The sequence below is a fragment of the Vespa crabro genome, chromosome 13 (assembly GCF_910589235.1).
Source record: "Vespa crabro chromosome 13, iyVesCrab1.2, whole genome shotgun sequence".
Classification (NCBI taxonomy): Eukaryota; Metazoa; Arthropoda; class Insecta; order Hymenoptera; family Vespidae; genus Vespa; species Vespa crabro.
This window is the reverse complement of record NC_060967.1, coordinates 1,385,425-1,457,513: the sequence shown is the minus strand read 5'-3', so window position 1 is coordinate 1,457,513 and position 72,089 is coordinate 1,385,425. Positions and strand designations below refer to the sequence as shown.

Sequence of the window (72,089 nt, the reverse complement as noted above, 5' to 3'; positions counted from 1 at the left end):
GAATCAGATTACTAACGGTGTAGTTGACACGAATCTCTCTCTCTCTCTCTCTCTCTCTCTCTCTCTCTCTCTCTCTCTCTCTCTCTCTGCTCTCTCTGTTCTCTACTTTTTTCTCATTCGTTTGCGATCGTTAACACTCATCATACACGACGTAAATGTCTACATCGAACGTCGATTATTAATTGATATAAGCCTTATATAGATATGAAGAGAGAGAGAGAGAGAGATAAATAGATAGAGATAGAGAGAGATGGAGAGAAAGAGAGAGAGAGAGAGAGAAAGAGAGAGAGAGTGAATTGGAAGGGTGAGAGATGGATGGGGGTGGTTAGGCTTCGAGGCACGTTATCCACTTTAAATCTAAGCGCTATACGATATATATATATATATATATATATATTCTTGCTTCAAAAAGGGCTCGTGATCACGCGAGCCCTTTCGAAGGGCTACCCCTTCGATGTCCTATAGGTTTTTTTTCTCAAGAGTAATAGAGAGAGAGTGAGAGAGAAGTGAGTAGATTGCTTTCTTCGTTGAGTACTTCCTTATCCTAGTGATAATAAAATCCTTGATCCATATTAACGATCACACATGTGTTTCTTTAGTTTTTACATATTTTTATAAATATTCTTTAATGCCATTTATTTTGTGACATTGTCGTTGTTATAGTCATCATCGTCATTGTTGTTGTTGTTGTTGTCAGAAGGATCTCTTTTATTTTCGACATATGATAGGATTCGATTAATTATCGTAAAAATGTAGTAGATCGATTGTATATTTGTTCGATGTAATCTATGCATATTATTTGAACAAAACGATTTAACTTGTCAGGAAAAAAAAAGGAAGAAGAAAGGAAAAGGGGAAAAAAAATTGTATTTTAATAAAAGTGAAATTTTGTTTAATATTAAATTTTCTATCGAGAGGAATATATATTATAACGTTACGTGTCATGCATCCTCTCTCTCTCTCTCTCTCTCTCTCTCTCTCTCTCTCTCTCTCTCTCTCTCTCTCTATCTACACACATATATATATATATACAGACGCATATAGGTTCAAAGTTCACCTGTTGTAACAAAGAAAAATAATTCTGAGGTCCGCATTCGGTCGCATCGAACGTCTTTCGCATACATCATAGAAGGCGTTGCGTGCTCGGCACTCATCTGGCACTATGCACCGTCACTGTGAAGGCACTATCTCACAGGGAATAGCTTTCACACGAGGAGTTCGAGGGTGTAAAATCAATGCTGTCTCACACACCATGCCATCCTGTGACCATAACCCGTGCCCACTTTGTGACACCCTCGAAGACGCCCTTCTTCCTCCTCCAACTAAACTTACGAATACCTTCTACGGGTGTTGTGTTAGTATACTGTTGTCACATACACTCTCTCTCTCTCTCTCTTTCACTCTCTCACTCTCTCTCTCTCTCTCTCTCTCTCTCTCTCTCTTTCACTCTCTCACTCTCTCTCTTTCACTCTCTCACTCTCTCTCTCTCTCTCTCTCTTTCACTCTCTCACTTTCTTTCTCTCTCTCTCTCTCTGTGCGTTTGTTGCACGTACGATGACCATTTTCTTGGGGAGGACGAGCGTTATTAGTTGAGAAAGAGAGGGAAAGGGAGAGAAAGGGAAAGGGAAAGAGGCAGAGAAAGAGGTGGTTCGTTGGCAGGTTGGTGGTGCCACTTGTTAGTCATCCTCCTCAAAGCGGACTTGCTCGTAGTCCGTCTTCTCTTACAATTTCGCATCGTTCTTCAGTCATTTTTATTATTTTATCACTTGTTCTTTCGTCGTTGTTCTTTTTGTTTTTCTCTCCTTTTATCTTCGTTCGTTTGCATTTATAAAAGGAAACAAAAAAAAAAAAGAAAAACAAGAAGAAGTAGAAGAAAAAAAAACGTAAGAGGTTTATAACGAATTGATTTATCAAAAGAAAAATACTTTTTTCTTTATCCCCCGGCTAATCGTCATTGTATTTCTTTTTTTTTTTTTTTTTCTTTTTTTTTATTTGCATTTCAGATTGGACGGACACCTGGTTACTTGTCACAGATATCCAGCTGATCAACATCGGTGCGACGATTGTCCACGTGGTTACGCTTGGCGTGCACTTTTGGTTCGCCATCGAGCCATAGTACACGGCGATCGAAGAAATTATCCATGTGAAAATTGTCCGAGGGTAATTATTAATTTTTGGAAATAGCCGACGTGAAAATAACGATATTCCCAAATGAATGCAATCTTCCAAGTATCGCTAATTAGTCGAACACCCGACAGGTTTTTACGGATCCGTCTAATCTCCAACGGCACATACGTTCGAATCACGTTGGCGCGAGGAGTCACGCATGCACCGAGTGCGGGAAAACGTTCGCTACGAGTTCCGGATTGAAGCAACACACCCATATACACAGCAGCGTTAAGCCATTTCAGTGCGAGGTCTGTTTCAAGGCTTACACGCAGTTCTCGAATCTTTGCCGTCACAAGCGCATGCACGCGGATTGCCGCATGCAAATAAAGTGCGTCAAATGTGGACAATCCTTCAGCACAGTTACGTCCTTATCGAAACATAAACGTTTCTGCGATTCTACGACACCAACTGGACCACCAGGAACAATGCCGCAATTACCAACTTCGGCACCCAGTCCATTCCTTGTTTATCCAAGACCACCGGTCAGTCTACCTGGTGGTTTACCATTTTATCCACCTAGCCTGATGGCTCCTTATCCGGGGATATTCCCAAACGCGCCGAATTTTTTAAATTCTCCTTTACTTTTCCCACCAAAACTCGACGAGGTCGGTGATAAACGAAGCGAGAGCCCGAAAAAGGAACGTTTCACACCACCGAGAATTCACCCCCAACATAGTAAAATCTCGCCGTCGGCCGGGGAGGAGGCGACCTCGTTGTTCAGGCCGTCACCGGCTAGGCCATTAGTTCATCCAACGTCGGAATCCGAAGAGGATCATCAAAGCAAACAGCGTCGTGAAAACTATGGTAAATCCGTAGAAAAGAAAATGGACATAGAAATGACCAATTCAACAACGGAAGAATCGACAGATCAGCCATTAGATCTAAGGGTCCAAACGAAGAAATTGGACGTATTGATGGACGATAGAAAGACGAGTCGTAGTCCATCGCCTGTTCCAATTACCGTCGAAGAACAGCAACCACCACCACCACCACCTGTTGTGGATCCACCGAGAAACGAAGATGAAAATGTCGTATCGGTAACATCGATGACGGCTGTCATTGATACGAAGGACGTACCGAGTAGTAGTCCGCGTCTAAGAACAAATCTTTCAACGGCGGATCAAACAAATACTCCACCCCACATGGCATATCCCAGACCGATACATCCAATGTTTTTGGAAGCAATGTATCGTACACCTGGAAGTACATTCCCTGCATTCCCAGGTGCTCCTCCTACGGCAGGAGGTGCCTCCGCTGAATCGAGATTATTACCACCTCTACCACCGTTCGGGCCACCCCGTGGACTTCCTTTTTTAGGGACGCTAATGAACGGGCTCAGCGGCGCCAGGCCAGGAGGGGGATTCGACCTGCTTGCCAGGCCGCCGATGGGCGCGTTCCCCGGCGTGAAACCGTTTCAAGATGCTGTAATCCCACCCCATCACCATCATCATCATCATCATCATCATCACGCGCACGGTAAGATAAAGGATCGTTACTCGTGCAAGTTTTGCGGCAAAGTATTTCCAAGATCGGCCAATTTAACGAGGCATTTACGTACCCATACCGGTGAACAGCCTTATAAATGCAAATATTGCGAAAGATCTTTTAGTATATCCAGTAATTTGCAACGTCATGTTAGAAATATACATGACAAACAAAGACCATTCAAGTGTCCTCTTTGCGAGAGATGTTTCGGTCAGCAAACGAATTTGGATAGACATTTAAAGAAGCACGAAGCCGATGACGGCAGCGGCGTTGTCTCTGTGGCCGATTCACCTGGCAGTAGCAACGAGAACGAACGCGAGGACACGTATTTCGATGAGATCAGATCGTTCATGGGTAAAGTTACTTACGGGGGTGAACCTGGTTATCATTTGCCACCACATCCGGCATATTTGTCTGGTCGTTTACACGATATTCATGAGTCAAAAATGGAGGCGGATTATGACGAAGACGAGGACAGCGAGGAAGGTGTTTCACCTCTCGAAGAGACAGACGGTCTTTCGCCATTAGAGACCAAGGATTCACCGTCGCCATCGCAATATGATCTTAAATTGAGGGACAAACAAGAATTATTGAACAACAACGTTTCTGCAACCGCCGAACCTGTTATAGAAATTTCCACATAACCGAAAGATCGTATTGACTGATGATATCTATTATTAAACATCTCCTTTTCAATTGATAATTTAATTCTCAATGATCGCGAATGTAATTTTAATATGGAACAACGATGATACTACCCTGTCGTATTATTCGTGGATCCACAATCACAACGATGAAGATTTTTCGACACGTGGATCGTTCGTTCTTACTGTAACAGCTGGACGTAACAACTAGTGTGGAAAAGAAAAGAAAAGAAAAAAAGAAAAGGAGAGAAGAGAGAAAAAAAAAACGAACGTCTTTCGTTCCTTCCTCTTTTCCATTTTCTTTTTACTCCATCCACATCCCTCCTCCTCCTCCTCCTCCTCCTCCTCCTCCTTCTTCGTGTGTGGTTCTTTTTTTTCCTTTTCTTTTTTTTTTTTTTTTTTTTTCTTTTTTGTTGTGTAATCAATCAAAGACACGTGAGTGGACAAAAATGTATATGCACTTTGTTACATGTATGTTATATATATATATATATATATATATATATAACATTTATTCTCGAGCGAGTTGCACGGCCGGTTGGACGAGTTTTATGGAAGAAAAAAAAAATTTAAAAAAAAAAGAATGAAAAAGAAAAAAGACAGAGAGAGAGAGAGAGAGAGAGAGAGAGAGAGAGAGATAGAGTGAGAGAGATCGATTGAATGTTTGATCGAAATTATATGCGTGCTTTTTTCCTTTTGTCATTATTAATTTTTCTTTTTCTTTTTTATTGCGAATAATGGTGTTTCGAGTAAATGATTAAAATGACGGAAGAAAAAAAACAAAACAATAGTTTCTTCTTAATATATATTTAATATTAGAAATCGTCGTATCATAGCTTTTTTTTCATTTCTTTTTCTATTCTTTCTTCCTTTCTTTCTTTCTTTCTTTTCTTTTCTTTTCCTTGGTTTCAGTTCTTTCGCATGAAAACGAGGAACGTTAGCGTCGAAAAAATTCGTATTTATATATAAAAATATATATATAAATGCAAACGCATACATACATACATACATACATACATACATACATACATACATACATACATATATATATTCAGATGCACACATATATGCAAAACATTTTTCTATAGTCTAGTTCCTATTAATAGCATGATCAACAAACATACCCTTTTTACTATCACTGTCAATATTCGAATCTACGTTCCTCGCACAATATTATTTATTGTACTATTTTATTATTATTATTATTATTATTATTATTATTATATATTATTATATATTATTATATATTATTATATATTATTATATATTATTATATATTATTATCGAAATTATTTAATCGTTATCATCGTCAAATGTCGTCGACCAAGGTAATACGGCGGTCATGCGTGAGTTGGTGAATAACTATTGTTCGATATCATATCACATTCGCATTAATTCTAATCAACGATCTAATCGTCGGGACAAGGTTTTTTGTTTTTTTTTTTTTTGTTTTTTTTTTTTGAAAATCTTGCCGCCATCATTCTGTCCGTATCTCCTTGTCTGTCGACCGGCACGACGATATATTCCGAGCTAGTGTCGTCGCACAAGTCGAGTTTTTTTTCTTTTTTCTTTTTTCTTTTTTTTTCTTTTTTCTTTTTTTTTTTTTTGTAGCTTTCTACTCCTTGCAAGTGAATGAAAAAGATTGCGCTCTGCGGAAAAATAGTCGACAAGAAATGGAAAACAAAAGTAAGAAGATAAAATAAAATAAAAAAAAAAAAAAAAAAAAAAAAAAAAACAAGAAAAAGGAAAAAGTAAAAGAAACAAACAAAGAAAGGAAAAGAAAAGAAGATAGAAAGGAAAAGGAAAGGAAACGATACGAGGAGAATGAGAAACGAGTTGTGAGCGAGAGATAATGATGCGAGTAAGAATTTCTTTCGATCGAAAGAAAAATCCCGATGAGATAGATTTATTAGCGTTTTCCTGCGTTTTTTGAACTCTCGTAAAAAATCGTCGATCCCGATGGATGTTTTTTTTTTTTTTTTTTTTTATTTTTATTTTTTGTAAATTAGATATTTCGTATTCGATTTAATTACGAATCTTTTTTTTTCTTTTTTTTTTTTTTATCAACGATTACGAACAATATCAAACACGTTTCATTGCGTCCGACACAATTCGAAAAGAATCGACGTTTCTTTTTTTTTTATTTTCGATCGTGACCATTTTAATTGTATTATTTGTTGCGATGATCTGCTCTAAAGAAAAAAAAGAAAAAAGAACAAAAAACAAAAAAACAAAAAAAAAGAGAAAAAAAAAGAAAGAAAGAAAAGATAAGAAAAGAAGAGAATAGGAAAAAGGATTAATTTCATTTGTTCATTTTCAATCGAATCAATTTATTTCGATGCTCTCATTACGATGTTCGTATATATTTGACGATTCGCGCATTTAAAGAGATCAATCGAATTGATAAGCGACATATCGATTAGATATATTTAATCAGATTGTATCATAAATATAAAGTCAATAATGATTTTCAAACGATAATAGAGAGATAGTTTAATTTCATTATGATCTATTTAAACTTTAATTCACAACGAATAAATATAAAATAAGTTCGTACGATGATTGTTGTTTTCTTTTGAAAAAGGAAACTATTTAGATAATGATGTTATTGATCTAATCGATGTTGATAGTCAAAAATTAAGAAGGAAGGGATTTCGGAGGGTGGGGGGGGGTGAGGAGCTTGAGGGATATTAAAGAAAAAAAAAATGGTACATAAAGAAAATTTTAATAAAATAAAAAGACATCGATTTATCCCGATTTTATATGAATAATCAAATTTATATACGAATTTTCTTTTCATCATTTTCTCTTTTTTTTTTTTTAATCCTTTTTATTTATTTATTTATTTATTTTTTTTTTACTTTCATTTTCTTTCTTTCTTTTCTCTTTTTTTTTTTTTTCTTTTTTTAATCGTGTCTCATCATTTCGATCAGTTTTATTTATTTATTTTCTTTTTTTTTTTTCTTTTTTGTTTTTTTTTTGTTTTTTTTTTCTTTTTTGTGTAACTATAAGTAAAGAAACGAAATCGAATAGTTAAATATAATGATTTAAATTAAATATTGGTTCTTTAATGCTGTCGTGTTAAGTAAGAAGAAAGAAGAAGGTAAAAGAAGATAGAAGAAGAAAAGAAGAAGAAGAAGAAGAAAAATATCGGGAAGAAAGAAAGGAAATTTTTTTATCCGATAGTCCACGAAGCCAAAGCGAGGAAAGGAAGTCAACAAAGATATTAATTAAACAAATGCGACTTATATTAGTAACATTTACGTGAGAAGTAATAAAAAAAAGATTAGAGAGATAGAGAGAGGATTAACGTGAGCGTAATCGAGAGAGATAGAGAGAAAGATAGAGATAGTAGGAGAAATGAAAGAAAGGGAGATATGAAGGAAAGGAAGGAAGAAGAAAAAGGATGGAAGGAAGAAATTTTTGCGCTAAAACTGTACAAATTTCCATTAGGTAGTAATAATACGTTTGTAAAGAAGAGAAACAAGAGTTTTTCCGTGAATTTATATACATAGGCATATACATATTATACATAATTATATAGGGACGATGATGATGATTACGATGATTATGATGATGATGATGATGATGATGATGATGATTATAATTATGATTATGATGATGATGATGATGATGAGGTTGATGAAGATGATGAAGATGATGAAGATGATGATGATGATGATGATGATGATGATTATGATGATTTGTCGTTAGTGAGAAAAAAAAGAGAGGAAGTGAGAGAGAGAGAGTGAGAGAGAGAGAGTGAGAGTGAGATAGACGTTATAAACGTTTACGAAGGATGATTCTCGAACAGAGAGAGAAAGAGAGAGAAAGAGAGAGAGAGAGAGAGAGAGAGAGAGAGAGACATATAGCGATCGATCGCGTTATCGAAATCGCTCATTAGTTAGGTCATAGTTATCGCAGTCTTAAATAAAAACAGACAGAATAACCCCATCCTCGTTTAGAAATGGACTGATGGTGAGACTATCTGTGAACGATTAAAATCTTACGAGCACTATATAAACTTATTACATTATACAGACATACACAATACACATGAACACGTACACGTACACATGCATAGAGATACACGTACACGTTCCTTCACTTACTTATCACTCAAAACGCGCCGCGTATACATAGGCAGGATATAACGAAGAAGTAATACATACCATACCATAACATACCATATGTCTGTCTATCCAAGTATACGAGAGAATTTTTTTTTGTTTCTTTTTGTTTTTTTTTTTCTCTTCTTTTTTCTTTTTCTTTTTTTTTTTTTTTTTTTTTGGAGTTTTTCTTTCTTCTTGTTCTCTTTTTTTCTTGGTTTCTTTTTTCTCCCCCGTATCGGTCAGTAAAATGTATTTAAAGAAATAGAAAGAGAGAAAAAAAACCAAAAAAAAAAAAAGAAAAGAAAAAAGAAAAAAAATAGAAATTTATTGTACTATCCTGTTTGTAAACACGAATGCACAAAACGTTATATAACGTATGAAGGAAGAATGATAATTGTCTGACAGGGATCGTCAACGATGATGGGCTTTCTTCTAACTTCCCTTTTTTTTTCTTCTTTTTTTTTTTTTTTTTTTTTTTTCTAACTTAAATTTTAACGAATACAATACATGTTCTACATATGTAATAATAATATCTCTGTCTTCTCTGTCTTCTCCTTTTTCTCTTTCGCCGTAGACGATAATAAGAAGTTTTATTGAAATTGAATTAAATTAAGCATAATTACATACATTGCTCGATTAATTAAGAACGAACTATATTAACAACTTTGTCTATCTATACATACTGTATAAAAAAAAAGGAAAAAAAAAAAATGGAAAAAAAAAGGAAAAAAAAAAAAGAAACACACGCACGCACGCACGCGCGTGCACGAGCGCGTACATACATACATCCTGTAACTTCATTATAATTACTATTAAAATATTACAGTTCAATCTCCGACTAATCTAATCTCATTTACGTCATAATCGAATGATTCGTTTTGTTTTTTTTTTTTTTTTTCTTAACGCAATAACTCGTTAATATTTTTCGAAAGAAACAGAGATTTAATATTTTCGGAAAGGTGATTTGATATGCTGTTTTTCTTGTTTCTTTTATTTTTCTTTTTTAGTTTTTTTTTTTCTTTTTTTTTTTTATATGATTTCATTTTCATTACCTTTTATTATATGCGATGTAAAATTGTAATATTATTCGAAGGAATTAATCGTATGGAAATTGATTTGAATTAGTAAAAATAATTATTTCACGTATTTATAATTATTTTTTAATTTTAATTTTAATTTCATACATATATATATATATATAAATTTATTTATAACAGAGAAATAATTTTTATCGACTGAATGTCGATAATGCAGACAAAATATCGCTTGTTTTATCATTACCTTATATTTTGTAATATTCTCAGTAGATGACACTTAATGTCATTTCTAAAATTCTTTTGTCTAGAAACGTGAATAACGTTGACAGAAAAATGATTTGATTAGTTATTATAATTTTATGTATATTTATCGTTTTCAATATTATGTATCCTTGGAAGTTGTGAAATTTTTCTACAAAGAAATTTTCTTTACCGACGACGGTATAGAAGGTAATGTAGGAAAAAGATTACTACATTATCATCATCATTTAGTTTGAGGAATTTACGTTAGATGGTACTTTATGTCATTTCGTAAGCCACTCCCTTCAAAACCGCGGTTGGTATTAAATATTGGGTTGGCAACTAAGTCGTTGCGGAAACAAAATCCGCAATCACTTAGTTGCCAGCGCCATATTGTCTTGGCAACTAAGTCATTGCGGAAGACAGAATACGCAATCACTTAGTTGCCACTTGGCAACTAAGTCGTTGCGGAAGACAGAATACGCAATCACTTAGTTGCCACTTGGCAACTAAGTCGTTGCGGAAGACAGAATACGCAATCACTTAGTTGCCACTTGGCAACTAAGTCGTTGCGGAAGACAGAATACGCAATCACTTAGTTGCCACTTGGCAACTAAGTCGTTGCGGTGTCCATATCCGCAATGACTTAGTTGCCAGCGCCATATTGTTTTGGCAACTAAGTCGTTGCGGTGACCAAATCCGCAATCACTTAGTTGCCAGCGCCATATTGTCTTGGCAACTAAGTCGTTGCGGTGTCCATATCCGCAATGACTTAGTTGCCAGCGCCATATTGTTTTGGCAACTAAGTCGTTGCGGTGACCAAACCCGCAATCACTTAGTTGCCAGCGCCATATTGTCTTGGCAACTAAGTCGTTGCGGTGTCCATATCCGCAATGACTTAGTTGCCAGCGCCATATTGTTTTGGCAACTAAGTCGTTGCGGTGACCAAACCCGCAATCACTTAGTTGCCAGCGCCATATTGTCTTGGCAACTAAGTCGTTGCGGTGTCCATATCCGCAATCACTTAGTTGCCAGCGCCATATTGTTTTGGCAACTAAGTCGTTGCGGTGTCCAAATCCACAATCACTTAGTTGCCAACCCAATAATAATAGGTTGGAAACTATGAAACGAGCGTTAAATGAAAATAAATAACTAAACAAAACGCCCGTTTCATAGTTTCCAACCTAATATTAAATTTAATTAACAATTAATTTTATTATTCATACGACATTACATTAATTATTTAATCATTAATTAGTTTAAACGATTAACAATTGATAGTCTCATAATGATAAAATTAATATTTCTTTTTTCATATATATATATATATTTATGGTTAATCCTACGAGGTATTCTCGGAATCATAAAAAACAATTCGACGATTTGCACTTGTTAAAAAAAAGAAATAAAAAAAAAAAAAATATCATCTAAGGTTCGACGAAATACTTACGAATAAGACGAAGAAAAAAAAAAAACGAGCGAATGATTGTCGAGTGAGACTCGACGATCATTGATTCTCACTTTTTTCCTTTTAATCGTAGACACGTTCATTGATCGAACGTAACGTAGATAAAAATTTTGATTAAAACTTTGATTGATAATATCAATCTCAATTGTATCCCAATTGATGAAATACTTGATAGATTACGCGTAAATCGACGAATTAATTCATAGAGATCATACATTTGTTTTTTATTTTTCACTTTTATCGTAAAGTCATTTGTATCAAATATCAGAATGATAAACCAAATGAATTCAATCGAATGAACGTACGTACGAACGTACGAACGATCAATTAAATCTTATTTGATACTATCGATATATCGCTTGGATCTATCTTTTAATATAAGTTAATTAATATTTAACAATAACGTAACATTATGTAACGATGAATAAATGAACGAAACGATCTATATTTTCTTCGTATACGTTGGATCAATGAACGTTGAACTCTCTGCCTTTATATACGTATTTATATACTTCGTATTCGTGAACGTTGAAATCGATTCTCGACACCCACTCGATTTCATTCAAAGCTTTACTCTTGGGTTACATACATACATACATATATACATACATACATATATACATAGGTTTATACGATATGTTGCAGTTATAGATAGATAGATCCGTTCTAAGATCTATCCTTCCTTCGACATTCTTCCTGCGATCGTTTCTATTTCTCTTTCTATTTCTCATGCCATTCATTTCAAAACTTACCCTTTTTTTTCTTCCTCTCCGAACGAAACGAAATAAAATTTATAACGTTTTTAACATTTTAAATAGAGATACGACACCGATGCTCGTTAAAACTCAAACGCCATTGGATTCGATCACGATCGATCGATCGATCAAAGCTTTTCCTCTCAAATCGAAATTCCTTATGCATTTCATGTGCATTTGGAATGTTTATTGAAAAAGTTCGATCATTTGAAGTAAGTAATAAAATAAGTTTCAATAATACATAGAGAAGAAATTATATTATATTCGATTAAATAGGTGAAGGGAGAGAGGTTGGGAGGAAGGAAGGGGGGCTGGGAGGGTATCATTTAAGGAATGCGTGAGAAAAAGAAACATAGAGAAAATAAGAGTGAGAATAAGAGAATAAGACAGACAGACAGACAGACAGACAGACAGACAGAGAGAGAGAGAGAGAGAGAGAGAGAGAGAAATAGGATTTTTATATTTTCTCGATAGAGAGAGATAGAAAGAGAGAAGGAAGAAGAAGAAGAATAAGAATAAACTCGATCGTGATAATACATTCGAGAAGTACAAAACGTCAAACGAAGATAGACTAACATAGGTAAGTAGGTATACCTCGTCTAGGTTGGACGTTGTTGTCAATGATCTTTGTCGATTGCTACGAGTCACAAAAGAACAGAGAGTTAACTGAGAAAAGATAAAGAAAGAGAGAGAGAGAGAGAGAGAGATAAAGAGATAAAGAGAGAGGTAAAGAGAGAGGGAGAGAGAGAGAAAAAGACAGACGATATAGATGGACGAACAGATAGACAACGACGACGACGACGACGACGACGACGACGACTCGCTAACTCGAATAGAAAGAGATGGAAGGAGAGCGAACGAGGCAACCTCCTCGCGGCACCGATGAGGCAATAATTCTACGCGCCAACGAACATTATTGCCAACGTGACGTTGACAAAAACGTTCTTGCTAATCACGAAATTCCACGCAGTCTCTCTTAGGGCGGCAGATCGTGGGGAGGGAGAGAGGGAGGGGGAGAGAGAGGTCTCTAAAGCGTTTAGAAAGTGGAAAAAATCGTATCAGAACGGGCCGATCGACGAGATCCGACAAAATGAGACGATTTAAGAAGGACAGACTCTCTCTCTCTCTCTCTCTCTCTCTCTCTCTCTTTCTTTCATTTTGTTATTCGTTTTATCTAATTAGTCTGTACGGATGGATCGATAAATCTTCCGGGAAATCGGAATTATTGTTTAGTCTCGTTTTTATCTTTTTCCTTTAATTTTTTTTTTCATTTTTTTTTTTTTTTTTTGAAAACTAAACAATAAGCTAACACTGAAACGACTCTGGTCGTTTAATAATCGATATCAAAGAAGAACATGTACGCTATCGATCATAGGAGAAAATGAAAGATAGTCGTTTATGAAGAAAATAGTAATTATTAATCAATTAGTATAGATTCTATCTCTCTCTCTTCCTCTCTGTCTGTTTCTGTTTTATAGAATACTTTCTTTTCTTATTAAAGGAAAAACATACAGGTTTTATCGACGATAATGATGATGATGACGATGATAATAATAATAATAATAATAACAATAATAATAATAATAATAATTATATTATTATAATTATAATAATAATAATAAAAATAATAATAATAATAATAATAATAATAATTGGCGAGTAAATTCGACCATTTCAATTATTACAATCAACTCACTTAGCAGAAAATTATAGACAACCTCGGAAATCTTTTCATTCATTTTATTTTAGTGATTTTATATAACGAAATATTGTCTGTTAAATAATTAAACAAGTAATCAAACACATCAACAATATATATATATATATATATATATATATATATATATATATATATATATATATATATATATGAATACGTATGCATGATTGAATAATTGAGAAATCTTATTATATCAGAAGAATTTGATTTATAATTAATGAAAAAAGAAAAAAAAAAGAAAAAAAAAAGAAAACTTCAATTTCAATCAATTGATTGATTATCTGATTGATATATATATATACATATGTATAACTTAAAAAGAAAAGAAGTTAGGGAGAGCGATGGAATCGTCATAAAGTGATGAATGAAAGTGACATAAATAAGTGATAATGTAATCGTATTAATATGATTTTTGAAGATATAAAAATTGATCGAACTCGATTTTTAACGAAGTATTTAAGATATATCGAATTTGAATGAAACGAGAAAGGAGTCACTTTATCGCAATTCTTATTTTTTTCTTTCTCTTTTACTTCTTTCTATTTTTATTTCTTTATTTCTTTTTGATTTTTAAATAACACAAGAATTTAGAATAAATAAAGATTGTGAACGATCGAGCTCTCAAAGTTGAGTTCGATCGAGAGCATAGATCGAGCACCGCTCTCGGCTCGTTTTTCTCATCTCGAGACGTCGCACGTCTCCTTTCATTTCAACGCATGATCGCGCAGCCGCACCGAGGCAACACACCCACCGATCTCTAATCCGTTTCTATGTTCTATGTTGTTACCTTGTATGTATTTATATATGTATGCATGTATGTATGTATGTATGTATATATATGTACACGTATATACATATACATGTACGTGCGCGCGCGCGTATGTGTGTGTGTGTGTAGCTATATCGAGACTACTAGCGATATTACTTGCCGATCGCGGAATAGAAAACAAACTCGACTATCTCGATGATCCATGTTACGTTCATATATATATATATATGTGTGTGTGTGTGTGTAAGTGTGTGAGTATGTGTGTATAGGGTGCTCCAAATATAACAATTATTTATAAACATATTAATTTTTAATAATTTTACGTAGTTTGTAGATAATATCGATTATATATTATTAAGTTTTAGATCATTGATTTATACGTTTATCATCATCGTTCGATGATAAAAATTCTTCGACAATTTTTCCAACGTATGTACATTAGTCATATGTTTTTCTTTCTTTTCTTTTTTTTTTTTTTTCTTTTTTTTTTTTACAATTGAACGAAAACTGAACACCCTATATATTGTTAATTCTTGCGTGTGTGTGTGTGCGTGCATTTGCTTGCTTGCATTTACTTACTTATATCAGTAAAATAATTTCTCGAATAGTTGACCGATAAGATAGACATGTTGCTTCATTACTTTATGTGACTTGTAATGATTGAAGAAATCAAATCGTGGATTATTTTAGAAATCGAAGCTGTGATTTATTTCTCTCTCTCTCTCTCTCTCTTGTTTATTTTTTTAATTACTTTCTTCCATACATCAAATCGAATAGGATAGTAAAAGTATTTGATTGAAAACATTGATAGTATTAATACATTGATCGTGCACGATCGTAATTACAAAGAAAGTTTTATATTACAAAGCATATACTTCTTTTCAATTAATCTAAAAAAAGGGAAACAAATTTTTTTATTTGTTCTTATTCTTTTTCTGTTCTGTTGTGTTTTTCTTTTTTACTCTCTTTTTTTTTCTTTTTTTTTTTTTTTTTTTTTTTTAAATATACGTCCGAGAAAGTTCGCGATGATGAATTGTCGTCCCGATATTTTCACGAGTATATTACGAATTAATGTCGATACCACCCACGCGTACGATTATAATCGATACTACATATCGCACATAGGACAATGCGATCAGTTTGGTGACGATAGGTCGTGTTGGTAGGTCGAACGATTCTCAAGAAACATCGGCAAGGATTGCGCAAGGAAAGCGAATATCGATTATCGAATACTCACGACTCGATTGCAGGGGAAGATACATATATATATATATATATATATATATGCTATATAAAGATATATAAGGTATCTTATTTGAAAACGATATGGCCAAATATAGTTGATCCTATTCATTTAATAAAATTAAAAGAAACAAAAAGAAAATGTTTCGTATAAATAATTATAAGATAGACACTAAGGAAAATTAATATTTATCGAAGTGATAACACTTTCTTTTTTTTATTTTTATTTTTATTTTTTAATTTTAATTTTTATATATATATTTTGTTTCTTTTCTTTTTTTCTTTCTTTTTTTTTTCAAAGAGTAACAAATGTCACAGAGAATATCAAATATCAATGTGAAATCTATTTACAATGTAATTATTCATTCGATTTTTAACGCAACACTTTTCTAGTTCAAATGAATTGTACAATCGCGATAAATTGTTTTTCTGATTTTTTTTTTTTTTCTTCTTCTTCTCTTATACGTCCTATGACCAATGAATTTCGTCGATATTAATTTTTCTTCTTCATTTATTTTTTTTCTTCTATTCTTTCTTTTTCTTTTCTTTCATTTATTTGTACGACACACTTCATACGATCATAAATGACATTATTATTGCGATTAATGATGCGATACGCTTTAAGAGATATATTGATTTTTCACGAAAAAAACAAACAAACAAATAAAGAAACAAAGAAACAAAATTTTTATAACTAACGTCATTAAAATTTTTATGATAAGAATTTTCTCAAAGATATATAATTGCAATGAAAGCCTCGCAAATATTTATTAGCAAAAAAATCATAATGATCGAACGAAGATCTACGATCATTTAGTTTTAAACGATATATCCTGTACGCAGATGTCTACGCACGCAGGTACACACACACACACACATATGTATAAAAAAAGAAGATGGAAATTTTCCTTGTCAAAGTTATAACGCCAGTTTTGCATTCTAGCGATTGAATCGTGCATATTCACGAAGTAACAAGATTTTCTTCTTATATAAATCATTATTCTTTTTCCTTTTCTTCTTCTTCTTATTCTTCTTTTTTTTTTTCTTTTTTCTTTTCCTTTTTTCATTCTCAATAGCGATCGTTCTACTTGTTGTCATCGAAATCTAAAGAAATAATATTAACAGTCGTAATCGATATTCGCGATATCACGTTTGTTTCGCATCGTTTCTCGATTCTTTTTCTTTTTGATTAGACGATTGAGGAAGAAAATCGAAAGAAAAAAAAAAAAAAAAAAGAAAATAAATAAATAAATAAAAAAGAGGGATAAAAATAGAAATGAAAAGGAAAGAAAGAAGATATTTCGTATGACGTATGAGAAATAATTTCCTTGTTTATAGATATATCTTATATCTTAATGAGAGGAATAGAGATAGAGAGATAGAAAAAGAGAAATAGAAAGAGAGAAAGAGAGAGAAAGAGAACACATCTTCGACAGGCTCGTGGCACGATTTCGAGAACGCTTGAATGAACCGGTAGGAAACCCTTAGCAAAGATATAAATTAAGAGGCACGATCGTGGGTGGAGAATTGCGAAGCGCACGTCGGTAAGACGTATGTTGTGTGTACCACAGTCGCACACAATTCCAAGATACTCTCACGTATAGACGTCAGCGGGGCAAATGTCAAGGGATCCCATGAATCAGGCTTGAGAGTAAAAGAGAGAATGAGATAGATGATCTTGTTACAAGAGGTATAGAAAAAGGTATACTAACTTTTCTAATTCATTTTATTTTTCCTCTTTATGCAATTTGTTCGATAGATTAATCGAATTCCAAAGAAAGAGAGAGAGAGAGAGAGAGAGAGAGAGAGAGAGAGAAAGAGAGAAAGAGATAAAATGAAAAGAAAATCTTCTAAGACGTTCAATTGAATTATTGTGAAATTTTTCTATCGAATTTCTTAGAATAAATAAATCATAAAACGAAATAAAAGAGAGAGAGAGAGAGAGGGAGAGAGAGAGGGAGAATGAGTGAGATAAATAATGAAAATGAAAAGCTTACTGATTCGAACGAATCGAGTATTGATTGAATATCAAATGTCGAATATAAAAATTTCTTTTTTCTTCTTTTTTTTTTTTTTTTACAAAATTTTCATTCGAATTTGCTCTGAATAGATAAATCGAGGATCATGAAAGGGGTGAGGAAAAAATGCATACGCCTTACATAAACACCGACCACACCCTGCCCTGTTCTCTTTCGTCTCTCTACGAAGTCGTTGCTTGCTAAGCTGTTCTATGTTGCATAGATAGAAGACTATGTATGTATGTATGTATATATACATATTTATATATATATATATATATATATATGTGTATGTATATATATTTATGTATATATGTATGAATGTAAGTGTTGGTGTTTGTAATGTTGCTCTCGAAACGTGTCGATGCATACATACATATACATATACGTATATGTATAAAGAGAGAGAGAGAGAAAGAGGAAGAAAGAGATAAAGATATAGAAAGATAGAGAGTAAGAGAGAGAGAGAGAGAGAGAGAGAGAAATACACACATACATATATATATATATATGGTACACCGTGGCCTCTCCTATCGATAGGTCCATGGCGTTACCTTACGTGGGTGTTCCTCTGGTGTTCTTGCTCGTAACGAAAGTCTCCTTCTTCCTCGATCTCTTGCTAAATCCTCCAAATGCTTTCCAAGAGAAAGAGAAAGAGAAAGAGAAAGAGAGAGAGAGAGAGAGATTCTATCTGTTTCACTCGATTAAAATTAAAGAGACTACTCGACTCTGTATTTTGCGGTACGGTTCTAAGCACTCGTTTGTTAGAATTAAATGAAGGAGATTTTATTTTGATGGATTAGAAAATACCTACCGAGAGAGAAAGAGAGATCCTATCTTCTGTTTCATTTGATTTAATACCAAAGAGTAGAGATTCTCTTTGGTATTTCGTGGCGTAATCTAAGCATTAACTTCGTTAGAATTAAATGAACGATTTTATTTTGATTAAAAGAGACTACGTTTTCCGAGAGAGAGAGAGAGAGAGAGAGAGAGATTCTTATCTGTTTCACTCGATTAAAATTAGAAAGAGAAACTCGTCTAGAGATATTTTCTACGATACTTTAGAAAAGTTCGTTTGATTGAAATAAATGCGTTAATGTTTTTTTTTTTTTTTTCATCTTTTCTTTTCTTTTTGAATAAATTAAATTTATGTAAAAGAATATTTGATTTATATTTGATTTTTTTTTTTTTTTCTTTTTTCTATATAGACACGTGTATACACGTACATAAAGAGTATACAATTTTATTCCTTGAATAATTTCATAAATTAATCTTTATGATTAGATTAGAATATCATTTTGATATTTATTATTATAATAATTCCGATGTCTCGATGTTTTCGATTGACCTCGAAATTCGTCGATGTGTTGTAGAGCACATCGTGAAAGTAAAATTAGTCGCGTTCCTCGTCATCCTCGTCGTCATCGTTGTCGTTGTCGTCGTCGGAAGGTCGCATCATCCATGCGCAAGGTTCTCCGATATTGCGCAGAGCGTAATAATGATCGAGATGAGGTTGACTATCGACGACGGAAGAATTGAGATCGATCGAGCGTGAAAAGAGAAGCCTTCCTTTTTTTTCTCTCTCTCTTTCCTTTTTTTTTTTCTTTTTTCTCCCTTTAGCCGTTAACACCCACCCTCCCCTCACTCCACCCTCCGTCCCCCATGTCGCCATAATTTTTTTCTCCGATTTTTTTCTTCCTTCTCTTTTTCTTTTTTTTTCTTCGTTTCTCTTTTTCTTTTTTCCTTTTCTGTTTTTTATTCTCCGTCTGCGATATTCTTATTCGTCCGTGCTCTTAGGCTTACTCATCTCAGATCTGATATTATCGATTGACGATAAATATACCTTTATTACGATTTCATTTAAATCACATGTAATATGCATAGGCATGTACCAATATACTTAGTTATATACGTACGTACTTCTTACTTATGTATATATTACATATGTATTATAACGCTCGTAAAGATATCGTAGATTCTTGTTTCATTGTTCAATCAGTTAGATAGAAAAATGATGATTTTCAATTCGTCGATCGGGCAATTAATTTATATTAATTTAACAAAACGATATATTTCTCCAATCAACGATATACTTTCTATTTATTTATTTCTTCTTATTCTCTTTTTTTGCCTTCTTCGTCTTTCTTCTTTTTTTTTTTGTTTTTTTTCTTTTTTCCTTTTATATTTTTTCTTCTTTTTTTCTTTTTTTTTTCCATTCCATACCCCTTTATTCGACTACGTGTTTCGTTTTATGCGTTTTCGGTGAGTCGGATGGAAAAAGACAGAGCGGTAAATAACTACTATTTCGTTCTTCCAATTACATAGACCAGGTAGAACATCGAATGGCCGAGAGGCACCGCCTTTACCATTCGAGATACTTCTTCACTCGCTACCGTTAGATTCGAAATAAAAGTTTCGTTGCTGGTACAGGCTTATGCGCCTGGATACTCGCCTCTTTTCTATCTCCTTCTCTCTCCTTCTCTCTCCTTCTCTCTCTCTCTCTCTCTCTCTCTCTCTCTCTCTCTATCTATCTATATATCTATCTCTGTTTCTCTTGCATGTACCTAGTACCTACGCACCTGGCCTCGTAGGTAATACTCGACGTATACTTACGGTTCTTCGAGGAACACGAGAGGATGCTCCGAGTGTGCACGTGTCCGTTAGAAACCGGAACATACATTGAGGTGTGCCACAATGTAACAAACAACAATAACAGCAACAACAACGGCAATAGCAACAGTAACAGCAACGGCAACGGCAACGGCAACGGCAACAACGACAATGGCAAGAAAACGATAATAATATGAACAACTAGTAAGATGAAAGAACTAAGAGTATTCCTCGTTTTCCTCCAATCTCGAGACCTTTTCTTAGCAAAACGATAAAAGTCAAACGGTCGATAAAGTCCAGTCGATTCGAGGAGCAAATCGAACGATCTAAAACGAGATCGTAAGCTTCTACTACTCAAGATCGCATGTTCGTTGTGTAGTACCATTATCTTTGGTTTCTTGCAACACGGTACTGTTAGATCCACCTACATCTTGGATCTAAAACAGTTCGAATTCAAATCTTTCCCTTATTTCTCCTTTTTTTTCTTTTTTTTTTTTTTTTTTTTTTTTATTTTTTATTTCAAATAGCTTTCGTATTCTTCACTTTCAATTGGCTTGGATCGATCTCGATTTTTTCAGTATCAATTTCGTTTCCCTTGTTTCTTTTTCTTTTCTTCTTCTTCCTCTTATTTTTTTTCTTTTTCTCTTTTCCATTATTAAAAGAATAGTCACTCCTATTGGACTAATCGATTCGCTTACATTCAAACTTTTATCTCGACGATATATTAAGCTATGGGATCGTTATGAAAATCGACCTTGTACGGAACGATAATTACACGAAGCAACGGGCCGATAGAAGCGAGGTCGACCGATGAAACCGATACGAGAAACCGGACGCAAGGAAAAATTTCATCTTGAGCTATCGTCGCCGAGCTTCTCCTTCATCTTTTACAACGATACGATTATTATACATATATAGATTATATTATATACCGTTAAAAGGTATCTACTTTGAGATAGATTTCTTTTTTTTTTCTTTTTCACACTGTTTCTTCCTATTTCTTAAGTTGAAATCGATAGATCGAATATATCGTTGTCAAGATTTATTATCATAATCGAACAGTGAATTCATTTTTATATACTTGATTTAAGCGACTAATAATTTTAGTTTAATTTTATAATCATAACGATACTGATTTATCAAACGATACTTCGTTGCTTTTTTTCAGTTTCTTTTTTCGAAATTCAAAATTCATAGATCGTTAATAATATCGTTATCGAGATTCTTATTGTATCAGTGAATCTTGAATTCATCGAATTCATTCTCAAAGACTAAACTTTTTTCCATTGTTCTTTTATGATTGATTAAATGAAAAAGAAAAAAAAAAAAAAACAAAAAGAAAAAGATTACATTAAATTACAATTAGACGGATTATAATTATCGTGTCTCTCGGTGTATATGTATGTATATATGTGTGTGTGTGTATGTATATATTAATGTACCAGAGGGCATCGTTAATTAAAGTCCTGGGCTATAGCTTGGCATCTATCGGCATTTCTAACGGTTACATTAGAGTTAAAGAACAGAACGTTGCCTTCTATTTGCGATGGCGCCCACCAACGAACATGCGCCACGCACATAATCATTGTACAGCATAATTAACAGCGATTAGTGTACGATCAACAACAGACCGGTTGTAGACTTTCGTGATACGTTTATATTAGAAACTTTATTAAGTGTATAAGCGCTAGATCGATCCGATTCAATTCGATCCAATTGAACGATCGATCGATTCATCTTAAAAAGGTATTAAAAAAAAAAAAAAAGATTGAAGTTTCGTCCGCGAAGCGTTAATTAAAACTGATCTATCATTTTCTATAGTTATCACGTATCAAAAAAGAAAAAAAGAATAAAGAAAAGAAAATAAAAGAATAGAATAGAAAAGAAAAGAAAACAGCTGATCGCATAATCAAACGATCTCTATTTATATATCGATGTAAATAATTCAGATCTCACAATATGTTTACATATATATATATATATATATATATATATATATATATATATATATATATATGTACGTGTACGTTCATCTCATTTCTCCAAGAGTTATTTAAAACTTTCACTTAATTCTATTCTCTTCTTATACAATAAGTTTAACATTCGCTGGTGGATACGTAAGTACGTATTTTATTAGGAAAAATAACATAATCACGTTCCATTCTTTACAATACCTTTCTACGAAAGGAAAGAAAGGAAAAAGATAGGAAAAGAAATAGATAAATAAAGATAGAGAGAAAGAGAGAGAGAGAGAGAGAGAGAGAGAGAGGGAGAGAAAGGTAAAAAAAATGAACGAATTTATACAGTTGTATTATATATAAGAAAAAGAAGAAGAAGAAAAAGAAAATAATCTCGATCGAAGGACGAAGTAGTTGCTCCTCGTCGACGCAGCATCATTCGAGAGAGTACCGAAAGGAGTCTGAGGAGCGCGTCGGTGGCTGCTGCGGCATCGTGTGCAGAAAGAGAGATAGAGATAGACAGATAAAGAGAGAGAGAGAGAGAGAGAGAGAGAGAGAAAGAAAAAAGGAAAGAAAGAGGGAGAGAGAGAGGCTGCATGCAACGGCTCTCGCAGATCTTGGCCAGTAGGAGTGTGTGTTGGTCGGGCGTGGTCGCGGTGGCCATGGAATGCGCTCACTTTCACCGTAAGCGCAGAAAGACGACGTGGAGAGGCTGAGCCAAGTTGCCGAGAAGGAGAGGAGAAGACCAACAGTGAGAGAGAGAGAGAGAGAGAGAGACAGAGAGAGATAGAGAGAGATAGAGAAGCAGAAAGAAACAGAGAGAGGTAGATAGAGAGATAGATAGAGAGAGAGAGAGAGACAGAGAAAGAGAGAGAGAGAAAAAGAGAAAGAGAGATGCTGAAGTTTCTTGGCCGCTGCACGCACACGCGAAACCAACAAGCGCGAATCGTACGATACGTAGAAAACGGACCTCGCCTCTTCTCTTATCTTTCTTCTCTTTCTTTTTTCCAAACTTCTCGTTCTTCCCTCTAGAAACGTTTCTTCTAACGGTGTTTAACAAAAGGTTAGAGGGATCGGGGAAGGGGGTGAATAAGGAGTAGGACGGAAGAAGAACGGGGAGGGTAAGGAGGCGTGCGAAGTCGAAAGGGGGAAATAAAAAATCAAGATAGGATTTATTCAACGATTTCATTTTCATGATGACACATCATATATCTTCAATCCTTCGTCCATTACAATGATATATCTGTTGATTTATTAGAAATATGTATATATATATATATATATATATATATATATTTGTCGTAAAAGTTCGTTCGTATTATTATTATTATTATTATTATTATTATTATTATTATTATTATTATTATTATTATTAATATTATTATTATCATTGTCCATCTTTTTTTTCCTTTCCTCTTTACTATTTTTCTCTCATTCGCGATCGTGTACGTGTTTCCTTTTTTTTTTCTTTTCTTTTTTTTTCCCCCCTTTCTTTTTCCTCCTTCGTGGAATTCGATTTGATAATTTCGTTCGTCGATTATGATATTTAAAGCGGAGGGGGGCGGGAGGAGAGGATTAACTTAGAATCAAGCATTTTCTTATTCTTTTCTCTTTCTTTCTTTCATTTTTTTTTCTATTTTTTTTTTTTTTTTTTTAGATCGATCATATTCATCATTATTTATACGTATGAGTTATCCTTTCATGTATTTCGATATGTTAATCGTACGATTTATTGGAAATAGATTTATCATGTGTGTCGTTTTTAATTCTTTATTAATAATACTCCGTAAGTTTTCATGATTAGATGTTTCGAACAATCGTATTGATTATTAACAGATTAACATAGAATTAAATTTTCTTTTCGTTTCTTTTATTTATTTGTTTTTTTTTCTTTTTTTTTTTTTTGTTGTTAGATCGGTCATTTTTATTAATGTATACATATATCTATATATATATATATATTTCTTTTGAATGTATTTATCGGAGAACGTTCAAGTAGGTAAGTTTAATCTCTATCTTGGTTATTCGTATAATTTCACATGCATACATAGATAGTTGCATGCGCGTTTCCATAGTACGCGATCCTCGGTGGCGTGGGTTTTTTCGTGGGCTCGTCGAGATTAGATCGATATAATAATAAATGCATACTCTCTTAAATATGTACGTACTACGTACACATATATATATATATTCATATGCGTGTAATATATCGGATGCATGATTAACCAATTGGCATTTTGCTCAAATAATTATATATTATATAGGAGCACTTTTCACCCGCGATCGTTCAACCGTGAACGAAGCGGCATTGCCGTCCGTTTCTATTGCTTCTCTCTTCTTACTTGCTAAAGTGCACGTCTCGAACGGAAAGGATAGGATAAGGAGGGGAGATGTGAGCCGAGGAAAAGAAAAGAAAAGAAAAGAAAAGAAAAAAGAAAAAGAAGAAGGAGAAAAAAAAGAAAAGAAAAACGAGAGAAAAGGAGGGAAGAAAAAAAAGGAAAAAGAAAAAGAAAAAATAGGAAATGGAAGAAAAAAAATTGGACACGTTGCAATGAGACGTTGTACCACGTGGTCTATAATGTGGTTCGCTGGACTATCGACTAGTCTAAGCAGATATTTCGTCTTTCCATCTTACTTTATCTTCTTTTTATTTCTTTTTCCTTTTTTCTTTTTTTTTTAATTTTTTTTTTTTCACTTCCCTCCACTCCTCGTTAATCTTCCATCTCGTTTATGAGTGTTTTTTTATCAAAAGCGACATCGTCATTTTGCGATAATTAATATACGTCCTTGGTTACGATTTATTTCATATTTTTTTCCATCTTCCCCCCTCCCCTCCCCACCTCCTCCTATCCATTCCTTTGAAAATGTTTAACTGCGATGAAAATCATACATTGAAAAGAGAATAATAAATGTCATTTAACAGCTTCGATTCTTAAGTAAACCACAGTAGAATAGTTGTAATTATCTATCACGTCGATAATAAATTAATTAATCAATTAATTCTGGAATCTAAATGGAAAGATATATATATATATATATATGTATGGACAATATTAGTATTCGTAGGAATTATTTCATGTATGATTTGTGTGTCGCTTGGTATTTGATTTGGAAATTCATTCAAACCCTTTCATTTCAGCGTGAACTTTTTCATATTCACAGAATGTTAAAGCAATAGATAATTTTCAAATGAAATTAAAACTCATACGAAATAAATAATTAAATATAAAAGAATTGATGAAATTAATAATCGAACGTGATGCAACGGCATTATTTAATGAACTTCAAAAAATATCTTTCGTAATAACTGAGTAAGTAAATATAAATAAGTAAATACTTAAGTGAATACGTAAGAGAAATATTACATAAAATATTTGAGATAAACTCGATCGAAAGGATTGATCACCACATGACAATTATTAATTAATTGATATTAAATCGCATTAATTAACTCAACGTTTATGTGACGTTTTTATGAGACGTTTTTATGAGATCTCTTTTCCGAAGATAAAAGAAACAGAAAAAAGGGGTGGAAAAAAAAAACGAAAGAAAAAAGAAATCGATTAGAACGATTATATTTGAACTTTGAAAGACGAATGAAATTTATTTAAATCATCATAAAGCGTCCGCAGGAAGGAAGAAGGATAACTCTCGTGACCGAATGCAAGGAGTGGATAGAGTACCGTTACAAATCGCTTAGGTAAAAGCCGACAGGACTACGTTCGGTTTTCCGGCAACACCACAAGCAGTTGCCTACTGTTATAATAATCGTAGTAGGAAGAGATAAAATGTTGCGGAATGCGGGAGGGTATGCACGTGTTTTCTTTGTATATATATATATATATTTTTTTTTTCGCTTTAGGTTTAAAATATTCATCGATAAAAGGGCAAGAAATCTAGTATAGTTATCGTTTATTTCATCAATACATTTTTCGTTCTTTCTCTGCACCTGAATGGTAGACATTCGAATTAATAACGATTCGATTCTTCTATTCTTTCGATATATATATATATATATATTCAAATTTATTTAATATATTCAAACTCTACAATTCTCTTCCCGAAACATTATATGTATTTTATTCTGAACTAACTCAACCTATTTTATCTTGTATGCTTTAAAATATCAAAGATATCATTTCTATCAATATACCTTGTCAATGATGCATACTTCTATAAGTATAATAATTCTATAAAGATATTCTCTTGGGAAATATGAATGATGCGAGTGATAAGATGAAATAAAAAAAAGAAAAAAAAGAAACATTGAATTTCTACTGACGTTGTTATATTTCTTTTCAATTTCATTATCAATATAAATTATTTTATTTGACAATTAATACGAACACGTTTAATTTGTAATATCAATTATATTTTTCGATAGAAAAAAAAAAAAAATATATATATATATATATATTATAGGTATAGGTTATGCATATACATATATATATATATACATTTAATTTTTTATAGTTGTGTCATACGTTGTTTAAAAGCAAACATTCTTTTTTTAATGGAGAACAAGGCCAGTCCGAAGTTTTCCGCGTATATCGTTCTAGATGAAAGATTTTACAAAGGAACAGAATACTTAAGCTCTTCTCGAGTTTCTCTAATGAGTCTCTCTCTCGAACAAGACCATTTAAGAGCGACGAGAAAGAACACGACTCACGCGCCACTGTTGGATGAGTGTAAATAGCGATTAATTAGCGTGCGCTCCCATTATGTGCGAAGGTATATAACCAAACCAGTTACCAGAGATAGAATGAGAGACAGAAAGACAGAAAGAAAGATAGATAGATAGATAGAGAGTGAGAGAGTGAGAGAGTGAGAGAGAGAGAGAGAGAGAGACCTCCTGTCTAATATAAAGAAAAAGAGATGCAATAGTATTGCTCTTTGGAAATTATATGTTGTCTCTCTCTGTCTTTCTCTCTCTCTCTCTCTCTTTCTTTATCTTTATCTGAATCTTCTTTTAAGAAAAAAGAAAAACGAGAGGAGAGAGAAAGATAGAGAAAGAGAGAGAGAGAGAGAGAGAGAGAGAGAGAATGCTAGCTTAGTTAACTCGCTAGTTCTCTTTTGTACATTAAAGAACGACGTTTAAAGTGTGTACCTACGCCTAGACCGGTCGTACGACTAATATGGAAGTGCGGGCCGGACTGAAGCTTCAACTGGATCACCGGTGTGCTCGGACCTACCGATTGGAATCGCTTCCTTAAGGACCTTTCACAAAGTGAAAATTTTAACTTGGGGGAAAAAGGACAATGATCGAGCCAACATCGACCAATGCTCGTTCGTTAAATGTCCGTGAGAATTGATGAAATTCTTTGTTAACGATGACGATTGAAAATGTTCTCTTTTTCTTCTTCTTCTTCTTCTTCTTCGTTTTTTCTTTTTTTTTCTTTCTTTTTTTTTTTTTTTTTTTTTTGAAACACAACGTCTCACTCTTTCCAACAACGACGGATCTTATCGAAGGGAAAAAAAAAGGAATGACACAATTAATATTAATTAGAAGAGAGGGAGAAAATAATAGATGCGAGGTTTATATTTTCAAAAAAAAAAAAAAAAAAGAAAAAAAATTTCTCTTAAATCAAATTCGCTTCCTTGCAATTCGTTTCCTTTTCCAAATAGATCTAATAAATAAGATAAGAGAAAATCATTTAGAAAATGGTTTATCAACTTTTCGATGGATCTCCCTCTCTCTCTCTCTCTCTCTCTCTCTCTTTCTCTCTCTTTCTCTTTCTTTCTATCTTATATTCGAACGATCAAACAGAGCCACGCGCCGTAACGCGTTTGGGTTGTTAGCAATAACGTTAGATAACGTGTTAGTTATAAACGGGGGCGAGAGCTCAACTATAATTTATTAAGCGTATTATGCGAAAACGTCGTTTCTAAAGTCGCGGCTAATAGCACACCAGTTGGTTATTAACTCGGATCCCGTTTAATTCCGTAACGAGCTATGTAACTACGTTAAAACGTTTATTAAGGTATATACGCGATCCGTACCTTTTACCGGTCCGATCTTTTCATTTCTTATTATATTCTTCCTTTTCTCTTTTAATCTATTATTTTAAAATTCATTTTTTATATATATCGATTATCACAATACGATCGACATATTGGTATTTAAGCGTTACATTATCGTACACGGATATTACGTACCTATGGTATAATTATAATTGAAGAATTTGAAGGGATAGTACGATGTTAATTAAAATCAAAAGAGAGAGAGAGAGAGAGAGAGGAAGAGAAAGAGAAAAAGACATATACGATCGATCGATCGTATAGATAGTATAGATCGTCGAAGAAAAATTGGTATTACATCTGATCGAATTCGACGAATGGTAGATTTCGCTTCTCTTTGTTAACCGTAATACGTTTTCTCTAACAAAAATGCGATCGTTCTTTTCTCTCTCTCTCTCTCTTTCTTTCTTTTATACACGCACACACACAGGCGCGCGCGCTCGCGCGCGTACATACATAGAAGCACAAACACATATAAGAAATCCATCCACTTTTCCTTTCGACCTAGCATTCCGTAGATTCGCGAGAGGCAAGTCGAGAGATCTCGACGAGGAAGAGGAACGCACACGGTCTCTCTCTCTCTCTCTCTCTCTTTCTTTCCTCTCTCTCCTCTCTTTCTCTTTGTCTCTCTCGCTAATGTAACTTCTTTTTCCAGAGAGAGAAAGAGAAAGAGAGAGAGAGAAGAAGAAGAAGAAGCAAAAGATGAAGAAGAAAAAAGAAGAAGGAAAACGAAGAGAAAAGAGAAAGAGATACAAGCTCTCAATTATCTAATGTCTTGGAATGTTAGCCACGTGGATCGAATCTTCTGGGAACGTATCCTCTGATCATGTATGCGTTTGTATGTGTGTACAAGTTATATGCGTGTATATGTTATAGCGCGTTTAGTCGGTGCCTTTACACCAGAGAGGACCGAACGTTCCTTCCTTCAATCATTGATTGGGTTTGCTCCATGGGATTTGCCCCCCGTAATCGGTAGTGAATATCTTCCTGGAATAATCGAAAGGTTTCGTAGAAAGTGCACGTCGAATAGGTTTTTAATTTGTCTGGAATAAGCTTGTCCTTCCTTACTTTCGTTATTATTAACTGGCACCACTCTACTTATAGTTAGTTAGTTAAATGCATTTTGAATCACTTTTAAATCTTTCTCTCTCTCTCTCTCTCTCTCTCTTTCTCTCTAACTCATCGTGAAATTAATAGATCCTTTTCATCTTGATATTTATGATATAGCGAATAGAGAAAATTATTATTCCGCGTTTTGATTTAAAGAGAAATTATTTTACCCGGTATTAACGAACTACTTACCATGATCGATCGTTTTGATCCCGATCTTCCGATTTTTATGTAGACGAATAGATAGATAGATAGATAGATAGATAGATAGATATATGGATGGATAGATGGATAGATAGATAGATAGATAGATAGATAGATAGATAGATAGATATTTACCTACCTACCAACCTATACGATATAAATCTCAAGAAAGAAAAGAACGGTTCTTTCGATGTGAAAAAAAAAAAAATAAAGGAGTTATTCGACTTAATTACCAACTGTGAATGTTAGACAGGAGGAGGTCAATAAATTCGCACGTCCGACGTACAAAGTGCGAGAGCGCCTTCGAAGTAATCGATCCTCGATATATCGAACTACTCTTACTTCCGAGTATGAGCAACGTAATTACTCTCGCCGCGGAGGATGACGGTGACGACGACGACGACGACGACGACGACGGCGATGTAGAAAGGGGAGTGAGGTGAGAGCGAGGAAGGGGAGGGAGGGAGGGAGAGAAGGAAAAAGAAGGAAAAAAATAAAAGAAACGCCACGAAAAAGGAGCCACATGCAGATTACTTCCGCACATCCGATGCGGTAAAACTTGAATCGGGAAGCGAGAGATCGTTTCGATACGTAAGAAAACAAAAAGAGAAAAAAGAAAAAAAAGAAAAAGAAAAAAGAGAAAAAACGACAAGAAAAGAAAGAAAAGAAAGAAAAGAAAGAAAAAAGAAATTAGAAGAACGTATCGATCATCTCGACGAGGAAACCGTCGTAAATCGATACGAAACCACAGAAACATGGCTTGGTTCGACTTCCGTTAAGATATTCGTGAAACTATATGGTATATACGTCGTACTCTACGTGTTCCGACATTTCAAATTAATTGATTAGTAAAACACAAAAAAAAAAGGATATATAACGTACGGTCACGATTATTAATTATGTATAATGTAACGATCATTTTTCAATGGTATTATAAGCCTGAAAAGCTTGATGACGATTTAACTATCCTATAATATCATTTTGGAACGAGGTATATACGAAATGTGACGTAAGTTTTTATTTTTTAAAATCGAGTAATATCATTTTGGTAAAATCGATCGACAACAAATTTCTCGATAGATAATAATCGTACGCTTCGTATGATCCTGATGATTATTCAGTCTTTCGAAGAAGGAAAAGAAAAAAAAATCGTTTTCTAGAAAGTACAATAATTACAGGATTAATTAATGAATTTCTCTCATCGGACTAGCCATCGAAAGAGAAACAGAGAGAGAGAGAGAAAGGGAGAATGAGAAAATCGATTTCGTCACTTTTTTTTTGATCGATCATAAGCATCGATCGTAAGTATAGAATGACTTTTAACGATGGACATCGGTATTCTGGTTATCATTTTTGCTGCTATCAGCATTGCGATACCGATATTATCCATGCAACAAATGTCGTCTAGTTAGATGCACTCCTTTCACGATCTTCCCCATTTATTTGCACATGCAATATCGACCTCTTAATTTCCTTTAATCGCTTGGACAGAAGTTAATAAATCAAATGAAAGTACTTACACGAATCAATCATTCCTTTATCCAATTATATTGTCGTGTAAGGATGTATATATATTTTAATGAAGAGATTCATTCTATTACGATCATTACGATCTATAAGATCTACGATTGGAGAAAGTGTTGCTTCTAAAAATAACAACATTAGATTTTTTTAATTGGTCGAAAATTTTATAGAATTTATTTTTTAGCGCGATTGGTAAATAATTTTATTCCATTATATTTTTTAAAAGATAGTTCTCTTTCTTCCAATCAACTTATTTCTCGAATTATTGATTCGTTGATGTTGTAATATTATAATTACTTTTTAAAATTTTTCAACTAATTTAAATCATACTTTTGTTATACAGCTTACACTTGTTATATAATTAAGTTTTCATAATTTTTATAATAAGTTTTTATAATTGTTCAACTAATCTGTTACATTATATAATTTTATAGAATCAATGTATATAATATATTTATATTTATATTATTATATTATATATATATTAAGTAGATATATATTAATTTATATAATCTACATAATTAAAATATATAAATATAATTATAAATTATAAATATAACTATGTATATAATATAAATATATAAACATGTACATAACGCTAAAGAACGTAGTAAAGTGCAATTGCATCTACATTTGCAACTCCACTGTACTTTCGAAATTCGCAAGCATTTGACATTGAAATTACATCGAGGGGATCATGAAATGACGTTGATGTGATCATCAGATAACATTTGACATTGAAATGACCATGAGAAGTCCTTGAAAATGGCCTTGAGACGACCTTGACATTGCAGCAGCTGACCTTGGAGCGACCTTGACATTGCATATGACCTTGGAACGACCTTGAGTGACCTTGAAAGGCCTTGGAGTGACCTTCAATTGACCTTGAAATGGCCTCGCGATGACCTTGACATTGCACTTGACCTTGTATTGACCTGGAAATGACCTTTAATGTCCTCGTAGTGACCTTAAAATGATCTTGGAGTGGCGCAACACCAGACGCAACGCCAGACCAAACCTCAGACGCAACCCAGACGCAACCTTATAGGTTGCGTCTGCAGTTTTTTTTGGTGTTACGTCTGCAGTTTTGTCTGGGGTTTCGTCTGAAGTTTTGTCTGGGGTTGCGTCTGGGTTTTGTCTGGGGTTTTGACTGAAGTTCTCGAGAGGATAAATTTTTTAAGGTTCATAAAAAAAGTAGTATCTCACTACAGATCGAACAGATATGTTCAGGATTTGAGTCTAACAGGCAAGAGAATATTATTAGTAGAAATTTTAGATTTTAGTATTAATAAACAACGGTAAAAAGGAAAAAGGGCTGAAAATTTAGAGAGTATGAGATAGAGAAACAGAGAAAGAGAGATGTACTATCGATAATAGTGGGTAATTATTGTCTCAAGAAATATGGAATTCAATCTTATCTCTCGATAAGAAATTTGAGGAAAGATTTATCGTCATTTATTTTATCTACAAGATATAAAGAAGGTACGCGTTCGAAGGTGAGGCGGGGTCACGTTGAGAACCCCTGGTTCAAGGAGCATACTCACACAGAGAGGCACTTTATCTTCTCTCGTCCGGGATATGGGTCGTGACTGCCGCCCGCCGCCACGCGAGCCGCGCGTACTCTAAGCACTCTAAGCTAACTAATACTATATTAAATCTCGTACACATCTAAGCATTGGATCTTAATATATATATACAACTTCGATAATTCTTCGTTAATTTTTTTCTTATTCTTTCTCGTCCATCGAAATATTCTTGTCCTTTTGTCTTATTCCATATTTTAATTACTATATTTTGCTCGTAATTGCTTGCAATTCGTTTATTTAATTGTTAATTAAAATATATATAAAATATATATAAAATATATATAAAACAAATCCGCAATCACTTAGTTGCCAGCGCCATATTGTTTTGGCAACTAAGTCGTTGCGGTGTCCATATCCGCAATCACTTAGTTGCCAGCGCCATATTGTTTTGGCAACTAAGTCGTTGCGGTGTCCATATCCGCAATCACTTAGTTGCCAGCGCCATATTGTCTTGGCAACTAAATCGTTGCGGTGACCATATCCGCAATCACTTAGTTACCAACCCAATAGATCGATCAGATCATTTCTAAGAATTTATATGGGTTATTTTTGTCTTGTAAAAAAAGAGGAAAAAAGTAAAATGATATATCCAAATCGAAATAGATCGAAATGAAACGAAACTTCTTTAATTGTTTTCATTCTTTTTTCTTTTATTCCTTCTTTTTTTTTTTTTTTTGTAATAATGAAAAAGAAATGTATTTATTGAAATCAACAGGAATGTAAGTAAACGAAAAGAATATATGTATATATATATATGTATATATATATATGAGAAGAGTATACAGAGAGATAGAGAGAGAGAGAGAGAGAGAGAGAGAGAGAGAGAGAGAAGCTTAAAAGGCGCGATTCTAATCATAGAAAAATAAAATATACTCGAGTATTCCCGGCCATCGGCTTTTTGTTGGTCTAGTATAGCTTCACTTTCGATATTACTTTCGAGCAGGGAACGTCGACGCGTATCCAGTATCACTTGATCCTTCCACGGTCAAATGAGAGAGTCTCCTCGCTTTCATCGCGACGAACGTAAGCCAAGGAAGAAACTAGATCGACCAGGCCAATCTCCACTTTTCCATGCGTAGCTCTACGGGTGTTAGATGACCGGAGGAAGTTTAGAATAGAAAGAGAGAAAGGGAGAGGAGAGATAGAGAGAGAGAGAGAGAAAAGAAAATTAAAAAAAAAGAAAAAAACAGATACTTCAACATCGTCGAAGGCCAATCGTTGACTTTTACTCGAACTATCTATATATTTATTTATTTATTTATTTATTTATTATTGATCATTTATATATTCAACTTTCCTTATCGTATATTTTATTGCGAGGAGAAAAGAAAAAGAATTAAAATCTTCGATGTCATACTCGCTTTTTTCTATTTCTTTTTCTTTTTAAATACATAAGAAAGGAAGAATGGAAGAGACGTGAATCGGGCCAAGCGAGTTATATTATAAATAAAAAAGAATGTGGAAACGGGCGGAAACATGTTCGCGGCCGTAGTTCGAGGTACAGGATCGTTTTACTTTCCACGAAGTATCAAAGTATAACCGTGAAATCGAGCTTTCTACAATCGCTTATCTATCGTTGAACTGGGATCACCTTCCACAGATCCACAACACTGCATAAGCAGAAGAAGCTCGTCTAAATAATATTGCAATTGAGAAAGGAACGAACGAGAGTCACTTCGTAAACGAAAAAATAAACAGAAAGTATGAAAGAAGAAATAGAAAAAAAAAAAAAAAAAAAAAAAAAAAAAAAAAAGATATAACGAAATTGATTATCTCATAAAAAAAAAAAAAAAGAAAGAAAGAAAAGGAAAAAAGAAAGAAACGTTTCACAAACATCCAAAAGATACATTAAATTATTCTTACGTAACCGTAGAAAAAGAAAGTTTTATCCATAGAAATGAGGCGATCGAAGAAATATATGTCTATGGATATCCAACGTTAGATTTGGAAAAAAAAAAGGAAGTTGAAAGAAAGGGAAAAAATTTAAAGAAAAAAAAAAAAAAAAGAAAAAGAAAAAGAAAAAAGAAAAGAGAAAAAATATTGGCACGCGTTTTATGGCGTCGAGTGGATCGTACGAGAAGCAGCAACAGGAGTAACGGCAGCGGGATCTCGCGTAGGCTTTCTCTGGAGCACCCCGCCCACAATCCGCGTGCGGATATTCGTTGCGGTCGTCGATTCTAAGCGTGTGCCGTGCCTCTCGATAGTCGATCTCGAGAGTTCCACTCGCTTGCTTCTGGTACGAGCCAATTAAATGGACCAGCTTGACTCGAAGGCTGAGAGAGGATCGAGACGACAATCCGTTCTCTCTCTCCTCCGGCCAAATCAAGAAAGATAGAGGTAGATAGTAAAAGAGAGAGAGAGAGAGAGAGAGAGAGAGAGAGAGAGAGAGAGAGTATAGTGATGAGTTAAATCGACTATAATTGCATGCTACAGACTTTATGATCGTACACCGTGGCACGTTTATTACCGATCGAACAAGTGTTCGGACCTTAGCAAGCACTTTAGAAAAGATTTTCTTTAATTTATTATCACTTAAATTTATAATTAATGGAAAGTGACCGTGTCTATCTGTCTATTACTTCCTTGGTGTCTTTCTCTTCCTATAATGCAAAATACGGGGAATCGGCCAATAATTTTGATCATCTTGAACGTAATCGTTTTTTTCTGTTCTTTTTTTTTTTTTTCTTCTTTTTCTTTTTCCTTTTTTTCTTTTAGAAATATACGAGCATTTTTGTTCGTCATAGTTGGATACGATACAGATGGGATTACGTATATATGGTAATTGTTTATTATTTTATGTTAAAAAAAAAAAAAAAAAGAAAAATAGGTATTAAACCATTTATGTTGAAAAATTTATTATAATAGTTTAAGAGATATATTTCAATTTAAAGTATTGCCAAGAAACTATTCAGATACTCGAGTAGTAATAAATAAATAGTAGCATCAATAGTAATGGTAGTAGTAAGAGAATGATGGTATTTTTTATCTTACCTTGCACCAATATTCTGCGTTTACATAGAATAATGCGCGAAATAAGCGCAGGATTTGCGCAGTATAAGCGCACGATTTGCGCAGTATAAGTGCAGATTAAATCTAATATAATGATAAATGCGAATAGAATTTTTGTTACGAAAAAATAGTCTTCTTATGAATTTTTCGATTTTTCAATATCATTATCATCGACGATTATTTATGGATCTTCTATTTTTTATTATAAATAAACAAAAATGAAATTTACACGGTCGTAATAAAAATTTTTAACTATTTCATCATGTAATTATGTATTTATCACGAAAGAAAAGGAAAAAGTTGAATATAAAAAATTATTAACAAAATCAATTTTATTATATCGATATTGTTGCAATAGTTAAATAAATAAAGCATAAATTATACTTTAAAACGGTGGTTGAATTAAGTCTCTACGACTTTCCGTTCCGGAGATATCGTCTTCGAAAGATTTTCATTCATAACCTATACGGATCATCTGTTCGTAGTAATAGTATAGTAGTAGTAATTCGATCAGCTGGGGATGCGTAAATTCTCGGAATTTATATGGGTCAGTGTGTCGCCGCGCTAATTTGAATGAAATTATGTAGGTCAGTGGGACAACGTAAACGACTTCCATTTATATGGGAATATCTCCGTAACTAAAAGTCATAGAGACTTGATTCAAACATCATTTTAAAGGGCAAAATTTTCTCTATTGTTTTTTTTTTAACTTATTGTTAATAATTAATTAATAATTTTTTTATAAACAATTTCTTATAAACAAATTTTTACGATTTAAATTTTGTTTATTTTATCGAAGAAAAAGATTCAGATTGAGACTTATAAAATTGATAAATAATTTTATAAACAAATTATTTTTAATATTTTTTATCGAAGAAGAAAAATTTTTTTTTTACCATTATTAATAGTTACGCCTTTCGTTTACATAGGCATATCTTCGGAACTAAAAGTCGTAGATACTTGAAACAAATACCATTTTAAACGGCGAAATTTATCCCTATTATTTTCAACGTATTGTTAATAATTAATTAACAATTTGTTATAAACAATTTGTTATAAACAATTTTTATAAAAAAAATTCTAACGAATCATAAATTCATTTTGTTAGAAAATAAAAAAAATAAAAAAGATTCCGATTACGATTGATTTATAAAATTACGTAAATTAATGAATAATTAATAAACAAATTATTATTCTATCGAAGAAACAATTTTTTCTATATTATTAATAGCCACGTTTTCATTTTAAATGCGAATATCTCTGTAACTGAAAGTCTTACGAACTTTTTTAAACAACTACACAAAGTAAATATTTATTATTATTATTATTATTATTATTATTATTATTATTATTATTATTATTATATTGCATGTTCTCTCCGATACAAATTCAATCCTTTGAAAGATTTGTCACAACATCTCCAAATGATTTTTAAGCTCAGAATATATTTATTGCAATAGTAAGACGTAAGAAACGTCATTTATCAAACATTTGACTAATTTTATTAATTATATTTAGACGTTAATCTCGAACTGAAATCACTTACATTGTTCATCTCCTCTCAATTCTCTCTCTCTCTCTCTCTCTCTCTCTCTCTCTCTTTATGTCTCTCTCTCTCTCTTTCTTAATTCGAACAGAATTAAGGAAGGTGTTCGAGACATAAGAAGACGAATTCGAAAGGGAACCAGAAAACTTGTGTCGATTGGTTTATGTTAGCGGCACCAAAGGCGACACTGATTTGGAGTTTGTTAGCTCAGGAAGCCGCGGGGTGTTGTTTCATTGGCAATTCGCCGTCGATCGGCAAGGAATGTCTACGATTTCGCGCGGCAGCTTACCAGGATATATCGAGGATGAAAACCTTGTTCTCGTTTCCTATATATAGAAGCATCGAGCGAACGCACTCCCGTATGGCTAGCATGCGGGAGAGACACGCCATTATTACGGATATATGCTACTTCTCTGTTTTTACAACGACGTCTCTACTTATTTTATTTTCCCGTTAAAAGAATTATTTTTTATTTTATTTTATTTTATTCATCTTTTTGTTTCGTTTAGTTCTTTTATTTTCTCCTTATTTTTTTTTTTTTTTTGGTTTATTTTCTTATTCTTTTTTTCTCTTTTTTTTTTTTTTTTGGATGGATGTGTAAAACACGATTAATAACACTTCCATTGTGTTGGTGTGTACCGACTTAGAAATATTATTTTTGCGTTTGATAATTTTTTTTTTTTTTTAATAATAGCTAAAAAGAAACATCGATTGTTAGTGTTATAGATTTCATCGTTCATTAATAATAATAGTACTAATAATAATATCATCGTTGGATATCTTTTTGATAATGATGTGACCATGCCGGGAATGATAGTAATACATATCGGTCGAGAAAGAGATAGAAGAGAATGTCGTCTTTTGCGGCGTTCACACCGTCTAGGATACGGTCAGTGAATCGAGAAATCGATCGTTTATCTTGTAATCGATGATACGTAAGTACTACCATTTCTAAAGCGATTTGCACTCGGTAGAATCATGAATTACAAAAAAGAAATTTCGAGTCTATTTATCGGAGTCTAACTATCGATTTCAATGCTTGTTTCGCAATCAAATTATCCTCGATTATTCTAATTTCTTCGAACTTTCATTTATGAGAAAAAGAAAAAGAAAAGCAAACAAAACAAAACAAAACAAAAAGAAGAAGGACTGTAAAAAGAAAAACAAAGGAAGAAGAGAGAAAAAAAAATAAGAAGCAAAACAAAAAAAAAAGAAGAAGAAAATCTTCGAGATAGTTCTCTTTCTCTTCTCATCTTGCAAATTTATTTTCATACCTTATAAAATTTATTATCATATAACATTAATGACGAGACGTAATAAAAGTGGGAATCCCATGGTTAGATGATAAAGCAACTGTCTCGCACGTCACTGAGTCTTGATGAAGGAACAAATAGAAATAGAAATTGAAATAGAGAAAATAGTCCATTGGGAATTGATAGTGAAACGAAGAGACCGAAAGGAATCGAGTTCCGCGTCTTTCTGTGTGCGGTCGATTTAGAGAGGAAGAGTAAAACGCTGCTTAATTACCATTAAGATTGGACCATCTGCGAGAGAAAGAGAAAGAGAAAGAGAAAGAAAGAGAGAGAGAAGAAAAAGGAAGAAGATTAAAAAGAGAAAGAAGGAAAAAAGAAAAGAAAAGAAAAGAAAAAAAAGAGAGAGAGAGAGAGAGAGAGAAGGGATAGAACGTGCCACGCCGACAACCACCACCGTTAATCGGAACGAACGAGAAGGTAAGTAAGTAAGTACTTACAAGAGAAGGAAAAGAAGGAGAAGGAGTAGGAGGAGGAGGAGGAGGAGGAGGAGGAGGAGAAGAAGAAGGAGGAGAAGGAGGAGGAGGAGTAGGAAGAGGAGAGAAAAAGAGAGAGAGAGAGAGAGAGAGAGAGAGAGAGAGACCTCGAAGTTCTTAGAGGGAAAAGAGGGATAACGAACGTTCTCGAGAGGGAGCAAACAGGATCGAGTGAAAGTAATGCGAATGCTCTGCTGACCGGCCACGCGCCCTGTCCGCGTATACACGCATACAGACACGCATAGAAACGTCTATAAGGTTTGCTTAGGAGAAGCGTTTAGAAGTGTATCACGAAGCGGAAAGTATCTCAGGAAATGCTTTCGATCGCTTTCGGACTACGACTCCTTTAGGTTCTCTATCGAACTAGATTCTAAATGGATCCTCGTCGAGCTTGATTTTCTTTTACGAGTATATATATATATATATGTATGTGTGTGTGTGTGAGAGAGAGAGAGAGAGAATGTGTGTATGTGTGTGTGTGTATCTATGTGTACAGCTTCCTACGTAACGCAGTACTCGCTTTGCCGGAGGATAGGAACTTTCGATCGGTAACGCTTTTGCCATCGTCGATTTGTAATACCACACCGGAACGAATGGACTGCGATCTAGATAGTATCGATCCGAAACGGACAACTCGATTCGAGAATCGTATCACAGGATAGATAAGTACACATACAAACATCGTCGATATAATGTTATTTTGACACTTTTCATTTATTTTGAGATATCACGTATATATGTAAAGGGATCGTCGACTTAACGTGAAAGTAGAACTTTCGATTTTTTATATATATATATATATATATATATATATATATATATATAAAATATAATTGCGATAGAAGAACTTCTTATTTATCTGTTCTATTTAATTTAGAGACATAATTAACTCGATGATGTTCGGATAATGATTATATATATATATATATATATATATATATATATATATATATATATATATGTAGGTACTCGAATCATTCGGATCGTACGATTGAGTTTCTAATTAACTGGGATCTTTCGCCTCGATTGAGTTATGTATTGTGTAAGAGTTTCTAATCAAAGGTATCGATCTCTCTTTTCGTGTTCGATGGAACGATTTGTCCAATTCAAAATATTCATATAATAATATAACGCACGATATATTCTCAATGTTAAATGGATTATACTAATCTGAGAATTTTTTACAAGGCATTTGTGATATTCTAACGTAATAGAAGAATAAGAGAAAAAAAAAAAAAGAATAAAAAACGAAAAAAAAAAAAAAGAAAGAAAGAAAGAAAAAAAAAGAAAATAAGAAAAAGAATAGAAAGAGTTATCGTTCGATTTCACAAGAATAACAGAGAAACAAGATTAGAAGATTAGCAGGGATACCACGAAGTCGTATTACAAGACGACCAATAGCATTCGACAAGATCGTCGATCGATCGTTCCATCCATCGATCCATTGATCCCATCGATCGATCGATCGAATCCATAGTGGACTTTTCGCTTGCGCAAAGTTACAAGCGATAAGTACCGGAAGGGAGTTTGAAGTTGGTTTCGACTTGCTAAGCAATTTGTACGGTAATTTCAAGAACGCTTATCTCTCTCTCTCTCTCTCTCTCTCTCTTTCTTTCTATCTATCTATCTATCTATCTATCTATCTATCTCCTACGCTCACTGTTACTAGAATCACGTTTCTCTCTAGGACTCTACAGGAGATCCTTTGTATACGAATCATTTCTAGCGCATACCAACGTTCATTCTTAGAATCCTTTAGAAATACCGGACTGACCGGAGAGCGTTATGAGTTGGCGCGAAGTCGAGCTAATCTGAGGTGTCTTGTGTAAATTTCATAATGTCATGCGAGAAATATAGAAAGAGACGAAAAGAACAAAGAAAAGAGAAAGAGAGAGAGAGAGAGAGGCAAAGAAAGAAAGAAAGAGAAAGAGAGAGAGAGAGAGAGGGAACAACGTTCTCTTAAACTTTTTTCCACGGATCATTAAGCGTTCCCTTGTAATATCTGAATATCTATGTAACTAAGGATATTTCAAGACAAGAAGAAAAAGTAAAGTCGCGTCCGGTAATGGCCTTTAATTTGAACGTTGTCGTTCGTTGGAACGTCGGAACTAGGTAAATATTTCCTACGAGTAATAATAATAATAATAATAATAATAATAATAATAATAATAATAATAATAATAATGATAATAATAATTATAACGATAATTAGAAAAAGGAACATTTTATTATTTAACAAGAAGGAAAAAAGAAAAAGGAAAAAAGAATGAACGGAGGAACGGAGAATGTATATTGTCCTCATTCGGACAACAGGGGATAACTTCTTATTAACTTTCTCGAGAGATCATGGGAAACGAATCGATGATTTAGCTCTAATATCGTCATAAGCATGTATTAGATATTCTGGACAAGGGTAGTAAGAAAAATTAGAGCAGAATTTTACGGTGCAGATTTACCAACGGTGATCGTTAAGGATTCGTTTGGGTTTGTTCGTAACGAACCGTCGAAGTTCCTTGCTCGCTGAGAGAGTCTCTTTCTCTCTCTGTCCCTCTCTCTCTTTCTCTTTCTCTCTCTCTCTCTCTCTTTCTCTTTCTCTTTCTCTTTCTTATTCCGAGCAAGTGAATGTGCAGGCACGGCACGTGCCCGATGCATCGTAGTAACGGATGCGGTAGTTCGCTGCTTCCGACAGCCGACGCAGTCAACGGCACGCCAGGCTCAGCACGTCGCCTTCGTTAAAAGCGACAGTGACGTGGTCCGAGAGATGCCGAGCCGCTTTTATGATACTCTCAGAAATGGTATGATAAACGATAAGTTGCCTCGTTAAAATGAAATCAGATTGCTTTCGGATTGTTTAGATTTGCGGAAAGAATGTAAGATAATGGCCGGCTAACTTTTTTTTTTTTGTTTATCTCCTTCTCTTTTTCTCTTTCTCTCTCTCTCTCTCTCTCTATCTTTCCTTTAGTTGATCTTTGTCGAAGATATTATAATCGGAGTCGAAGATAAGATAATATAAGATGTTATAAGATTAGATTAAAAAAAAAAAAAAAAAAAAAAAAAAAAAAAAAGAAAAGAAAAAGTTAATAATCGACGTGCGATGAAGTGATTTTTTTTATTTTCCTTTTTTTTTTCTTTTTTATTATTATTTTTTTTTTTTTTTTTGAGAAATTGTACACGACAATGTGAAAAGTTTAAAAAGAAGAAGGAAAAGAAAGAAAAGAAAAAGAAAGAAAAAGAATATATATATATATATATATCTGTTTGGTCAGTCGTAAAGAATCTTTTAATAGTTCGATCCTAAGAAGAAAAAGAAAAGGAAAAAGAAAATAAAAATAAAAATAAAAGGATAAAGGAAGAGAAAACAAAACATAACATAAAAAAAGAATAAACTTCCTACCTACTGATTATCGCGTACGATCATACTTTTCTTCACCGGTAAGCGTCATTAAGTGTTATGGCGTAACACGCGCCTTTTCTATCTCATTCTTTGAGATACCAATGGCAAAGAATAATAGGTTCGCTAATGTTGCTTTCAAACTATAGGATTAGAACGAATTTAGGTCGCTCGATATATTTTATTTTATTTTTTCTTTTCTTTTTTTTTTTTTTTTTGCCTTTTGCTTTTCTACTTTTTTAATAGTACAAAAAATCGTTTAACATTTCAAGAGAGAAGAATAGATTTATTATCGATTAATCTTAATCCTTTCTCTAATCACGTCTCTCTCTTTCTCTCTCTCTCTCCCTCTTTCTCTTTAATAATTTCTTTATATAAAAAAATTTCAATCGAAAAGAAAGAAAAAAAGAGATGATTTGAAAAAGATTTGTCTGGAGAATCGTTTGTAGAGAAAAAAGAAAAAAAGAAAAAAAGAAAAAACCAGAAGAAAGATATCATTTGGTGGAAACAAAGTGCACTCTCTCTCTCTCTCTCTCTCTCTTTTTGTGATGATAACAAACGAAGAGGGGGTGTAATACACGGGCGTTGATATCGAAACGGTAAGTCGATCTTTCCTATAGTAATAAAAAAAAGAAAGAAGATATATAGAAAGAAAGAAAGAAAGAAAGAAACAAATCAACGAACAACAGGAACAAAACAAAAAGGAATAAAAATAAAAAAGAAACGGAGACACCACGGAGATAAATACTATCGTCTTCCCACCCACACAATACGTCGAGATCATTTTTCCTTTACTCTCTAGCATCCTCCGTAGTCCAGGATCGGTCGCATTACCGGAGACATTACGAGCTGTGTCAGAGGCTTTCGATATCGAAAACCGACTTCGTGTACCAAGGCGTCTACCTACACACGTGCGCTCATGTGTTCAAGTTTGCGTGCGCACGAACAGCTGCTGCTGCTGCTGCTGCTGCTGCTTGTAGAGTCTTGTTCTGGTGGGCCGATGATTTTTTCTTTATCTTTCTTTTCATTTTCTGTTTTAATTTTCTTTTTGATTTTTTAATATCTTTTTCATTTCATTTTTTTTTTCTTTGCGTTTCTCGTTTTTTTTTTTTTTTTATTTTCTTTTCCTTTTTCTTGACCACTCGAAATTATCGCCAGACTCTCGATTACCGGGCCACAGACTTGAAAAATCAGAGTTCACGTCTGACTCACTATCTCCGCCCTCGGAGAATTCCCTTTTTCTCTTTTATAAAAAACAACAAAAAAAGAAAAAAAACTAGAGTACACGCACATTCACTCACGCACACGCACACACACGCATGCACACGCTATCTCTTTCTCTTATTTCTGAAAAATACACGAACGAATCTTCCTCTCTCTCTTTCTCTTTCTCTCTCTCTTTATATATATATATTTTTTTTTATTCTATCTTTGATATTTAACCTTCGTATAAATATATTATTATAAAGAAATAATTAAATTCATATACATTAATTATATCAATATTTCTTTAAATTATATAATTTAAATCATTTGAAAAGAATGATATCAATCTTTCGATCAATTTATTCTCATAGTTTATCTTTAAGGATGATAAGGTAAGAGAAAGAAAGAGATGAAGGATATTAAAGAAAGAGAGAGAGAGAGAAAGATAGAGATAGAAAGAGAAAGAGAATCTTCCCTCTCTTGTTCTTCCGCGTTCCTTAAGTTACTCCTCGACGCTTTACCCCACGTTTCTCACCCTTTCTCTTCGATACAAGATATTTAATTAATATGAGATCATCGTTAATATTGACAAGAAGAAATCAATATCATTTCGATATAAATTAAGAAGGATGGATCATTCTAAAAGATCATCGGAGACATAAATTTATTAAAAACGAAAAATAAATATCGTTAAATACGATCATACGTATCGATACATTTTTCTTCGATTTGACTCGATAATTATCTTTTCTTTTATTTTTCTGTTTCACTTTTTTTCCTCTTCTTCTTTCTTCTTGTCTTTTGTTCTTTTTTCTTCTTCTTCTTCTTCTTCTTCTTTTTTTTTTTCTCTCGTTATTCTTTTTCTTAAACCTTTTTTTAAAACGTCCGCATAAACTGGTTGATAACGAAACGCTTCCGTAATATAGTATTTCGGTCTCCTCGTTGGATCATTGAAGGAGGAGAGAGAAATAAGAAGAAAAGAGATAGAATAGAAGGCAAAATCGTTTCAAACGGTGAAACTCACCGGCGTTGACCCGATGAAGTCGTCGATTAACTCGATTTTTCCGAGTAACGAGATCGAACAGGATTGTATCGGTAGGAGGTACCATACGGAGGTACACGTACTTAGTTACTTACTACGTTCGTACTCACTTACCTATATATATACATATATATGTGTATGTGTGTATGTATGTTTGTATCTATGTATATATATATATATATATATATATGTATATACGAATGTAATCTATATGTGTATGTACGTACATACGTACCTTTCGAAATCACGCGCTAGTAGGTATATAGCTTAGGGCGACATTCTTTTCCATGACTTCTGGTGCTGAGTTTAAAGCGGGACCGCGCAAAGAGGAAAACGGAACGTTAGAGAACCAGCCGACCGGCCCCGTGTTGCTTCTCTTTTGCTGGAAACGCCGTCTCCCATCGGCCTGGAATTTGCATTTAAACGCCTACCTTACGTAACAGTAAGGAGAGCGAGAACGCGCATTCAGGAAACACCGATGTACCGAGAGGTCCGATCAACTCTATGTGTATTAGTTCTACACTAGAAGAAAACTCCAGGGATTTAATAGTAATACATACACACGTAAAACAGTAAACATAGCAGAACCTAATACACCATTATCGTCTCTTCCTACCAAAATTGGTCTCACCCTATAGGTAATGCATATATATGTGTATCTATGCATGTATGTATCTAAGTAACCTGTGAAACATTTCAAATAATATTCCCGTACATTTGGAACATATAAAACTTCATCGCGATGTTTACTATATATATATATATAAATCTAGCTATAATAAACTATACCAAATGTGAATACTCACGTAAGTACTTACATAGTAGATCGCGTTGAAGTCTTCTAGGATTCTAAACGGAGGAAACGTAAAGCTAACGTAATAAGAATCTCTTTCGCCTACCAAATGCGGCGAATTTGAACGATATTCCTTGGAGAACGATAAAAAAAAAAAAAAAGAAATAAAAAAAAAAAAATACAAAAACGAAAAAAAGAAAAGAAAAGAGTTACATTGAAAAGAAGAGTAAGAAGAGGAAGAGAAAAAGAGAAATATATATATATATATATATTTCTCTCCACCTCTTACGATCATTCTCGATAATAAAATCCTACTGACTTTCTCGTACTCGCTAGACTCTCCTATTCTACTGTAATATTCATACATACATACATATATATGTATATATATTTATGTATAGGTATATGTATTTACGTATTTTTTCTTGATTTACAATATATATATATATATATAATTTTTTGATAAAAGAACAAATGATTTAGACGAAAGATTTGTCTCCATCTTTCTCTCTTTTTCTTTCTATATATATATATATATATATATATATATATATATATATATATATATATGCATATATTAATTCTATAAGTTAATATATAAATAATGTTTCTATACCAATAGGAGAAATAGGTACATATTTGATGAAAGCAAGCTGTCGTTCGGAAAGAGAGAGACGACACAGGAACTTGGATTAGCATACAGACAGACCACCCATGATACGACCCTGCACGAACCACGGCCCGTTCCTCCGGTTCATAATAAGCGGCCGCTCATGTTAGATCCTCTGTGTACAAGTACCGCCCGTGTACCCATCCGTATATCTCGATTTATATCGTTATCGATCCTTTATTGGCGTCGATATATATTCTCCTTCGATCCTTACATCGATCCCGATCCTCTTTCGTTTGTTTCTTTTTTTTTTTTCTTCTTTTTTTTTTTTTTTTAATTTTTACTTTATCTTTTTATCTTCTTCCATATGCTCTTCCTCTTCGTTCGATTTCGTCTCTTTTCTAACTTTTAACTTCTCCTTTTTTTATTTATCTATTTATTTATTTATTTATTTATTTGTATAGAGTAACGATGAGATATGCATTTTTGGATATAATTATTAATGATTAAATTAAATCGAATCTGATCTTGTTCTATGTACTTTACGTTCATCTCGAAGCATCAAATAAAATATCGATATATATATATCTACAATAATCATATGTTTATTGTAGATAAACATAATAATAAAATACATAAGTATTTTATTTATTAGCATTTTATTATACATTAGTATTAACGTTATACAAGCTTGAAATATAAAATAATTTTAATTTAATATATCGATACGATTAAATTTGAAAAGAACGGCCTTTTTACAAATTAAACAATTTATAATATAAACGAAGTTTTACATTTAATTATTATTTAAAAATTAATACAATCAATTAAACGATAGAAAGCTCTTAAAATTCGATAAATAAATCCGATAAAATTAATTAATTAAATTCAAATTCTCTTTTGTATCTCGACGATTTCAAAATGAAATATTTTTCTTAAGAATTAGATTTATTTAAATAATATAAAAGTACGTTTAATTAAATGAATTAATCGTTTTAATAAATTATAATAAATTCGTTTAAACATTAAACGACACGTAATACATTTTAATCATAATATACATTTTATATTATCTCTTAGATTCAACTTTACATTTAGAAGATCATTGGTTACGTGATATGTCAACAAAAACATACTCTCGGTACGATAGAAACAAAACTAACTTTGACTGTTATCATCGGGTCAGTCGTCTTCCGTACTCCGATGAGTGAGTATCAATAAATAATTTATACATACTTTTCTATTTTAACAGTGATCTGGCGTCATTGATTAATCATTCTCACACTAGCTCTTATTAATTAATTCACAGGAATTTATTAATTAATTCCAGATTCGTTCAAGCTTGCTGTTTCTTCAGATACGTACATATATATACATATCTACGCAATTAATTTTAACGAAATTAGTTATATATATATATATATATATATATATATACTCATTTTATATACATATATATCTTACGTATTATATCACACACACACACACACACAGACGCATGTATAAGTGATCTATTTAACTATTCTATATTAATAATGTATTAATAAACATTTCAAATTATAAACTATAGTTCATCTAAATTATAATTCAACACATGCAAAGCATCTGTAAAACTCATTATTGTTTTATAATGATTTACATATATGTATACAATTACATATATCGAAATAATATCGAAAGTATAGATTAATATATATTAATAGATATTCATAGGAACTTTCACACGTCACACTTACATAGCTAACATTCACGATACATACATATATCTTTCATATTATTCCATTTTAATAATGTTTTAGAAATTTTATAGGCTATGTTCGATTTTGTTAAACATACGTACTTATGTAAATATCTGCGAAGTTCAATGCACTCGATACAATCTTATTTTTTTCTTCTCTCTCTCTTTCTTTTTTTTTTTTTCACTTCTTCGTAAATAATATATGTACATACGCACACAAAAAAAAAACGAATTTATATTCTTAAGATATATTATAGAAATTCGACGTAGAAAATCTAAATACGATTTATCGTATTCATTGACGTAATTGACAATACAGGATATTTTTCCTTCGTTGCTTTTGATTGGCCAATTCATTCTTCTTCTTCCTCGGATTTATCCAATCAGAGGGAATTATTTCATCGCATTTTAATTGAGTCCAATCAGAAACAAGTTGTTAATACTTAAGAATAATTTTTGCGATCGTAGAATAATATTCGATTATGCATTTATTAACGTGATAATAAAATGATATTTCATTTTGGTATTAATCGTTATAAGAAATTAAGAACTTCGAAGTGGAAAAGATATTGTGTGATATATATTACGTAATACGAAATATTCGTACGCTTAGCCTTGAGGATATACGTACATATTAATTTCATAGGTTATATTAATTATTTTACTTAATTAGACAATAATAATTACTTATTAATAATTTATATTTTCAATTGTTTATATACGTTATGTCGTACTTTATTATACTTAAAGCAAAAAAAAAAAGAAAACAAAAACTTTTTGAGAAGAAAATTCAATTTCGTCATTGACGACGTGTATTAAAAAAAAAAATGACACGATGTTCATATATTCTTTGTGACGTAATTTCGACGCCATTTTGTGTTCGTTTCTCGAGACAGTTCGCACGGTCGCTCTTCGTCCTCCGTCATTAAAGAAAATTAGTATATCTTTTTTTAAACGTACACCTTTCTATTATATATCAAATTATTCCTTAAAACGCGTTCTCTAATATGTGTTGTTCGCAAGTTAAACCTTCATGTCGTTCGATAGATATTCACGAAAATCAAATCTTCGTTTTGGGGATAACCTTCGAAAGATAGTACGTAATAACTTTTTCATAATTTCTTTCAATATTATTTCCTATGATATCGTTACTTTCTTCGCTTTTTACAATGTCACGATTTATAATTTTTCATTAATTAGATAAATCGAATTTTTTTATTATATTTGTCTTTTATATATGTATATATATATATATATATATATATGTGTGTATATATACACACAAATACACATACACACGCACGACGCACATACACATCCATATACACATATACACATATAGATTACACACTGTTGATACATTTGTAAATTTTTTCCAGTTTAAAATAATTTTATATATAATTATTTAGAAAAATTCAATACATTGAAATTAATATGTTGCTGTTTTATATATAAAACGTATGTTTATATCTTAAAGCAAATATAGAAACAGAGAGAGAGAAAGAGAGAGAGAAAGAGAGGGAGAGAGAGAGAGAGAGAGCTAGGTAAACAATACATACTATATTTATACATTGGGACGATATATAAATTTCCAGGAAATTTTTTCGTAAGAAATGAAAACAATAAAGGACGAAAAAGGAATGAAAACAATCGATCTTCGAGCTCGGCTCAAGGCCACTGTCAATCTAGTTTTAACACACGTAAGTAAGTACACGCAATATTTTATACGTAATACGTGTATACGGTAGTTCAGACTTATGCGAACCTGTTTATTTTCTCGAATTTTCTACATTAATTACTGGAATACATTTATCATAGTTCGTACATATCTTGTGCGTTTCGCACATTTTAATAATTCATTATTTTTATTTAGTATTTTAATATTTAATAATTAATAAATTATTATTTAATATTTAATTTTTATACATTTTATAATATATATATATATATATATATATATATATATATATATATATTATAAAAAAAAAAGAAAAAAAAAACATTGTCGGAGATAGATTAGTTTTTTATTAGTAGTTAGATCATTATGACAAATTCACAAATTCGACTTTCATGCGAGATAGATGAATATTTTAATATAAATATTCTCATGATCAAGAAGATTATTAAATATTGTTATACATTGCGATTTGTTCCTTTAATCAAAATTTAATCGCAGAAATATAATTTTTTTTATATATATTATATCTTGTATTATATGAAATTTTTCATATACATATATATATATATTTTTTTGTATAGTATGTAATAAATGGATCTCCATACGCAGCAACCTCCATGTGGTGAGATCTGGTAATCGGTATTGCTTTCGGTGTTCATATATTTTTTATAGTTCAACGCAAGTACTACCGAGCTAATGGCTGACGTTTGATACATTATAAAATATTGATTAATTAATTAATTAATTCATTCATTCATTCATTATAAAGTTGTACAATGTATAACATTTTTGTTAAAATAATTTGTTCGTCACATTAATTAGAATCATAGTATTGTGAAAAATATCGTATAATGGTCGAAAATATAAATTAAAAAATTCATCCCTTTCATCTAATTATCAGCCTGAATGTAAAATCTCGCTTGGATACAATCACATGTAAGTACATATATTTAATGAAATTACAAAACATTTTAATTTATTCTAATCATTAATTCTCGTTGTTTAAATCATTTTTTTTTTTTTTTAATTATTTTCATTCATCTAACATATTTGATATTGTGCATATAATTAATCTTTTTTTTTTTCTTTTTTTCTTTATTATAGATCGATCAACGATTTCATCGATGCAACGATAATTACAATCAAATTTCACGACATCGTTAGACCTACGTCATCAGGGGGAAGGAGGTGTAGGACGAGTGTTTCGGAGCCATCGCAGAACTTCTTAAGTAGTAAGTGAAAAAAATTTCAAGTTTTTCCTTTTTAAATTTTAGTTTTCCCATAGGGTTCGAAAATGAAAGGTTTTTATATCGACGATTGGTTCTAATTCGTAGCTATAATTTGATCTTAAACGAGCAAAAGTGATCATAATTAGAATCTTTTGATTTTATTTACGAGTGTGTGTGTGTGTGTGTGTATGTGTGTATGTGTGTATGTATGTATGTATGTATGTATGTATGTGTGTATGCGGAGAGGGCGCAGGGGGTTTATCCTACATGTGTGTATCGTTTCTTTTTTCTACCTTGTGAATTTTTCATTATTTTATATCAGGCCAGGGTCTTCTTGTTTCATCGTATAGAGTCGTTTAATTAACAGTGCAATTAATTAGCTCTTCGTATTTGCTCGATTGCGAGTAGCAAACAGTAGTGGTGGTGAAATCGGGCATTAATTTATCCGATTTCGTTGAAGAAAAGTATGCGATGTGTGGTCTATGTTAGACGCCATTGCTATCTTCGTGCTTAGTCTATTTAATCGCGATCTACTTTGATCTATCAACAAATGAACAAGAAGAAGACAAACCCCTTAGTGACGGATAGATTATATTTAGTTAAACGATATTGATCGTGATCTTGTTATTTTATTAAAACATCCATTAAAAATAGAAAGAAAATATTTAAATTATTTAATACCTTATATTTTTAACATAAGATTATTTTATATGAAACTTGCATATTAATTGTTTGATTACTTTTATATAATATCAAAGTATTTCAGACGTTTTATTTTCACAGGTGACTTTGCTGATATATTTATACATAATGATCGAATATTATTTTTTATTTGTTTAATTATAAAATGATTAAAATGTTTTTATTTTTACAGGTGACTGTTGATTTATAATATAAAATTTGCAGTTTATTACGATCACTTTTTATTTAATTATAAAATGTTTCAGATGTTTTATGTTTACAGGTGCCATTTAAATTATCCAAAGATATATATAATGAGATTTATATATATATATAATGCAAGAAAAAAAAAAAAAAAGAAACAAACAAATTGGACAATCTTTAATTTAACACAAGATAAAATTATTTCTATTGTTTATTATATTCTTAATAATATTTAATAAGATATAATATATAATCTTTATATAATTCTATTTTTAATATTCGATTAAATATAATATATTACACATCAGTAGATATATAGATATTTGTGTTAGGTATAGAGTTTCAAAAAAATGATTAATGGGTTCTCTTTCTTTTAGTTAGGTAGGTAGGTAGTTAGGTAGATTGACGTCAAACAGATTCATAAATTTTCATCTGATCTCGATAATCGATTAGAACAAAATTTTTTTTTCGTTTCACGGTTGATTTCGTTTTTTTTTTAAATTATATATATATATATATATATAAAATTATATATAATAAATATATATATATATAATATTAACAGATATACAATAATAATATGATTTTATATAATAGGTGTTTTAAGGTAATAAAATAGTAATATCTTAATATTAAAGAGCAATCGATGTCTTATTTACGATCAAATAATTATTTTAACTTGATCTAATTTAAGAACTGGTTGTGTCAGTAATAATATAGCTTTCTAAATTCAATCAAAATTCGCATGGTTAATTATTGGTTTTAGTCCTTTTTAAAATTTTTATTTGTGAAAAAATTATATAATTATGAATCAGAAATGAGCTTGTAAAAAGGAAATATAATGAAATACGAATTATAAAACTTGGATTATAAGGATATATTAATGTTTAAGATTTGAGAGAGAAAATCGATGCACACAGAATCTTCTTGTTCATGGACAACACGTCCGGTTCATTTTTTTTTTTTTCTTTTTTTTCCTCTGTCTGTACAGATAACAACCGGAGTATGTCGACATAGAGCATCGTTTCGATTCAGTTAGCATATTGGATAAGATAATTTCTTTTGCGCGGTAAGTAATTAAAAGAGAAGATCGGAGCTGTTAATCATTGAGCGAGCGAACAAGTTCGGATCCTTTAACAACTTGATCCGATAGATCTAAAAACAACTTGTTCTTGTTTTTTTTATTTATTTATTTTTCTTTTCTTTTTTTATTTATGTATTTTTTTTTTATATTCTTCCTTTCTTCTCAAAGAGACGAACAGAAGCAAAAAGAAACAAGGTCGATTTTCTCTCTCTCTCTCCCCCCTTCTTTCTCTCTCTCTCTCTCTCTCTCTCTCTCTCTCTTTCTTTTTTTCTCTCTCTCTCTCTCTCTCTTTCTCTCTCTTTCTCGTTCGCTTTCGCATGTTCATCGTATTACCTTCAAAATATAACGTTAGTGTATCCTTCGTAATTCGTTTCGCTAATTACACCGGTGATAATGAAGTTGGCCTAGCTTATACGATTCTTTTTTTGCTTTCTTCTTTTTTTCTTTTCGTTCGTATACAATTGCTTCTTGGATATTACTTTTTTTTCTTTTCTTTTCTTTTTTTTTTTTTTCTCGATAATTCTCGAACAAAAAGAGAAAAGGAAAAAGAAGATAAATAAGAAGTATTCGATCCCTTTAAAATCTATTTATTATGGCCAATTTCATTATCATTGTTACAATTCAATCGTCATTATTTTAATCGATTTTGCTTCATTCTTTTTTCTTTTCTTTTTTTTTTTTTTTTTTTTTCTTTGTTGAATCGAACGAACGAACAAACGAAAGAAGCTGCTGTGTACGATTCGTCATCCTTTAAGATGGTGTCGTGTCGATATATGTATATAGATATATATCGCATAAATGAATTCGAATTGGCACGAATGGGAAGGAGACGAAAGTAAGCCTCATTTCTCCTGCTTCCTCCCCTCCTTGCCCATTCCCTCCCCCTCCCCTTCCCCATCCCTTCTCTCTCTCTCTCTCTCTCTCTCTCTCGTCTTATCCTCTTACCTTTCTCCTCTCTCTTTCTTTCGATGATTTCTTTCGTGCGATTTTCTCTGGGTCCACCACCTTCATTCTTCTTTAAGATCGTTATCCATGGACCAGAGCAGGAGCCGTCGATCTTCTCCACGCGAACGCCACGTGCCGGTAAAATTATTGACTCGCCTTTACGTTATACGATTTAGTCATCGATCCTGTCAAAACTTTTTCCCTCCCCTCCGGTTGATTCTCGGCGCGAACCCTCGCGAGAATATAATTGACCGACGTATCGAGAAGAAACCGACGATAAGCTCGGTCATTAGTTTTCCCGACGATCATCGAGTCATGATTTACGTTATCGTTAGCAGCCCATTAAGAAGCCGCGAGACACCGTAAAATGTTTTGACAGGACTTACAAAAAGCCAGCAAACCGACAACTATCTCTTTCTCTCTCTCTCTCTCTCTCTCTCTCTCTCTCTATCTCTCTATCTCTTTCTCTCTTTTGTATAAATCAATTAATAATTCAATATTTTCTTTTTCTTTTTTTTTTTTTTTTTTTTTTTTTTTGACTATTCAATCATTAATTTACAAAATTTGTATACGATCGAGGAATATATGTATCTAATTCCATAGATTGTTTTTATTTGCAAGTAAGTAAGTATGTAAGTAAATAAATGGATGCGATTAAATGCGCTGTCTTTTTAAGAAGCGATTTCTCGGAACGTGGTTTGGAAGGAGGGTAGAGGGAGAAAAGGAAAGAAGAAAAAATGGATAATAGCAATGATACACTCGAGTCAGAAGTTCGATGTATCGAGTCAGGGCTCTCATTTCAAAACTATTCGTCTGCGGTTATTCGAAGAGAGGCCTTGGCGAGAGTGAAAACGTCCTCTCGTCATAGTCATAGTCATAGTCATAGTCATGCTCGTCCTTTGTCGTTCTCTTTGTCCTTTTTTTTTTTCTTTTTTCTAAACAGAGAGAGATAGAGAGAGAGAAAGATAATACCAGAGACGAAGGTGCAAATTACTTATCCGTTATGAATCTCCAATCGATGTCCATCGATATTGTTTTTATCTTCTTCTTACTTTTATAATAACGAGAGAAGTCATGTATCTTTTTTTTCTTTTCTTTTCTTTTGTTTTTTTTTTCTTTCTTTTAATTTAATTTTAGGGGAGATTGAATCCTTTTCCGTGTTCATCCTTCAACGAAGGTCTTCGACGAGCTTCTTTTTTTCTTCTTGTCTCTCACTTTTCTCGTGGACTACTCAAGTCTAAAGGAAAAGAGAAGAAGAAAAAGAAAAAGACGAAGAAGAAGAAGAAAAAGAAGAAGAAGAAGAAGAAATAGAAAGAGATAACTGGTTTTTGCGATGCGTTACAACGGAGAACACCTCGTACCGACCAGATGCACAGGCGCGTGTGTCCTCGCGCGGATGTCGGTTAGCAGTTTCCTGAGAGAGTCGGGTGTGTACGCTCGTCCTTGAAGCCGTTACACTCCCTTGCTTGCTTGCTTGCTTGCTTGCTTGCTTGCTTGCATCGTGGCTTTTATAAATCGGATCTCAACTTTACCTCACTCTATTACACCCACTGACACACACCTCTCTCTCTCTCTCTCTTTATCTACCTATCTATTTCTCTCTCTCTCTCTCTCTCTCTCTTTCTTTCTATATATCTATCTATCTCACTTTTCTTATTCTCTTTCTCTCGTAGGAAGAGTCTCGAATCTCGTCTTCTTCGTCCTTTTCTTCGTCCTCTTCTTCGTCTCGAGGATATCGAGAGGAAATAAAAGGGAAACGGTGTTCCTCGTCGCTACGTTTACCACGTAGGAAGAACGATTCGCGATACTTGTCCTCCTCCTGACTCTACGTAGAACGATCTGATTTAAGACCGAACGTGTACCCGATTTAGGGACTAGATAATGGACCGGACCCAAGTGGGAGGAAATAATTGTCGTTGTAAGACTTTTGGCGTGGGTTAAATACTCTCATGTTCGACACCTTCGTATACAACATTTCCATCTTTCTTTTATCGTTTTCTTCTACCCTTTTTTCTTTCTTGTGTGTGTGCGTGCGTTTTTTTTTTTTTTTGTTCTTTCTTTCTTTCTTTCTTTCTATCATTTTATTCATCCCTTTTTTAATTCGATTTCTTGTTAAATTTTGAAGATTTCTCAAAAAATAGAAATAATTCTTATCGTAGGAATCGATTGAGAGAGATTCCGTGTGTGTGTGTGTGTGTGTGTGTATGTCCTTATCCATTCCTTCCTCGTATGTAAAGATCTGATTTCCTTACAATGTGTAGTATAAGTATGTATATATCTTGTTACACAGTGCCGTACCTACCACGAAGCATTACTGCTTATGGTTTATGTAAATTCACGTGCGGAAACGGAACGAAAGAGAAAGAGAGAAAAAGAAAGAAAGAAAGAAAGAGAGAGAGAGAGAAAGAGAGAGAGAGAGAGACGACACGTGTACAGGGTGACGCACATGTGTACGAATGAAAAAGAAAGAGATAGATAGAGAGAGGGAGAGAGAAAAAGAGAGAGAAAGAAAGAGCTGGTCAAACGGTACGTACATACATAGGTACATGCAGCGAAGGTGGAAAGACTGACAGGAGGGTCCAGGAAAGACGTCCAAGAAAATATACGATCTCGAGATTATCGCAAACTCAGACCGTGAAATTCTTTCTTGCCTCTCTCGCGAAAAGAAAGTATCGTAAAGTTTACACGTCGTATGTAGATCGGCCGTTTCATCGCGGAAAATGAGTTGCTCATTCGTGTACCACATTATTTTTTTATTATAATATATATATATATATATATATATATATATATATATATATAATATAGTAGGGTCTAGGATATTTTTACATAGAAAAGATATAGATGCAAGTGTTAGTATATAAATTCACATAGATTCTCATCTCCGATTTGTAATCGAGCGTCTAGTTTATTATTTCTGTATTTACGTATGTATATTGCGCGAAAAAAAAAAAATGAATATTTCATTTCTTTTCTTTCTTTCTTTCTTTTCTTTTCTTTTCTTTTCTTTTCTTTTCTTTTTTTTTCTTTTCTTTTTTTTTCTTTTTTTCTTTTAATCTGCCCAACGAAGATAGTTTCACCTGTTCAAGCTGAGATTAATTGAAACGTTTGCGCGTTTGCGTTTTCATGATGAAAAGAGTCTTTACGAGTACGCGTTTGAACTACTTTCTTTCGCCTATTACCGGTGGCACGAGATGATAATAATAATAATAATAATAATAATAATAATAATAATAATAAAAATTCAGAAGAAAAAGAAAAAAAAGAGGAAGATAATCGCTCAGCTCGATCAATTCCCTTTTTCGTTAAAAAAAAGACAACAACTAGCAAACAATTTCTACGTATTCTCGTTTTGATCTTTTATATGTTAATAAAATTGTATCCGTTGTATTTCCTTTTTTTTTTTTTTCCTCGTACTCCTGGCTTGCATCCTCGATACCGTAATGTAATTAATTAATTATCTCGAAAACGTTGCACTTCAGGATCATTACGAAGTAATAAAAGATTAGGTAAGGAGGAAGAAGAAGAAGAAGAAGAAGAAGAAGAAGAAATAATAGAAGAAAAATCGTAAAGATTTTATGCGAAACGTTTTAAACCGATATCAAAGGATATATCGTGTTGTTGTTATTATTAATATTATTATTATTATTATCATTATTATAATTATTAAGCATGTATGTTCTACGTTAAAGTTATACACGTTTTAATAAAAATGTGTGTATATGTATTTAGATATACATTCTCGATGGCGTTATATTCAACTTAAATATATATATATATAGATCACATTATTAGATCGAAACAACTTCGATCTCAATCCAATAATTATCGATTCTCGATCCTCGATCCTGTCTAATTTCGTATGTACGTATGTGTGTATGAGATATCTTGCGATTGGCCGTGCCACCCGTGAATATTACCGTAATTATTAATTTCCGATCGAACGTAGATCATGTTCGTGTAACACCACCAAGCTAGTGACACGCGAGCGAGTTAACGATTAATCGTACAAAATGGTACCGGCTGATTACGACGATGTTAATTATGTCGAGTTAGTGTTACGAAATCTCGTCTACGTGAATATTAATAATAAAAAAAAATATATATATATATAATAAACGATATCCTTATCATTGTTGTTAAAACCGCCAATTTAGAAAAAGAAAGAAAGAGATACACATTTTGATTTTTCTTTTTAATTCGAATTGATATCACAGAGATTGTGTGTATTATTCTTTTGGAATACGTTCGAATGAAATAATTAATCTATTTCCAATTAATAATATTCTTCTTTTATATATATATATATATATATATATATATATATATATATATATACACATACATATATATATACTTGAAATAATCGCTATATAAAAGCGAAAGGGAAAGTTTATATTTCCTTCTCTTCCTTTTTAAATCATAGACGCAACTAAAACGCAGGTGTCCGAATGATGAATTTCGAACGTCCAAAGTAACAAAGGATTGTCTTTCGAGCCGAGTTAGAGAAACCATTAATTAACCGCAATTAATTTGATGGACGCGCCACACCGAATTGTTAATGGACTTTCGATATAGAGATAATCATCCTGATCAACTTCTTCTACTTCTATTTCTTCTTCCATCTTCCATCTACCCTCTTTTCATCTAATTTCTATTCTAACGGTATCCGGGCACTCATTAGATACGTCAATAAGGTAACTCGGTGAAATTTTCGACTTTTAATATCACATAGAAAATGTTAATGAAAGTGAGAAGTAGTAATATATAAGTCGGGTTAGTTGATTAGTCTCATTAAAACGTTCGAAACGTATCGAGTATTATGATCTTGACAGGTTCGACGGGTTAGAAAAATGATGAGAAACTATTCAAAACATATCATCGTAATATTTTAATCGATTGAAATATAATAATTTCATTCATTCATTCATTCGCTTTACTTTTGCGTTGTATTCCGTTTCTTCCTACTTGTATTATTTTACGTTCGATTGAGAAATAAATGTTGGAAGATGGAATGAGAGAGAATTCCCCTGTCTATCCCGATAAATCTTTTGCCACCTCCGCGTTAAAGCTCAACCTGCAAAAAATTGGATCTCTCTTCTTGGGTGAATAAGAAGAAACGAGAGAAAGACAGAGACAGAGAGAGAGAGAGAGAGAGAGAGAGAGAGAAAGATAGACGGAAGCAAAGAAGAAAGAGAGAGAGGAGAGAGATACATGCATGCGTCCTCTACATATGGGTTAGTTTGAGAGAGAGAGAAAGAGAGAGAGAGAGAGAGAAAGAGAAAGATCAGCAAAGCCGATGTTCACCTATTCGCGAGGGTGTGTACCAAGGCGTGTGCAAAGCCCGTACAACGAAGAATTCGCTCTGCACGAGACAGCGATACCCGTGCAAGGAGGTATCTATCGCTTGTGCAATAGTGAATGTATAGCGGATGTCAAACCGTCGGCACACGTATCGCACACCCCTGCACTATATCGCACCGTGTAGTCACGTGCATATCTGCATCGAGCTCTCTCTCTCTCTCTCTCTCTCTCTCTCTTTCTTTCTTTCTTTCTTTTTCTTTCTCTCTTACTCTATCCATTTCTATTTTTCATGTATGTGTGTCATTCGTGAATCCATTAATTTTTCTAATTAGATATAACATTGGCTAAACCTTTCCTTCTGAAAATTGTCCACGTTTTCTATTAGACTTTTTCGATTAATCGATTATAACAAGCGTGTAACGTTCGAACTAAATCTCGATTTTTCTTCTATTAATATTTATATATATATATATACTTGACAAGGCAAAACGAATTATCAGAAATAAGGACCAATTTTTTTGCGATGCATAGAAAGAGAAAAACTGTATACGCTCGATCGTGCTTATCATCCTAGATATAATTAAGAGAAAGAGAAAGAGAGAGAGAGAGAGAGAGAGAGAGAGAGAGAGAGAGAGAGAGAGAGAAGCTGAATGATATCGAACGGAGCAAAGAATAAAAAAGAAAATAAAAAAGAAAAAATTGGCACAATGGTATAATATTTCACGGTTGCAGATCGCGATCGACCTTGGATGCTAGGCGCGATCCATGAATCGATCTCGTCGTCGTAGGTCCATGCAGGAATATAACGCGGTTCTTTTCTGCAGTTACTCGCGTGAAAAAAAAAAAAAGAAAGAGAGTGAGAGAGAGAGAGAGACAGAAAGAGACAGAGACAGAGAGAGAGAGAGAAAGAGAGAGTGTGAGTGAATAAGTGAGTGAGTAAGTGAGTGTCGATATGAAACTCGTGTACGTATGCGTCTAGTTTATAAATATTATAAGAAACCATAGAAAGAGAGCGAGAACTATCAAGTCGCCGAGAGATCGTTCGCCGACTAGGATGACTTGCGAATCGTTTATTTTATCCGATATTATTGCACGCGTACAAGATACAAGGAGATATATATATATATATGTATGTACGAATGTATATAGAATATTCATAGTTACGCGGCGAATAGGAGGCGATCAGTGCGGGCTCCCGCTTGGTGACCCGGATTCTGTAGCTAAACAAAAGCGACAAAAAGCCGGATCGTGCTCGATCGAACAGGCCTTTTTTTTTTTTTTTCTTTTTCTTTTTTCCCTTATTATCGATTCGATCGACAACCGAGAGAGTCCTTCCTTCGCGATTTCTTACAAATTTTTCGAAAGCGAACGATCTTTAAAGTTCAGGTTTGAAAAATAAGTAGCCAATGTTGGATGGACCTTTCTCGTCTTTTTCCTCTTTCTTTTCTTTTTCTTCTTCCACCTCTTCTTCCTCCTCCTCCTCTTCTTCTTCTTCTTCTTCTTCTTCTCTTTCTCTCCTTTCTTTTCTTTTCTTTTTTTTTTTTCCTTTTTTCTTCCCGTCGTCAAAGACAACGTTACGGAAGACGTCGAAAAAGGAGTGTAACGAAGTTCGTTTCGTTTCTTTTCTTTTCTTTTCTTTTCCGTAGCTCGTTTCTTGTTCGGATTTCGATCTCTCGACCTAATTTTGTCCATCGAACGCGTAATGACTCTCGAAAGTGTCTCTTCTCAAACTTATCGGCTTGACGTTAAGTCGTAATTAACATTAATTGAAGGACGATATCTGTGACGACTCAGACGAAGAAAGGAGAAGATATTGAAGAAGAAGTGGCGAAGGGGATAGGAGGGGAAATAGGAGAATTAATCATAAAACAATAATTCGTGTCGTACGAATTCGTTTATAATTATTATCATTTTTTATAACATGCAACTTGTCACTCGTGATTCCGCCGATGAATTCATCGTGAAAATATTTAAATCAAATATTTGAACATCATTATTGTTTTTCCCTTCTATCTTCACCCCCCTCCCCTTTCTTCTTCTTCTTCTCTCTCACTTTTTTCTCCGACTTATCCTTCTTTCATCTCTCTCTCATCTTATCGCAATAGTTTCTCTCTCTCTCTCTCTCTCTCTCTCTCTCTTACGATAAATAAACTCGCGATAACACGAAGCCTTATACTTCGTTGAATAATTTATCCCTCTTCGTGTGTACGTGTCAAAAAGAGAATATATGATGAAGAAAGAAAAAAAAAAAAAAAAAAAAAGAAGAAAGAAAAAAAAATGAAAGAAACAGAAGAACTTCGCCGTGTAATCAATCTCTCGTTATTTTCCCACGTTTGATCGTTCGTCCGTTTGAAATTTTGTCTTCGAGAAAGTCGATAGAAAAAATAAAGAATGAAAAGATATAGAGAGGAGATGATAGACGATGAGGAGATTTAAAATTGACGAAACGTAGTCGCGCGTCGTAGGCGTTCTCGCTTGAGTTCTTTTTCTTTATTATTATTATTATTATTATTATTATTATTTGTTTTTTCTTTTTTTTTTCATTTTTTTTTATTTTTCTTTCTTTTTCTTTCTTTCTTTTTTTTTTCATTTTTTTTTCTTTCGTTTTTTTCTCTTTTTCTTTTTCTTTTTTTTTTTTCTTCTTTTCTTTTTGTATTTTTTCGCCTGAGACGAAAGAACATTAATATTCATAAGCATTATGCGAAGGAATACTCGACTTCATGGCAATCGCATGTATGTAAAACGATCGATATGTCCGTCGCTTGATCGTTCGTTCGATCGATCGATGGATCGATCGATCAGTTTAAATATACGATAATAACGTATTCTCGCGAGGATCGAAATTTTTCAAAAGATTTATTACCATTACCGAAAGACCGAGAAGTTGATTTCTTTGAAACGATTTTGCTTGCGTCCGTTACGACGATGATTGACTTTTTTCTTCCTCCTTATCTCTCTTTCTCTCTCTCTCTCTCTCTCTCTCTCTCTCTCTCTCTCTCTCTCTCTAACTCTCTCCCTCTCTCTTTCTTCTTTTCTCACTTTTTTTTTCTTTTTCATAGAGGGAAACGCCGTTGGAACGTTAATAAGAGACGCGAGAATGTTAGAGGAGAGAAACAAAAAAAAAAAAAAAAAAAAGAAAAAGAAAAAGAAAAAAAAAAACAAAACAAAAAGAAAAAGAGATGACGGCACGATAGATGTCGGTTATATATAATAAAGAGAACAAACGATTTAGTAAAGTAAGATGAAGAGAAAGAGAAACAGGAGAAGGAGGAGGAGTAGGAGGTGAAGGAGGTGAAGAAGGAGAAGGAACATGACCGTTCCTCTCGCACACGCTTCCGTTATTACACGCTCACAGATAAATATTTAAATTCATACGTATGCGAGATATATACTCATACATAACGAGAAGGTTCTATCTACAAACGATGTCCATAATCAAGTCCGATTACAAGAACGTATTACGAATGGCTCTGAAGAAGTGCGTAAGAGTGACCTTTGCTCGGCTCCAGCAAAGACAGAAAAAGAAAGAGAGAGAGAGAGAGAGAGAGAGAATCGTACTGCTACATTCTCGCATGATATAAGGACGAGAAAGAATGGTTGTTTCCGGTCGTCTTCGAATCGCGCGGTAAAAGTAATGCGTAATATATAACTTCCGAGACGTGCGTGCGTGCATGCGTGCATACGTGCATGCGTGTCAGAATGTATGCCACGTGGGTAATTTCGAGATATATGTATGTTCTCGTGGCTATAATTTTTTTTTCTCTTTCTCTCTATCTCTCTCTCTCTCTCTCTCTCTCTATTTTTCTTCTTCTTTTTTCCTTTTTTTTTTAATACGATTTATTTAACAATCTTTCTTCGTGTTTCTACGAAGAGGAGGAGGAGGAGCTCCGTTAGTAAATAAGATAAAACGAGACAGAGATAGAGAGAAATAGAAAGAGAGAGAAAGAGAGAGAGAGAGAGAGAGAGAGAATTTTTTCCATTAAAGAAATTGTTCGCAACTTTAACGAGATATCAATTCTCGATTTTCGATAAGATCGCGCGCGATATATTTTTCCTCCAACGCCCTCACCCCTCCTATTATCTCCTCTTTCCCCTCTGGTCTCTCAATTCTATTTCTATAAACAACGGTGCCGTATCGAACAATAGCCGCCGAGTGCAAAACCAACGGTTTACTCTCGCTTATGTTAGAAAAGGCCGCCGGTTCTAAAGCGCGATTATGCGTTTCTCAAGCGTTAAACCGATCATCGAGGGACGCGGTGGAGTTAACGGGGAAGATCGATAAGTCGATCGATTATGATCGGTGTGCGAGGCAAAAAGTAAATAGGCACTGTCTGATCTGACTCTACAGGCAATCTTACTATCTCGCTGATTGCATCGAGCTTCGTTCGTCGACGTTTATCGACGGTTTCTCTCTTTCTCTTTCTCTCTCTCTTTCACTCTCTTTCGTTCGTTCGCTCGTTCACTCGTTTGGTCGCGGTCTTTTTTTCTTTTTCTCTCTTTCGTTTTTTCTTTCTGTATTTCTCTCTCTCTCTCTCTCTCTCTCTCTCTCTCTCTCTCTCTTCCTTTTTGCTCTTTCTTTCTTTCTTTCTTTCTTTTTTCCTGTTGCATATACGCACATATATACGCAACGTAAGTTTTATCGAAAGGAATAGTTAACTATTATCACTAACCTCTATACTATCTCACTCTTTCTTAGATATCTACTCTTTACTCTTTTTGCTTCGTCGAGCTAACAGGACCCAGGATCAAGCGTAAAAATTATTTAGCCGATCGATCAAGTCATTTTACAAGTTATAACGAGAAGGATATTAACGAACCGGCAATCCGATTAACTTGCCACCCGATGGCAAGTATATATTTATATATATATATATATCGTATATATTCTTTTTTTTCTTCTTCTTTTTTTCTCCTCTTTTTTTTTTCTCTCACCTTTCGCGTAAGAAAACATAAAAATTAGTCTTCCTTCGATCTTTACGATCCGAAGGTGAATCGAGACAATTAATAAAGAATAATATCTATAATGTATGCGACACGATCGTATTTGCGTGTGCTAATCTTGTGACAAGGAATGAGCATAATTATCCATTAATAATTCCTCTTTCTCTCTCTTTCTCTTTTAGTAACGTCCTCGACTACTTTGAATTCTTATCGAGAAATCAATGAACGGACACACACGTGCGTGTTACGATTGACAAGCCAGCTTTCCGATGGTTAAAAGAATTCAACGATGATGCTAACGTCGACCAATTAAAAACGAAAGGATCCGCGAGGAAAGGAATCCGACTGGAATGATTTACGATCTTGTGTGTTGCTCTCGAGTCAGCCCGAAGGCATTTCGACCGGCATGATCGTCTTCCGAATCACAAAATGATATATCCCATTGCTAAGAGTATTCGTATATATCCGATGAACTAGTTATGCTATAGAATTATAGTTTGAAACTTTCTATCGATCTTTTAGAAATAGAAATAGAAAATGCATCATCCATATATATATATATATATGTGTGTGTGTGTGTGTGTGTATCAAAAAATTAGTACGAAAGCTACTGATAACATAATATATATCTATAAATATATATTTCATTGTATATTTATTAATGATTCGACGAATTATGAATTCGAATTGAAGAAAGAATTCGTGAAGTATAGTTTATGCCAAATGTTAGAGCAAATAAAATAATAAATTGGATTTGCCGTTTAATCCTTTAGCCTTTTTGATATGTGTGTATGTTTGTTAGCAAGCTCCTGTTTAAAGTGATTAAACTCGTCGATAAACGATATTGGCCTGTATCCGACATGTGTAATTAATAACTGACAGACCAATACGATTGTGTAGGAGTTATTTCGCGAGGATGTCTCTCGTAGTTCTGAAATGAGAATTAATTCGAAATCAGGAGAGATTGTGTTTCTTTTATGTATCTACATACCTACATACATACCTACATACATACATACATACATACATACATATGTACGTACGTCTGGAAAAACGCCAAAGACCCTGGGTTTAAGAACTCCAAAGAGATAGATAGAGAGAAAGAGAGAGAGATTCAAGGATGTCCACTCTTTGAAGTGAAGGTGCCTGCAAGAACGCAGTAACGCTCAACGAATAGCACACGGTTCGGTTCCCTATTGGTGTGTTCCGGATTCGCTTCGCCGAATTTCACTAAGGACTTCTTACCCCGAGGTCTCTAACTAATCCGTGACTGACTTCTTCTTCTTTTTCTTCTTCTTCTTCTTCTTCTTCTTCTTCATCACTACGTTCTCTAGAGATATAAGGATTCGTGAATGTATTCCTCTTTTTAAGACCTATAACAGATGTAATTCTCGAGTTAAAGTTTATTATTATTATTATTATTATTATTATTATTATTATAACTCTGACGGTGAGTTTTAAAATATTGGATTCTAAGGGTAATCATGAGAAAATTTTCATTCCGTTTTCATTCGCTCTGATAATATTGCAGATTTGTGCGTGAAATAATAATCAAAAGTAGAAAAACAAGGATATATATATATATATATATATATATATATATATATATATATTCGTGTATCGATAACATCATAGGAGTATAGATACGAATTAGCAACGGCTCGGTGATTCCGCGAGTAATCCCACCGCATTCTCATTGGCTCCGTTTCACAATTTCCAACGCCTCGAGTTAACGCAATTATGATTCTACGAGAGTCTCTACGGGCGTACCTCGGGCGCGTATGTAACTTTTAATAAATAATACCAGCGTAATCTCGTGTCCTTGTGTCTTAGGCTGCTTAAAAGATCAAAAAAAAAAAAAAAAAAAAAAAAGAATAAATAAAAGTAATAAAAAATAATAATAAGAAAAGAAAAAAGAAGAAGAAGAAAGAGAAGACTCATACTTTCGTACGGCATGAACGATTGAAAAGAAATTTTATTTAAAATTATGGAAAATATATGGGGTAGTAAAAGGGACGGGGCGGGATAGATATTGAAGAGGAAAACGAAGAAGGGAAATGAAAGAGGAGAATAAAAAAAAGAAATAGAAAGAGGATGCTGATCGAGCTGTGAATTAGCAACGGTTCGCTGCCGTGCTAGATCTACCGTGAGCTTCGGATCGCTTCACACTTTCCGCGATTAATCCGTCGGGATCGTTCGTGCCGCCTACTTAACGGCCGGTACGGCTCGTTCAAGTAGCGATCTCGACGTTCTTCGGTGACCTCTTCATGTATCGTGAAACGCCATAGGTCAGTAATGTCAAGTCGTGGCAAAGTCGTGCCTCTGTAGTCTCTCGACTATGCCCAATCGTCTTCTATCTTCTCTCTTTCTATCGAATCTTTCATTCTTTCCTTCCCTCGCGAAAAGGAAGATGTTCAATGGACTGAAAAAAATAACAATTAAAACGATCAATTAAAAATTGTCCTTTAAAATTGCGTTAATAATTGTCTCGAATTCTTTTTTTTTTCTGTTTTTTTTTCTTTTTTTTTCTTTTTTTATTTTTATTTTTATTTTTATTTTTCGAAGTTCGTCTTTTCTCATTCTTTTTGCCTCTCTTCTTCCTCTTCTTCCTCCTCCTCCTCCTCCTACTCCTCCTCCTCTTCTTCTTCTTCTTCTTCTTCTTCTTCTATTCTTTTGCTCGAATAGTACAAGAAAAAAAAAAAAAGAAAAAAAAAGAAAAGAGCGCGAGGAAGTAGGAGATTTATAAATGCTGACGTTATAGTTAGAAACCGAGAGTGCTATATCGCTGAATCATCATCTTTTTATCCGAAAAGAAAGTCTAGAAGAGATCTTCTTACCGGAAGAAGTCGATCTCTCTAAAACTGTGTATTGGAAACTATAAAAATATCAACTATCGATTCCGTTCTTTCGATATAACATTCCATAGAAAGAGAGAGAGAGAGAGAGAGGAGAGAGAGAGAGGAGAGAGAACGAACGAACGTATCGATCGACGTGCGGACGGAATGAAAAACGGACGGACGTTGGATTTCACTTTTTTTCGATCCATTCAGCCGTGGATAGAGCAGCCACCCCAGGACGTCAAACGATCTATAACGATCGAATATATTATGTAAGTATCACTCGCCGGATGCATTGTGCACGTGAAACTATAAAAGCACACTCTGTTACGACAGCCTGTGATTACGTTCTTTTATGCGGCCTGGTGTTATAGCTAGCTACTCTGGTCAATCTATTCGACGAGGGAGAGGACCACAACAAAATAGAAAAAAGAAAAAAAAAAAAAAAAAGAACGAAAAAAAAGGAACAAAAAACAGATTGTAAAGAAATAAAAAGAAATAGAAGAAAAAAAATTGTTGCTTTTAAAACGAAGTACTAATTCATTTTGTAATTTTCTTATACATTTAATAACACACACATACACACACGCATACACACAGCTATACATATATATATATATATATATTTTAGATAAAATTTATCGTAGAATTTAATATCTCAACGTTGAAAAGGTTTTAATAAAAATTTAGATAGAAATCGTTTAAAATTCCATACGTTTCGTAAGATATTTATATATCGATCGATTTTTCTCTTTTCTTTATTTATTTTCTTCCCTTTTTGTTTGTTTCTTTCTTTTTTTTTTTTTTCTTTTTATTTCATACATTATCTTTCCTTTTTTCTTCTTTCTTTTTTCTTTTTTTTTTCCCCCCCTTGTTTTTAATGAATACGTTATTTATCTATTCCACGGGGTATATAATAAAGTTTCTTCGTTTAAAAAGTTTTCTACGTTAACGAGTAACATGTACAGCGATTTAATGGAAGGAAAGAAGTTCTTAATAATTGACGCGAAAAGAAGGAGAAGGGTGGAGGAGGAGGACGAGGAGGACGAGGAGGAGGAGGAGGAGGAGGAGGAGGAGGAGGAGGAGGAGGAGGGGCAGGGAGGATCTGGTCTGGCAAGAATAAGAAGTAAGTCTTGTTTCTAGATGTACGTTCGAGATAGATTCCTGTCAGGCAAGCTGCCTCTCGTAGGAACACGCGCGTGGGAATTGGAGCGCCAAAAGGCGCGACAAACTTTATCAATCCCGAGCAAGTAGTCGTAGACGACGGAGAGTTAAAGAAGGAAGAAGAACGTCGTTTTTCTTTCCCCTTTTCTCTTCTCTTCTCTTTTCTCTTCCTCTCTCTTTCTCTCTCTCTCTCTCTTTCTCTCTCTCTCTTTCTCTCTGAGTTACGTGTACACGTAACGAAGGAATCGTTGAGGGAAACTAGTTTGCACGCATGCTTAATTACGTAAATCAGTGAGAAAGAGAAAAATATATATGTATATATGTATTTATATATACATATATATATATATATATATATATGCACGCACATGTATATAACAACTTTTAATGTCTATAAATGATCTCCAGCGATTAAATATCGCGCATTTAGCTTAATTCATAAGGGAAGGAAAGATGGAATAGAATAAAATTAATATAAAAGGAAGGGAAAGAGAAAAAAAGAAAACAAAATTAAAACAATAAAAAGGAAAGAAATGAAATATCGTTTAATTTATATTGTTACAGTGAATCCTGACAGGTATATAAATCGAATGGGGGAAAAAAAAATGTTTGTATGTAATTAATGAAAACGCTTTTTATTCTTCACGTTCGTTTAAAAGTCAGATTTAAATGACGACAGTTTTATCGACGATCAAATCTATAATGACTGAAAACGAAGAGATAAAGAAATAAGATAGATGGATGGAAAGAAAGAGGAGAGAAGGACTTGGTAGGAAAGAGAAAAGAAGAAAGAAAAAAATTAATAAAAGAATAGAAAGAAAGAGAGAGAGAGAGAGAGAGAGAGAGAGAGAGAGAGAGAGAGAGAGAGAGAGAGAGAGAGATATGTCTATCATACTTGATTTTCGCTTATGGTCGATCTTATATGATAGACGTAGAAAAGAGGTATAACTCTTTTCGTGACTACTCTTCGGTGGAAATAAATCGATTAAAGGTCGTAATATAAACGAGTAGAATAAAATAGAAAGAGAAAGAGAAGGATAGAGAAAGAAGGAAAGAAAGAAAGAAAGAGATAGAAAGGATTATCGGATATAAGGATCTCTCGTTACCGTAATATCCAACGTGATTCAACGTTTACGATCGATATTCGAATAATTCGAAAGCATGGAAAAGCATTATGGGAATCGACGACGAGTACCAAGAGATGAGAAGAAGAACGCCGAGGAAGAGATCCCTCCTCGACTCCATCTCTCTCTCTCTCTCTATATATATTTCTTTCTTTCTCTATCTCACGTGTGCATGATTCTGGATGGGGCCATAAGGATCGTGTGCGAGTTCGATAGGTCTCTACGTGAGAATCGGAACGACAACTATGACGACGACTACAACAACGACGACGACGACGACGACGACTACGACGACTACGACGAGGACACTCTAGGAAAGATGTAGCGGTCTCTATTATTCGATTTCGAATATATCAAAGGACACCGAGAAGCGCTCTTTCATTTACGACGTTTAGACATGACGGAAACATATCCGCGAAACGTTTCGACTTTAGTTCGAAAGAGAGAAAGAAAGAGAGAAAGAGAAAGAGAGATAGAGGTGCAGGTGGTGGTGGTGGTGGAGGAGGAGGGAAAAAAAATTGATAGAGACGAAGTAGAAAAGTCGTGTGACGGGTCAGACCTGTCGTCGTCGTTGTATCTATATAACAAGCGTGATCTTGAATAAGAAAAGTATATAAGTAACGTTTGTACTTGGATGGATTATCAAATTATATATTATATATATATATATATATATATATATATATATATATATATATATATAATATTGTGCAATTTATTTCTTAAAGACTTTTATATTTATGAACGACCGAAAGAGAAATATGACAGAATCGTTTTATCTCTTTCTCTCTCTCTCTCTCTCTCTCTTTCTCTCTTATGCACTCTCTTACTCTCGTTAATTAATGCATTATTTTTCTTGGATAAACACTCTTTTAAAAGTGAGGTAACACTCTCTCGATAAAAAATATATATATATATATATATATATATATATATATATATATATATATATATATATGAAAAAAAAAGAAAGGAGAAAAAAACGATTTCATGAGGAGGAGTAAACGCGTCGGTCTTTAAAAGGATATCGAAGCTACCGCGTTCTCTTTTTCTAAAAGTGGGTACAAAGTCTTTCTCTTTCTCTCTCTCTCGCTCTCTCTCTCTCTCTCTATCTCTATCTCTCTTTCTCGGCTTCTTGTCGAGTCGGAAACGATAGCAACTTCGAAACTCGAAAGGAGCACTGACTCTCTCGCGCGTGTCGATATCACGACGGACGTATCGCGGTGCTTCTCTCCCTATGGTGTAAAGTGCCACGCCTTGTCTCTGCACGACATAGAGACTATGTTTATACGATCATTGGTATTGATTCGTCGTTTTACGTTTATCCATTCTTTTGCTTATCCAATCCAATATAATTGCAATTAAAAAATATCTCATTTTTCTTCTTCCTTTTGTGCGTATGTGTCTGTGTGTGCGTCTGTATATATGTATGCATGCGTGCATGTTTATCGTCGGTATGAGGATAAAAAAGAAAAAAAGAATTTAGAAAAAAGAACGGAAAAAGAATGTTTTCACGTTGACTTCGTTTCTTTTTTTCTTTTCTTTTTTTTTTCCTTTTTTCTTTCTTTTTTTTTTTTATATATATATATACAGTTCGTACATAGTAATACGATTTTGCAAAAGGCAAATGCATACGACGATTATTATTCAAGACTTAAAAGAACGACGACGAGGACGGTCTTCAGTCGCTATTCGCGTTGGAAACGAAACGAAATGAAACGAATCGTAGGAACGAGAGCGGTTGCGATAGCGCCTTAAAGGAGTCGAGGGAGCACTAAAAGTCTCGCGTGGCGATATCACACCGGTCGTATCGTTGCTTCCCCGATGCGAATGCTGAGAGAGTGAGAGAGAGAAAGAGAGAGTGAAAGAGAGAGAGAGAGAGAGAGAGAGAGAGAGAGAGAGAGAGAAAGAGAGAGGGAGAGAGAGAGGGAGGGCCACGCCTTGCATGCAACGACACGGCAATGCACAATGCAACGCTTCGACTCGGCTCGTTTAAACGGGCAACCAAGCCGTGCACCGAGTGCAACGAGCTCGATAGAAAGAGATGGACGTTGTCGTCGTCGTCGTGTCCGGATAGCCATGGACCACGTTCTCGAAGTCCCGTCTATCGTGCACTTGATACCAACCAACCAACCAACCAACCATCCAACCAACCATCCAACCATTCAACCAACCAACCAACCAACCAACCGAACCACGTGTGTTACTTCCTATGCGGCTGCGTGAACGACCGCGTAGCTTAGCGAATAATTTAGTCGCCTCCCTTCAAAGAGAACACGAGTTCTTCTATAGCCTAATCATTCCGCATGTTTCCATGTTGGGTATATCATTGGCTTTTTCTAATGTTACCTATCTTAGCATACTACACCTACTTATCTAGCTACCTAACTATCTATCTATCTATCTAACTATACATCTATTTATCTATCTATACTTATTTATTTACTCTATCTAAACTATCTATTTGTTTGTACATAGGTATATAAACGTTTAACGTTTAAATAACGTAAAATTTGTTCATCCTTAATTAGAAAATTAGTTTTAATCGTTCTTTTAGATATACGATAGAATAATATTATATGGACGTTAAATGTGAATGGTAATAATAATCTAATAGGATCAGAAATGATTTTGAACTTTTCAAGTATTCATTTGACGATTTTATCCTCCAAATTTGTCCCTCACCCCCCTCCCCCCCCCCCGTCCATCCTCCCAATTTATAACCAAACCACTCACCCTACCCTCCCCGTTCGGTGTATAATCATGATGAAATGATTTACGTGATAATGAAACGTCTGGGTAAATTTTAATGAACTACTTGTGAAAGAATGGATCAAGATCGTTTTCTCGATCGTCGATCTCGACGAAGCCGTTACTATGCCTTGCTGCTAATGGCTCGTTTAAGTGTTAGTGAGAGCAAAGTTAGCGCCGTGCTAATTTGCAATAGAGAACATTTTGCTTTGTCGAGAATACGACGATGACGACGATGACGATGACGATGACGATGACGATGACGATGAGGATGACGACGATGACGACGATGACGACGATGACGACGACGACGACGACGACGACGAGAATGACGATGGCGTCGCGGTGCTGGAGTCT

The 72,089-nt window shown here is 33.6% G+C and overlaps 1 protein-coding gene and 1 long non-coding RNA gene across 5 annotated transcripts in view; both read left to right on the top strand.

The window, feature by feature from the left end:
• LOC124428726 (histone-lysine N-methyltransferase PRDM16-like) overlaps positions 1–7,840 on the top strand; it is a 35,323-nt gene extending 27,483 nt beyond the window's left edge. The window contains exons 6-8 of one of the 3 annotated variants that reach the window (XM_046973119.1): positions 2,004–2,160; positions 2,244–3,645; positions 7,385–7,840. In XM_046973119.1, the coding sequence (XP_046829075.1) occupies positions 2,004–2,160; positions 2,244–3,645; positions 7,385–7,566 (1,741 nt within the window). In that variant the 3' untranslated portion in view covers positions 7,567–7,840. Of the gene's footprint in view, positions 1–2,003; positions 2,161–2,243; positions 4,619–7,384 lie in introns of those variants that run through there. The other 2 variants (XM_046973117.1, XM_046973118.1) reach the window with 2 other exon arrangements.
• Positions 7,841–50,103: 42,263 nt separating this feature from the next.
• Positions 50,104–64,496, top strand: LOC124428624. Of its 2 annotated transcripts, none has more exons than XR_006943236.1 (3): positions 50,104–50,404; positions 50,573–50,700; positions 64,039–64,496. It is a non-coding gene; the product is annotated as an uncharacterized LOC124428624 (long non-coding RNA). The 2 variants fall into 2 exon arrangements; XR_006943237.1 differs by lacking the exon at positions 64,039–64,496 and adding an exon at positions 54,749–54,980.
• The last annotated feature ends 7,593 nt before the right edge of the window (positions 64,497–72,089 follow it).